The 72089-nt window shown below is 38.3% G+C and overlaps 4 protein-coding genes and 1 pseudogene across 4 annotated transcripts; 2 read left to right on the forward strand and 3 right to left on the reverse strand.

Moving 5' to 3' along the window:
• Positions 1-9584: 9584 nt before the first annotated feature.
• LOC124965019 (interferon beta-like) lies at positions 9585-10142 on the forward strand. The gene has a single exon (XM_047525842.1). It carries the CDS (start codon positions 9585-9587, stop codon positions 10140-10142), a length of 558 nt encoding a protein of 185 aa, XP_047381798.1.
• A 5656-nt stretch (positions 10143-15798) lies between these two features.
• Positions 15799-16371, forward strand: LOC124964679 (interferon alpha-5-like). The gene has a single exon (XM_047525287.1). The coding sequence runs from the start codon at positions 15799-15801 to the stop codon at positions 16369-16371; it is 573 nt and encodes a 190-aa protein (XP_047381243.1).
• A 25111-nt stretch (positions 16372-41482) lies between these two features.
• On the reverse strand, positions 41483-42055 carry LOC124964665 (interferon alpha-5-like). The gene has a single exon (XM_047525236.1). It carries the CDS (start codon positions 42053-42055, stop codon positions 41483-41485), a length of 573 nt encoding a protein of 190 aa, XP_047381192.1.
• Positions 42056-47260: 5205 nt separating this feature from the next.
• Positions 47261-47876, reverse strand: LOC124964113 (interferon alpha-5-like; annotated as a pseudogene).
• A 2552-nt stretch (positions 47877-50428) lies between these two features.
• On the reverse strand, positions 50429-50992 carry LOC124963924 (interferon beta-like). The gene has a single exon (XM_047523650.1). The coding sequence runs from the start codon at positions 50990-50992 to the stop codon at positions 50429-50431; it is 564 nt and encodes a 187-aa protein (XP_047379606.1).
• Between the last annotated feature and the right edge of the window lie 21097 nt (positions 50993-72089).

Consider the following 72089-nt stretch of genomic DNA (forward strand, 5'->3'; position numbering starts at 1 on the left):
TCAATTTTTTCCAATAAATTCTTGAGGGTAATTTGAGTTTCCAGAAGTGTGAAATTTGGTTTTCTCATGGAAAAGATTCACCGAGAGTGCATTTTTGAATGACAATTGTCAGTTAAATTGATGCTAGGTTCTGTAAGAGATAAGAAAAACATAAGTAACTGAATCTTAATACAAATTTATTTTTCTTCTAATAAGAGATCTGTGGAGGAATTCCTGACAGATGGCCCCTTGTTTGGTCCTATCCCAACAGTGATTGAAGGACCCTAGTGTAATTTTCAAGCCAGAGAAGCTTCAGCAAACATTTCACAGTGAATGTTCCTGGGGATTCTTCTTTTACTTCTCTGAAGGTCTCCTTTTCTAGGTAATAGGAATTTCTCAGCCCCATTATAATCTTATGGAACCACCAGCATTGTATGTGGTTGATTGTTAACCATAATGTCATCGTGTGGCACATTATTGAGTTCTTTATCAAACTTATCTTGCCAGAAGTCCTTCCAGCTAGTGAATCTCAATGTCGATATTTTCCCCAAGATTTTGGAAGATGTCACACAATTTTTACTTGAATAAGTTTTCTGATTCTCTTTGTTGTTATTTCTCACATTCCTTTGAGTCATATATTCATATGTTTGATGGTGTATGTACCATAGTTCCCTTTTGCTTTTGTCCTTAGTTTTAATTCTTTGTTTCTCTATTTAACTGATTTCAAACAAACTGTCTTTGGGTTTACTGATTCTGTTTTGTACATGATTGAACCTACTGTTGAAACTCTCTATTAGGCTTTTTAGTTTTTTCAGTACATTTTTCTGCTCCAGAATTTATTTGGTTCTTTTACATGGCTTCTATTTCTTTATCAAATTTCTTTTTTGGTTCACAAATTGTTATCTTGATTTTATTTAGGTGTCTATCTTCTCCTGCACTTCATTAAGATTCTTTAAGGAACTTAATTTTAAATCTTTTCCATTAATTCTTATCTTGACTTCCTTAGGACCAGTTATGGGTAATTTATTTCATTCCATTATTGGTGGTATATTTAACTAAAAATCATGATCCATGTATATTGCTTTGGTATCTGTGCATTTGAAGGACAAATAGCTCTTCCATTCTTACAGACTGCTTTACATAGGTAAAGATGTTCTCCATTTCTTCCCCAGAATGATGGAATTGCTTCTGGGATGACAGTCAGATGGAAATGGAGTTGCATCATGTGGAAGTTACTGAATATGTTGAATGAAATTAAATTGGCAGTTCTATTTCTAGGGGATAGGGAGTTGGTAAGAACCCTGTTTGGTCATTGGTCATTGGTTGGATAAGACCAAGACTTTGTTCAGTAGGGCTGGCATGGAGACAAGACTTTAGGATCCACAGTTAAGTATGAAAAGGTGGGCATCTTATCAGTTAATTACATGGATATGCTTCCCAATGGGTCTTTGAAAGGACTTCTCTCAGTCTCTAGGCAGATTCTTCCATGGGCAGGACTGGCCACAGATTATAGAGCACAGTGTGCTTCAGGATCTTCAGTTGGACTGAGGTTGGTGGACTTGCCTTCAGAGTCATGGAAGAGCATGTCTCCAACCAGTTCTCTGGGTAGGTACTTCTGCTTTCTTACTACAGCTGAGAGAGGCTAGATCCAAGTCAGAGGGTTGTTTCAGGATCCACAGTTATACCACATTTGTTGTGAATATGCAGTGGTGGAGTGAGGGGTCCTGGCATCTCTACCATCTTGTCAAGCATTCATTGGATGCTGGCAGACCCAGGAAGTACCTGAACATATTTAAGACATTTGATGTAAGTAGATATATATATAGGTAGGGAGATAGATAGATAGATAGATAGATAGATAGATAGATAGATAGATAAAGAAGGGATTTATTAAAAGGATTGACTCATGATTATTTTGGCTAAGTATTCACACAACAGGCATCTGCAGCTGGAAACCCTGGGATGCCAGTAGTGTGACTCCATCCTAATCTGGCAGCCTCAGAACCAGGGAAGTTGATAATGTATTTCTATCAAAGGCCAATGTTTGAGAATACAGGGAGGCTGCTAATATAAATACTGGAGTCCATAGAGCCAGGGAATATGGATTTCTGATGTCCAAAAGCAGGAGAAGATGAGTGTCCTACTTTTAGCGGAGAGAAAGAGTGAAAGAAGAGAGAGAGAGAGAGAGAGAGAGAGAGAGAGAGTGTGAGAGAGAGAGAGAGAGGAAATTTCCCTTTCTTCGCCTTCTGCACCTTCTGTTGTTTAGGCCTCCAACTGTTTAGATGGCACCTGACCACATTGATCTTCCCACTCAGTTCACTGACCAGTTTCCTCTATTCACACTTTCACAGGTAGACCCAGAAATAATGCTTTGTCAGTTCTCCAAGTATTACTTCATCCAGTCAAGGTGACACCTAATCTAACCATCAAAACCCCTAAAAGGGGTTATGAGAATTAAATAAATATGCCAAAGAGAACTGCCTGGAATCCCAAAGGAAAAGGAAATCCATGCTCAGGGCAAACAGCATCAGTATCTGAAAGGGCTCCTCAGGAGTTTCTAGAAGCAGGGCCTTGATGGCACTTTTAGAGATGCTGGGTGGGCAGCCCTTGTCTGCTCCAGGGCCATTGAGGATCTTCAGTTGGACTGAGGTTGGTAGACTTGCTTTCAGAGTCATGGAAGAGCTTGTCTCCCACCAGTTCTCTGGGTAGGTACTACTGCTTTCTTACTACAGCTGAGAGAGGCTAGATCCAAGTCAGAGGGTTCCCACCGTTGGGAAACTTCCAATGTGGAAGGCCTTCTGGTAATCTTTTCATATATATAATGGGAGAAGAAAAAGAAGTCTTTTCCTCAGCAAGTTGTGAGGTTCAAGGCTAACATCCTGTAATAAAAGATACATGACTAGAGAAAAGCAAGATAAATTTATTTAGCCAAAGTTAACAAGACAATGGAGGCTTCCGAAATGAAGATGAGAAGACCTTGGGAAACTGTCTTCCATGCTTAGGATAGATGAAGGGGCACAGCCTGTGGCAGGATGATTGCCCCAATGGGGGTCTGATCTAATGGTAACAAACTGGGGGCTCACCAAGGCCTATTAGTTCAAATTCTTCCGGGAGTCTCTGGTCTCACGCTTGTCCTCTGCACATAGGGTAGGATGCCCATTGCATATCTTATGAACCACAGTTAGGGAAGGGATTTCAGAGAATACTTTTATGGCCAGAGCACACAAAAAAGAATGACTTTCTTACTTCTGTGTTTTTCTCAGTTTCCAAGATGTCCCATTTGGGGGGAGCATATTCTGAACCCTGACATTAGCTGGAGTGGCCACAGCCCCTTTACAGTAGCTTATTGATGTCTGAATCCAGTGGTGAGTAGGATTGAAACTGAAGAACCAGTCTTTCTAAAGGCCTGTGACAAGACATGCAGGATGTGGGAAAGGACAAAGGAACTGAAAGTGTCTGAGTCAGTGGCACACAGATCTTGGCTACATACTCCCCTTCTCACACAGCTCAGATGCAGAATTCTCTCCCCGCCAGCTGCTGCTGGGGTTACAGAGAACCCACAGCTGGGCAGGAGCAGTCACCCAGGGCGGGTGAGTGAGGCAGCAGGTGGGAGACATGAACATAGGCTCTTCTCCCTTTCCCTGAAAGTAAGCTTTTCATTGTGGTTCCCAATTTCACAGAAACTGTATGACTGAGCAAGATTGTCCAGGGAGATGGAGAGTTTTGGTGAGATTCTCACTCCCTGTGTTCATGTGGAGGGTGATGTCTTCCAACCAGGCTCTTCCTACTCTTCTGTATCCTCCTTACCTCCCATCCCCAACTCTTTCCCTTGGACTTGGCTGTACATGGAACCTGAGCTGGCCAATGGTCACTAATTCTGCTAAAAAAAAAAAAAAAATCCACGTTTTTCTTTCTTTGATTTGAATAGGACAACCAATAAGGAAAAAGAGATTAATATTATAAGCCATAATAATCATCCCCCATTAATCATGCACTTACAAATATTATTAACATCAGTACTGCTCAAGTGTTTTGTTTTCAGTATCCTCTGATGTATTTTGAAAATTATGGAGCCTCCAAAGAGATTGTGTTTCTCTGTTTTTACATAAGAACATTTGCCATATAAGAACTTAATGTGAGGAAGTTTTAAATATTTATTCATTAAAAATAAAGTGTGCATATAAATGAAATGAAGTTATTCCCTTTAAAAATTAGAAAATGTAATAAAATGTAATTTTATTCATAAATAGAACAATAACAAAGTATAAAATATGATGCTTCCAAAAATGCATTGGAAAGTAAAAAAATAAGGTACATTGGAATAAACCTCAAAAAGAATGCACAAGCACTATAACTAAGCCAACACTAAAACTTCATCAAAGGTATTTTTAGAATATCCAAATTAAATTGCTAGATTCACCACTTATTTTTTTAATGAAATGGAACCAGAGTCACCATTTATCTTTGCATTCAATATATTACAAAACACTCATTAAAGAAAAACATTTTTCTTTATAGATTTTCTCTTTTATACTATCTTGTAGATTTTGCATCTTAGGATAATAGTAGTCTCATAAATGAATTTGGAAGTGTTCCCTCCTCTTCACTATTTTGGAAAATTCAAGTAGGGTTGGCGTATTAGTCAGTGTTCTGTAGAGAATCAGAACCAAGAGGAGGTACGATCATAAAAAGGGGATTTATTTGATTGACTTACACAAGCAGGAGCTGGATAGTCTACAATGGCCGTCTGTAGGCTGGTGAGCTGGAGGAACCGGTAACTGTGCAGTCCAAGAACTAGAGTGATCAGAGATGCTACCCCAGTCTGAGACCAAAGGCCTCTAGAAACTCCCTGGAAAATCACTGGTAGAGTCTAAATGAAAGAGCAGGTGTCTGATGTCCTCAGGCAATCTCAGCAGCAATCGAGAACCTGTTCAAGAAGAAATGAGCTTACATCTGCCTCTGCTTCCCTGTTTTTCCAACTTTTATTCCATCCAAGCCTCCAATCTATTGGTTGATACAGCCCATACTTAGGTAGAGTCTCCACTTGAGTTCACTATCCTACATGCCAATAATTCCTAGACAGAAACTTCTTAATCATTGGCATCTCTTAAATCAATCAAGTTGACAATTCAAATTAACCATCACAATTGGTATTTATTTGTCTTTTTAAATTTTTTAAAATTTGTTCTTTCTAGTTATGCATGACAGTACAATGTATTTTAACATATCAAATATACATGGAGTATAACTTCCCATTTTTTTGGTTGTACATCATGTGGAGTTCCATTGGTGTGTGTTCATAAAAGAACATAGAAAGTTCCATCCTATTCATTCTACTGTCTTTCCTATTCTCATCCTTCTTCCTTTCCTTCAATCCCATTTTTCTAATCCAATGAACTTCTCTTCCACCCCACCCCCACTTATGAGTTAAATGTGAGTTAGCATCCGCATGTCAGACAGAACATTAGGCCATTGGTTTTGGGGGATTGACTTATTTCACTAACATGATAGTCCACAGTTCCATCCATTTACCAGCAAATGCCATCATTTCTTTCTTCTTCAAGGCTAATATTCCACTATGTATATATACCATATTTTCTTTATCCATTCATCTGCTGAAGGGCACCTATGTTAGTTCCATAGCTTAGCTATTGTGAAATGAGCTGCTATAAACATTGATGGGGATGAGTCACTGAATTATACTGATTTTATGTCCTTTGGATATATATGGGATAATTGGGTCAAAAGGTGATTTCCATTCCAAGTTTTCTAAGGAATCTCCATACTGCTTTCCAGAGTGATTGCACCAATTTGCAGTCTTGTCAGCAATATATGAATGCACCTTTTTCTTCCCCTCCTGTCCAACATTTATTGTTACTTGCTAATTGTCAATCTGACTGCAGTGAGATGGACTCTCAGAGTAGTTTTAATTTCCTTCTCTAATTGTTAGAGAAGTTGAACAGTTTTTCATATGTTTGTTGACCAATCATGTTCCAATGTTTCTTCTTCTGTCATTCTTCTTAATTTCTGGTAGAATTTCCCAGTGAAACTCTGAACTTTTTATTGCTCTGTGATTTTTGATTATTGATCAGAATCCCATTTGTCATTATTTGTCTGTTCAAATTTTCTATTGTTTGCAATTTATTCTTCTCAGTTTACATATTAATAGTCATTTATCCACCTCTTTTTGACTACCAAATTTATTATGCTGTTGTTTATAACAGCCTCTAATGCTCCTTGGCATTTCTATGGTATCAGTTGTAACGTATCCTCTTTCATTCCTGATTTTATTTATTTTGAGCCTTCTTTCTTTTCTTCTTAGTTACCCTAGCCAAAGGTCTAGTCCATCTTTTTTATCTTTTTGAGAGGAGGAAAACACTCTGAATTGTGCCGATCTTTCCTATTGTTTTTGCAGTTTCTATTTCATTTATTTCTGCTCTGATCTTCAATGTCTTTCTTCTTCTGCTAACTGTGGGGACTTAGTTTGCCTTTAAGTGACTGGTTCATTGGGGTAACAGTAGTTTGATCATTTGAGATCTTTTTTTCACCCTTCTGGGGGAATTTATCCCACAAACATCCATCTTAGAACTCATCTTACTGCATTCCATGCTTTGGTATGTTCATTTCCATTTTACACCAAAAATATGAAGACCCCCATCAATAAATAAGGAACTGAGAAGACATTTCACAGAGAAAGATATACAGGTGATCAATAGATATATGAAAAAAATGTTCGACATCTCTAGTAATAAGAGAAATGCAAATCAAAACTGTCCTAAGATTTCATCTCACCCCGATTAGAATGGCTATTATCAAGAATATAAGCAACAATAGGTGTTGACAAGGATGTGGGGAAAAAGGTACACTCATACATTGCTGGTGGGATTGCAAATTGATGCAGTCACTCTGGAAAGCAGTGTGGAGGAGATTCCTCAGAAAACTTGGAATGGACTCACCATTTGACCCAACTATCCCAGTCCTTGGTTTATATCTAAAGGATTTAAAATCAGCATACTACAGTGATGCAGCCACAACAATGTTCATAGCAGTTCAATTCACAATAGCTAAGCTATGGAATCTACCTAGATGACCTTCAATAGTTGAATGGATAAAGAAACTGTGGTATATACACACAGTGGAATATTACACAGGCATAAGAAGAATAAAATGATGTCATTTGCAGGTAAATGAATGAAGTTGGAGAATATCATGTTAAGTGAAATAAACCAATCCCAAAAAAGCAAAGGTGGAATATTTTCTCTGATAACTAGATACTGACACATACCTGGGGGTGGGAGGTGGTAAGGGAAGAATAAAGAAAGGTTGGATTGTGTAGAGGGAAATGATGGGAGGGCAGGTGGGGAGAACGAAATATAATGGAATGAGACAAACATCATTACCCTATGTATATGTATGATTACACAAATGGGGTGACTCTACATAGTCTATAACCAGAGAAATGAAAATCTGTACAATGAACAAAAAATAAATAAATAAAAAATAAATGAGCTTTAAATGTTGATATATTTCCTTTTATAAAATTTTCTCTCTGTATTTTTATATACTTGTGTTTCCCATAGCATCTTATATCCTTTTCAATATAAACAAATATGACATAGATATGATAATTGTACACATTTATATTGTACAGTGTGCTAATAATTACACATGTATATGAGATGTAATAATTTTAACTGGCAACCAGCATTTTCACCTGTATTAGTTTTCTATCACCATCACAAATACCCTAGATAATTAACTTTGGAAAGGGATAATTAGCTTTTAAAGTTCTGGTGGTTCCAGTCCATGATTAATTGGCCTATTGCTTTGGGTGCCTGATGAATGCAGCATATCATGGCAGGAGAGCTTCATAGGCCCAAACTGATCACCTCATATCCAGGGAGTAAAAAGAGTGAAGAGGAGGCCAGAGTACCAAAATGCCCTTCAAGGACACGCCGCCAGCGACCTTAAAGTTAAGTGAGAATTAAACAAGGGATATATTAAACAAAGTAACACTTTTCATCTTTTTCTCAAACAAAGTGTACTGAATGATTAAGATGCCTAATGGCTCTTCTTATCCTGGAGATATGAATCAGGAGAATCAGGAGAGACAGGAAGGAAGGAAAGGGAAGGTGCTGGGAATGAGATGGATCCAATTAGGTTGTGTGCATGTATGAATATGGCATAATGAATCCGACTAGTATGCAGAATTATAATGCACCAGTAAAAATTGTACAATAAAATTTGTTTAAAGTTACAAAGTGAAAAAGGAAAGATTTTTCTTTCAAGCCACATTCTCACCATTGTAGGCATTGTCACAGCAAGTGGCTACTATTTATATTTGAGAGAGAGTACCTAGAGAAAAAGATAATATGCATGTACCAGCATATATATTTGTGTTTCTTTCAGTTAATTTATAAGATAAATGATATTATCATTTGCTTTTATTATATGTATAATGCATTATATATGTGATAATTATAACATGTTACATATGATGTAATATATTATGTAATATTATAATAATTATTTTTCATATATTTATATAATAATTTATTGTATATTATGAATTAATGCCAATATATTATGTATTATAGTATGTTGTATATTATATATTTTACAAATTATGTTCATATCATTAAACATATTTGTGACATAGGTCCCTATCAGTTGATTTCCTTTTCAATGGTTGAAAAATATTCCATTTTGTCTGTGGTATTACTTGACCAGTTCTCTCCTGATGGATATTTGTAGCTTTTATTATGACATTGCTTCAATGGGCATTTATAGATATTGTGTGTGTTTTAAATACACACACATACACACACACACACACTTCTGTACGGAAAACCATAGGTAAATTTCAAGTCATGATATTGCAAGTTAAGTTCTATTGCTTAAACTTTTAAACTGTATTGCCAAATTCCACATGGTCTCTCCTTGTGAGCTAGTTTGGGCTTCCTTACAGTACAGTAGTCTCAGGGCAGTCAGAACACTCACAGGGTGGTTAAAACTTCAAGAGCAAGGATTCCAGTCAACGAAATGGAAGACACATTACTATTTCAGACCCAGTTGATTTGAAACTTTCTCTTACCTGCCTTTTTCCAAGGCCACTCAGAACTCACTGAGACCCTCTCACATGAACCTGCTAATGCAATGGGCAAAACCCCAATCCAGCTGCTGTTCTATAAATGGATTTTCAGTTAATGCCTCTTTGCTATTTAGGGGTTCCTTGGTTCTCACATAATTTGCTTTCCTTTGTTTCCTCTAAAGTTCCTTTTTCCCCCTTTGTTTTAGAAATTACTGAAACTTTATAAAACATTAGAAAGTCTCACAGGTTGTGTAACTTTTCCCCTAACATACATTATTATAAAGTAAGCAATAGCGTAAATAGAAAGAGTTTTAAAAACTAGTAAAAATGTAACAAGAAAAACATGACATAGGAAAACTGAAAGGGAGAACTGATAGTGGGAAATTCCTCTGAAACAGAGAGGACCATCCCATATAAATGGCCATACCCATGGAGGAAAGACATTCACTCCGCAGAACTTTGGAGCCTTTGCAAACTTGTGTAGATTGCAGGCAACACTGTTCTGGTTTTCATCATGAACAACAGGTGCAGTCTTCAAATCGCCCTCCTGTTGTGCTTCTCCACCACAACTCTATCCCTCAGTTACAAACTGCTTGCACTCCAACAGAGCAACAGCATTTTGAAATGTCAGGAACTCCTGATGCAGTTGAATGGGAGGCCTGAAGACTGCCTCAATGACACGATGGACTTCAAGATTCCTGAGGAGATCAAGCATCCACAGCAGTTCCAGAAGGAGCATGCTGCCTTTGTCACCTATGAGATGCTTCAGAACATCTATGCTCTTTTCACAAGAGACTTCTCTAACCCTGGCTGGAATGAGACCATTGTCAAGGACCTCCTTGTTGGACTCCATCAGCAGATGGACCTCCTGGAAACAACTCTGGAGGAGAAACTAGGAGAGGAAAACGTACACTGGGGAAACTCCATCCTGTATCTGAAGAGCTATTATTGGAGGATCCTGAGGTACCTGAAGGCCAAGGAGTTTAGCAGCTGTGCCTGGACAGTAGTCCAAAGTGAACTCTTCCGGAACTTCTCCTTCATTACCAGACTTACAGATGACTTCCAAAGCTGAAGATGGCCCAGTATGCACCTCTGAACCAGCCAACGATTCAGGCATTCTTCATCCAGCAGAGGCTCATGAAGTGACTGACAGCAAATGTGGTGCATTTGAAAAGATAATTGAATATTTTAATTTTTAAAATTAATTTATGAATTAAGTTATTTACACTTTATTTAAATATTTACCTTAGAAAATAAATTATTTATTGTGCAAAAATTCTTTTGACAGTTTCAATTTCACCTTGATTTATAAAATCCCCTGTGTTAAAATTTTCAGAATACCACTTAAGTGTTCTTTGTAAAATGTGCCTTCTGTTATATTAAATTCCAAGGAATTTAAATAGAAGGTAAGCCACATGTAATACACAAGTGAATAAGGGGAATCTGAAACTTCCAGGGAAATAAATGTGGGGTGAATGCTGTGGGATTGGAGGGGAATGGGTCAGCAAGTGACTTGGGACTAGAACCTGGGTGCCCACAGCTTCTGCTCTGTGCTCCACGCTCTCTGGTTGTGAAGTTAGAATTTAGCTTTCAGGTGAACCAAAAGAATATGCTAGGTTTTGTATTCACCCTAAGCCCTTCTTTTTCTGAGGAATGTTCTGTGGAAGGACTTTAAAATATCTGTGTGCCCCCAAGATTGAGGGTGAGACATCACAGTGACTTCAATGATATTTACTAAGTACTGTAATTTTTTTTTTTTTTTTTTTTTTTTTTTTTTGGGTGCTGGGGATCGAACTCAGGGCCTTGTGCTTACAAGGCAAGCACTCTACCAACTGAGCTATCTCCCCAGCCCCTAAGTACTGTAATTTTGCTCCTCATACTACAGTGAAAATTTATGACCTTCTGAAGGTGACAGTTTCCAGGGAACAGAGGGAGGAGGACATTGTCTATACTATATTCATTTGACTAGTTTGTTTCCATGTTTTTCGAAAACCAAGTCTGCTCCTGTCCTCCCATCTTGGTTATATGGAATTCTGGGAAAATTCTGTCTGGTTTTCCTGGTGCTCTGCATCTCTGAAGCCATACACAACCCAATGCAGAAATCTGAGACCTGTGCACAAGATTAAATCCAATTTGTTACCAAGGCTAAAAGCCAGGAATCATGGGCTACAGGAAATTCTAGTGGGACAGAGGACACCAATTTTCCCTGTGCTTGCACTGAGGTGATCAAACTTTCCAAGAAGCTCCTGACCAGCATGTGCCAATTGGCTGTTTTGGTCTTTGTACTGAATTCTTGGGACATGGGCTGTTCTGGGTATTACTGTCATTTGCAGCTGCCATTTACTGAGAGATTCTAATGAAACAGGCACTGTGCTGAGCACCTATGGTCACATTTTGATTTGATCCTCTTCACATGCACTCTTACGTAAGCAGTATGCCTACAAAGTGGATACCTATTTTACATTTTTCCATTTTACTGGACAGAAAACTAAATCTCAAATAGGTTTTGTAACCACCGAATTTCACATAGCTAGTATGTGGAGGGTTATAAAAGTAGTACAAAGGGAAGAATCATAATAGATTTTATTTGCAACTAGGCATTTTCACAGAGAACAACATGGAAAACTGAACAGAGTTCCTTTAAAAGAGTAAGACTTGAGGAGAATAAATGTGAGAGAAGGTCCAGAGTAGTTACAATTAAGGTGACTAGGAACTCAGATATCCCCTTCCCACCAAGATGGTAACACATCGGCTGTACAAACAAGAAGTGCCAATGCAAACTCCTGTGAAAAATGTCAACGTTCCCCCTTCCTCCAACTCCCCACATCAGCTCTTCTGAGAGCTCTGCTGAAGCAGAGTTCTCTTCTGCCTTGGTACAAGTACAAGAGCAGCTTGTAGAAGCAGAGTCTATGCTGTGTCTAGAGCAGCCAGGAGGAAGCTGAGGAAGTCCCAGCAGTGAGACTTGATAGCCCACTTCCTTCTCTGGTCATGTGGCTCCCCTGGCCCAGAAACTGGCCTGTGTCTGAAAGGCCTGCTCATCCTGTGTGCATTGACAAAAAGGACCAGAGTGGCTTCTGCAAAATTTAACTACTGTGTCATAATCAAGATCACCAAAATTATGTCTGTCACCAGTAGAGGATAAATGACACCTTAAATTAATTCCTGTAAGTATGAGGAATTCTAGACTCAAGGTAATATTTGCACATGCTAAACAGGTAAGCATGGATGATGGCCAACCCTCTACCTTTCTTCTTTCCTTTGTGAGTGAAAGCAGCCTCTCGCCTTCACCTGAATCTAGGAAGGTGCAGCTGTCGTTTTTGCCACTTTCCAGCCTCCAGAACTATGATCCAATGTCAGCTTCTTTTCTGAATTAATTGTATATTGTTATAACAACAGAAAAAAGACTGAGAGAGCATGGTTTTGTGTGTTGGCTTGTTCTGAGGAGAAAGAGAAAGAGAGAATTTCCTGGGTAGTCTGGAGTTTTGACACTCCTCAGATTAAGGCAGTGGAAACTTCCTGGTTGGGATGAACAAGGACATTTCAGAACAGGTTGTCTCATGCACCGTTTGAAATTGCGTGCACTGATGTGATGAAATTTCTTCCACCTTCTCCAAACCTTCATAAACGATATAATCTTTTTTTTGTTTTTGTACTTGCAATTAAATCCAGGCTTATTGCTTTACCACTGAGCTATGTCCCCAAGCTGTTTTCAATTTTTATTTGGACACAGAATTTTACTTATGGCAAAACTGAGTTGCAGAACACATGATCCCCTTCTTCAGTTTCTGGGGTTACAGGTGTGCAACACACTCCTGAAACATAAATTCTAATGTGTGTAGGATTTCCGTGTATAGATTATGGAAATTGTTCAGGTCCATGTTTCAAAGAGTATGTGGAAACAAGTGCAAAGTGGCCAGACATTCATGATGAACCAAATTTGCAGGGACAGAAGGCAGAGGAATGACAACAGGGTCACCTTTCCCCTTTCAAATTTGACCTCAGGACTCCAAGGAAATCGGGCAGAGTATACTGTGCTTCTATGGACAAAGATTAGGAAATGGAGCCACCTTATCCAGCTCTTAAATGATAAGAAGATCCTGGCAAACAAATGGGTTGCAAAAAAAAATATATGAATGTTGCCTAAATATGGAGATGATATGAAGGGCAACAGCAGCACAGATGCATATCATCATTTTTGCATTTAACAAAGCTGATATGGAGGCACTTTAGGGAACATCAGATACATTCAGACACTCAGATTACACCTGATCAAGGACTTATTCATGAAATACTCTTAAGAAAATGAACAGTATGCTTCAGACTAGGAGAAAACATTTACAAATCACATATCAGATAAAGTTCTCGTATCCATTAGATATATATATATATATTTAAATGCTCTGAAACACACAGCAAAAAAATAAAATACCAAACCAAGAAAAGTAGGTAATATATTTGGATGGACACATCATCAAATTAGAATCATGACTAACAAATAAATATGTGAAGGTAGCAGAACCTTCCTCAGAAATCATGGTCTTTTAGGCCAATAATGAATGTGATTACAGAGAAGCCCATTCCAGTGTGAGGAATTCTGCATCCACTACCCTTTCTGAGGAAAGCACACCAGCATGGTGGCCAAGTCTATAATGAAGCATGGGAGATTGACCAGCAGAGATGATAGCGCCTTCACCCATGTGGATTTCTGTCTTGACTACTCTGGTTGTGACACATGAGGACAGGGCAAGCAGTTGGTGACAGGTCAGAAGGTGCTTGGTACCCAGAATCCAGATCTCAATCATTGCAGGCATTTACTTAAATTGGTCATAATGATGTTTGTTGAGCCAAAAATAAAGAATCATTTATGAAACATTTTGTTCTCAACATCAATTGTTGTTTTTAAATGTTAGTTTAATTGTCTCCAGTTGCCTACAATAGATACTTTAAAACAAACTCCAACATTGCACTAGGGGTGCCAATATAGTACTCTTTTAATTTAGTAGGATAAAGTTAATTACATAACTCATTAATTGATTTCCTGGAGAGTACTCCAGAAACTTGGTCATATCAAATATTTTTTACTGAATCAGCAAACTCTGCTTCAATTGACATTGTCTCTGAAATTCCTGTTTGTTTTTATAATCCCAACTATGCCAGGCTCTTAGAAAACTGAAAATGCATCATAACAATTACATCCCCCAATAATTGACTTAGGAAGTTTTTAAAAATGGAGCCCACTTCAAAAGAATCTCTTAACAAATGAAAAGACAAATAATGAACTGAAAGAATATATTCACAAGTCGCAGATCTGATAAAGAACTTATGTATATATATAAAAAAAACTCTTAAAACTCAGTGAGAGGAAAGCAAGTAACCTAAAAGATTGACAAAATATATGAAAAAATATTTCAACAAAGGAGGGAGAAAGAGAGCAAGTAAGACAGGAAAAGATGATTATTATTAAGCATTAGGGCAAGGCAAATTAAACCACAATGACACACAAGTACATACTTAGTAGAACAGCTAAAGGTAAAAGTCCTTGTTGCGGAGCTTTGGCAAGGATGTGGAGCAACTGGAATGTTCATAACCTGCTGCTGAAACTAAAAAATCATACAATTACATTGAAAATCCATTTTACATTTTCCTAAAAAAGCAAACCATATACCTATCACATGAGTCAAGAAGTGGATTCCCAAGAGCAAAGAAAGCATGTGTCTTTACACAGACTTGCACATGAATGTTCTAGAGGTGTATTTGGAATAGTCTGAATCTGAAAACAATACAATATCCATTATGAGTAAATGACAAAAGAAATCACAGCATATCCACACCATGGAATACCAATCAGTGATAGGGATGAATCAAGATACACAAACATAGGGATGAATTATGCTGAGGATAAGAAGACAGAACCAAAAGGAATGAATTCTGTAGTATCCCATTTAAACAAAACTCTAGAAAGGAAGGCTAATATATAGTGACAGAAAGCAGACTAGTGTTTACCAGGGAATGCCTAAGGTGGCATTTAGAAATGAGACAGTGATAGATTACAAAGGGACACAGCAAGATTTTTAAGGGTACATAAATATATTTACTAACTTGTTTGTGGAGATGGTAAGGGAAGGGCATTCAGAAATGCCCCCATTAAGGCATATACACAGTATATTCCCATGTAAGACATATACATAAAGCAAGGTCTACAGAGAAGTTAGAGGCAAAAGTTTATGATCTCCCACCTCAATGAGGCCTGCAGCCTCTCCAAGAGATGGTGCACATCTGTGATTCCACGGACCAAGAAACTGAAACAGGAGGAGGCCAGGCTCAGCAACTAAGAAAGGTCTGAAACAGTTTAGTGAGACTCCTTCTCTATATAAATATGAAAAGGGCAGGGGATGTGACTCAGTGCTAAAGTGCCTCTGGGTTCAATCCCAGGAACAACAACAACAAAAGCCAATAGGTATTTTGGTTGGAAAAATAATCCTAAAAAGGGGTCTGGGGGCAAGGGAGGTGAAATCAATAATGAAAAAAAAGGGGGTTGGAAAATGCGTGCAGTGAATGCATAAGGAAAGCAAAAACAGAAATGGAAAGTTTTGGGGATGACATTCAGGAAATTGAAAGTATATTGGTTCCTATTTAAGGAAAAGGAGCAAATGAAGGGCTTCAGAGAACCTAGAGGCATTGGTTCATGATTGCCCACTGCAGCCTAGCAAGCATCTGCAAGATCCCCAATGGCCTTGCCCTTGGCTTTCCTGCTGGTCCTGGTGGTGCTCAGCTGCAAGTCCACCTGTTCTCTGGGCTGTGACCTGACTCAGATCTATAACCTGGGTCTTGAAACTCCTGAGAGATATGAGAAGGGGGCCCTGATGCTCCTGGAGGAAATGAGGAGAGTTCCCACCTTGTTCTGCCTCAACTACAGAAAGGACTTTGCCTTCCCCCAGGAGCAGATGGATGGTGAGCAGGTGCAGAAGGCTCAAGCTGTCTCTGTCCTTCATGAGATGACCCAGCAGGTCTTCAACCTCTTCAGCACTCAGGAGTCCTTTGCTGCTTGGGACAAGACCCTCCTGGACACATTCCTCACTGGCCTCTATCAGCAGCTGGATGACCTGAAAGCCTGTGTGACTCAGCAGGTGGAGGTGGAAGAGGCTCCCCTGAGGGCTCTGAGGAAGTACTTCCACAGGCTCACTGTCTACCTGAAGGGGAAGAAACACCTCCCTTGTGCCTGGGAGGTGGTCAGAGCAGAAATCGTGAGATCCTTCTCTTCATCAGCAAACTTGTATGAAAGACTAAGGAGTAAGGAATGAGACCTGGTCCAACAGGAAATGCTTCTCACTGAGGATACACCTTACCACATTCCCTCAAGTTCTGCCATTTCAAAGACCCTCATTCCTGCTGTAACTGTCTCAATAATTCAATTTGTCAGATGTTTTCAGGATTTTGTGCAACGCTGGTTTCAAATCTATAGGCAGTACACCCTTACATCCCTGCAACTGTGTCTATTTATTTATTTAAGCATTTATTTATTTAACTATTTATAAAATTTAATATATTTTTTCTATAGAATATCATGTATACAATATGAACAATAAAACCAATCATTTTCTTTATATTTCATCAATTTATTTTGTATTCTTCATTTATAATTTCTATCTTCCTTACGCTTTACATCTTACAGGAAGATGAGAGGTTGGGTAAATATTTCTTTTAATTCTTTTCCATTTTATTTTAAATTGCGACTGAAATTTTAGATCTCAGTTCTCGTTCCATGTTGAGTTCATTTCAGACACATCATTATTTTTGCTTTTACACAAGTTGGGATTAACAGAAAAATCAATGAAATCTGGATATGATGAAAGAAAACCATAAAAATCACTCCCCAGATGAAGAAAAAGATAACGGGACTTCTCTGTCTCATCTTTTCACTTACCGCAATGGGGTTTCTGCTTAGATATTCTTCATCTCTCATGACTTATCCCAATTCCATCTATTTTCCCTCTGTAGTGTTGATTTTCATACACACAGCAGCTTTCTGAAATTCTCGTGTAATTTTTTAAATTTGTTTTTAACGGGTACATAAAAACAAAAAATGGCACATGTGAGTGGGATACCATACTACGTGTGATGTGACCTTTAATCAGGTTAAACACATTCATCTCCTTGAGTGTTTATCATGTCTCTGTTGTGAAAACCCCCAAGATCCCTCCCTCCAGCTTTTTCAAATGCTCAGTAGGTTAGTGCCACGTACAGTCCCCACAACCTGCAGTTGTGCACCAGCTTCTTGCTCCTTTCCAGTGGTATCGTGGAGCCCATTGACCAGCCTGTCCCATCTCTCCCCACCTTCTGCTGTCTGTGGCCTCTGGTAAGCACCATCCCACTCTCAGCTTCTAGGAGATCAGCTTCTCTCTATTTCACATGTGGGTGAGATCCTGAGGCACATGTCTTCCTGTCCTGGCTCATTTCACTTTACATGAAGGTCTCCAGTTCTATCCAGGCTGCAGATCACAGGTTCTCATTATGTTCTTTTGGCTGAATCATGCTGCATTGGGTGGTGCTCCTGCTGCCTGGTATCTGACCCTGATGCTCCATTTGTGCCAGTTCTCTGGTTTGTTGACGGCAGTGTCACATGTTTAAGTCTCCTGAGGAACCAACTGAAAATTTGAAATTATCTAATCTCCCATCAATTTTTTTCCCCCTCAGTTAGGGAAGGGAGGTTAGGGAAAGGAAGGGAAGAGAAGAAAAAAATGTCCCCTTTCAAAACAGGGCTATATTCAAAGCATGAAGTGGACCATGGTGACATGGTGACATTTCAAATCCTCTTTTGTCAGCTAAGTTTGATTTTTTTAAATTTTAATTTATTTTTATTGTAAACAAATGGGATATATGTTGTTTCTGTTTGTACATGGAGTAACAGCATACCATTTGCATATTCATACATTTACATAGAGTAATGATGTTTGATTCATTCTGTTATTTTTTTCCTTCCCCCCACCCCTCCCACCTCTCTTTTCCCTCTATAAAGTCCCTCCTTCCTCCATTCTTGTTCCCCTCCCACCCCCCATTATGTGTCATCATCCGCTTATCAGTGAGATCATTCATTTTTGGATTTTTGAGATTGGCTTATCTCACTTAGCATGATATTCACCAATTTCATCCATTTGCCTACAAATGTCATAATTTTATTATTCTTTATAGCTGAGTAATATTCCATTGTGTATATATATATATATATATATATATATATATATATCACAATTTCTTTATCCATTCATCAATTGAAGGACATCTAGGTTGGTTCCACAATCTGGCTATTGTGAATTGATCAGCTATGAACATTGATATGGCTGTATCTCTCTGTAGTATGCTGATTTTAAGTCCTTTGGGTATAGACCAAGGAGTGGGATAGCTGGGTCAAATGGTAGGCCCATTCCAAGTTTTCTAAGGAATCTCCACACTGCTTTCTAGAGTCATTGCACTAATTTGCAGTCCCACCAGCAATGTATGAGTGTACCTTCTTCCCCACATCCTCCCCAACACGTAGTGTTGCTTGTATTCTTGATAATTGCCATTCTAATTGGGGTGAGATGGAATCTTAGTGTAGTTTTGATTTGCATTTCTCTTATTACTAAAGATGGTGAACATTTTTTCATATGTTTGTTGATTGCTTGTAGATCTTCTTCTGTGAAGCGTCTGTTCATTTCCTTAGCCCATTTGTTGATTGGGTTATTTGTATTCTTGGTGTAGAGTTTTTTGAGTTCTTTATACATTCTGGAAATTAGTGCTTTATCTGAAGTATGAGTGGCAAAGATTTTCTCCCACTCTGTAGGTTCTCTCTTCCCATTGCTGATAGTTTTCTTTGCTGCTAGAAAGCTATTTAGTTTGAATCTATCCCAGTTATTGATTCTTGCCTTTATTTCTTGTGCTATGGGAGTCCTGTTAAGGAAGTCTGATCCTAAGCTGAGAAGGTGAAGATTTGGACCTACTTTTTCTTCTGTAAGATGCAGGGTCTCTGGTCTGATTTCAAGGTCCTTGATCCATTGTGAGTTGAGTTTTGTGCAGGGTGAGAGATAGGGGTTTAGTTTCATTCTGTTGCATATGGATTTCCAGTTTTCCCAGGACCATTTGTTGAAGGCTCTCTTTTCTCCATTGAATATTTTTGGCACCTTTGTCTAGTATTAGAAAATTTTATTTATTTGGGTTTGTGTCCATATCCTCTATTCTGTACCATTGATCTACCTGTCTATTTTGATGCCAATACCATGCCATTTTTGTTACTATTGCTTTGTAGTATAGTTGAAGTTCTGGTATTGTGATACCCCCTTTTTCATTCTCCTGCAAAGGATTGCTTTAGCTATTCTGGGTTTCTTATTCTTCCAGATGAATTTCATGATTGATTGCTCTATTTCTGTAAGGTACATCATTGGGATTTTAATTGGAATTGCATTGAATCTGTGTAGCACTTTTGGTAGTATGACCATTTTGACAATATTAATTCTGCCTCTCCAAGAACATAGGAGACCTTTCCTTTTTCTAGGGTCTTCCTCAATTTCTTTCTTCAATGTTTTATAGTTTTCATTGTAGAGATCTTTGATCTCTTTGGTTAGATTGATTCTCAAGTATTTTATTTTTTTTGAGGCTATTGCAAATGGAGTTGTTTTCCTCATTTCCCTTTCAGATGTTTCATCACTTGCATATAAAAATGCTTTAGATTTATGTGTGTTGATTTTATAGCCTGCTATTTTGCTGAATTCATTTATGAGGTCTAGAAGTTTTCTGGAGAAGTTTTTTGGATCCTCTAAATAGAGAATCCTGTCATCAGCAAATAGTGACAGCTTAAGTTCCTTTTTTCCTATTTGTATCTCTTCAATTTCTTTAGTCTGTCCAATTGCTCTGGCTAGAGGTTCGAGGACAATGTTGAATAGAAGTGGTAAAAGAGAACATCACTGTCTTGTTCCCATTTTTAAAGGGAGTGGTTTCAGTTTTTCTCCATTGAGAATGATGTTGGCCTGGGCTTAGCATAAATAGTCTTTACAATGTTCAGGTAATTTCCTACTATCCTTATTTTTTCTAGTGTTTTGAGCATGAAGGGGTGTTGTATTTTGTCAAACACTTTTTCTGCATCAATTGAAATAACCATATGATTCCTATCCCTAAGTCTATTGACATGATGGATTACGTTTATTGATTTACGGATGTTAAACCATCCTTGCATTCCAGGAATGAACCCCACTTGATCATGGGGTTCTTAATATGTTTTTGGATATGGTTTGCCAATATTTTGTTAAGGATCTTTGCATCTATATTCATCAGGGATATTAGTCTAAAATTTTCTTTCTTTGATGTGTCTTTTCCTGGTTTGGGTATGAGGGTGATATTAGCTTCATAGAATGAGATTGGTAGGGTATCCTCCTTTTCTATTTCCTGGAATACTTTGAGAAGTATTGGAATGAGTTCTTCTTTGAAGGTCTTGTAGAACTCGGCTGAGAATCCATCTGGTCCTGGGCTCTTCTTGGATGGTAGATTTTTAATGACTTCTTCTATTTCATTGCTTGATATTGATCTGTTTAAATTGTGTATGTCCTCCTGGTTCAGTTTGGGAGGAGCATATGTCTCTAGAAATTTGTCAATGTCTTCGGTAGTTTCTATTTTTTTGGAATACAGATTTTCAAAGTAGCTTCTCATTATGTTCTGTATCTCAGTGGTGTCTGTCGTGATATTTCTTTTTTCATCACAAATTTTAGAATTTGAGTTTTCTCTCTTCTTCTCTTTGTTAGTGTGGCTAAGGGTTTGTCTGTTTTGTTTACTTTCTCAAAGAACCAACTTTTCGTTTTATCAATTTTTTGAATTGTTTCTTTTGTTTCAATTTCATTGATTTCAGCTCTGATTTTAATTATTTCCTGTCTTCTAGTACTTTGTTGTTATTCTGTTCTTCTTTTTCTGGGGTTTTGAGCTGTAATGTTAGGTCATTTAGTTGTTGACTTTTCATTCTTCTGGAATGCGCTCCGTGCAATGAAGTTTCCTCTTAGTACTGCTTTCATAAGTGTCCTAGAGATTTTGATATGTTGTATCATCGTTCTCATTGACCTCTAAGAACTTTTTTTTATCTCCTCCCTGATGTTTTCTGTTATCCATGTTTCATTCAATAGCATATTATTTAGTCTCCAGGTGTTGGAGTAATTTCTGTTTTTTATTTTGTCATTGATTTCTACTCTCAGTCCATTATGATCTGATAGAACAGAAGGCAGTATTTCTATTTTTCTGCATTTCCTAAGGGCTGCTTTGTGGCATAACATATGGTCTATTTTCGAAAAGTTCCATGTGCTACTGAGAAGAAAGTGAATCCGCTTTTTGATGGATGGAATATTCTATATCTGTCTATTAAGTCTAGGTTATTGATTTTGTTATTGAGTTCTATGGTTTCTTTGTTTGGTTTTTGTTTGGAAGATCTATCTAGTGGTGACAGTGGTGTGTTAAAGTGACCCAGAATTATTGTGCTGTGGTCTATGTGATTCCTGAAATTGAGAAGGATTTGTTTGATGTACAGAGATGCACCATTGTTTGGGGCATAAATATTTACTATTGTTATGTCTTCCTGATTGATGGTTCCCTTAAGCAGTATGAAATGTCCTTCTTTATCCTTTCTGACTAACTTTGGCTGGAAGTCCACATTATCTGATATAGGGATGGAAATCCCTTCTTCTTTACCGAGTCCATGTGTGTGGTAGGTTTTCTCCATCCTTTCACCTTTAGTCTCTGGATGTCTTTTTCTATGAGATGAGTCTCTTGCAGGCAGCATATTATTGGGTCTTTCTTTTTAATCCATTCTGCCAGTCTATGTCTTTTGATTGATGAGTTTAGGCCATTAACATTCAGAGTTATTATTGAGATATGATTTGTATTCCCAGTCATTTGGCTTATTTTTGGTTTTTAAGTTGGCTTGATTTCTCCTTTGAGTGGTTTTTCTCTAAGGTAGTTCCTCCCTTTGCTGACCTACATTGTTGTTTTTCATTTCCTCCTCATGGAATATTTTGTTGAGAACATTCTGTAGTGCAGGCTTTCTATTTGTAAATTCTTTTAACTTTTGTTTATCATGGAAGGATTTTATTTCATCTTCAAATCTGAAGGTTAATTTTGCTGGCTATACGATTCTTTGTTGGCAACCCTGTTCTTTCAGAGCTTGAAATATGTAGTTCCAGGCCCTTCTAGCTTTTACAGTCTGGGTTGAGAAGTCAGCTGCTATCCATATTGGTCTCCCCCTATATGCAATATGATGCTTTTCTCTTGCGGCCTTCAAAATCCTATCTTTATTTTGAATGTTAGGCATTTTCATTATAATGTGCCTTGGTGTGGATCTGTTGTGATTTTGTGCATTTGGTGTTCTGTAAGCCTCTTGTATTTGATTTTCCATTTCATTCTTCAGGTTTGGGAAATTTTCTGATATTATTTCATTGAATAGGTTGTTCATTTCTTTGGTTTGTATCTCTGTGCCTTCCTCAATCCCAATAATTCTTAAATTTGGTCTTTTCACAATGTCCCATAGTTCTTGGAGATTCTGTTCATAATTTCTTACCATCTTCTCTGTTTGGTCAACTTTATTTTTAAGATTAAATATTTTGTCTTCATTGTCTGAGGTTTTGTCTTCCAAGTGTTCTACTCTTTGGTGATGCTTTCCTTTGAGTTTTTTAGTTGGTTTATTGTTTCCTTCATTTCAAGGATTTCTGTTTTTTTTTTTTTTTTTTTTTTTTGAATCTCTATCTCTTTGTTGAAATGATATTTTGCTCTCTGCACTTGCTCTTTCAACTTATTGGTATTATCATTCATTGCCTGCATTTGCTCTTTTATCTCATCCTTTACTTCTCGAATCATCTTAATCATGTATAATCTGAAGTCCTTTTTGACATTTCTTCTAACATACTGTCATTGGATTCTATTACTATAGAATCTAGATTTATTTGGATCATTTTATTCTCTTGTTTTTTCATGGTGTTCATGTATCTTCCCCTCTAGCAGTGCAGATCTGGGGTATTGCAGATTTGCCCCTATAGGCTTATAGTGGCCCTATAGGTTTCCAAAACTCTTTCTTTAAGGGGAGATCAATATTAGCAGTGCCCAATTCAGACACTATGCAATCCTAGACCAAATAACCCCTATGAGGACAATAACAAAATTGTCATAATAAACAAAATGAGTTCAAAAATTCTTCAGTATAACAAACAGATTTGCAATAAGGTCTGCAATTTCAAATGGAGGACTAAGAGAATGCAGAGGGATGTAGAATGTGGCTGCTAATGGGATAAGAAAAGAATATACAGAAGTTCTAGATAATAGAAAATGTGAGAGTGTAATCAAAAGAAATTGGATGTTAGCATGCAAAAAAGGGAGAAAGAGACTCTGAGGGAACAGATAAACAAAAGGGAAAGAGAGCAAGAAAAGTAAAGAAATAAAAACTTAAAATTTTTTAATAAGGAGAAAAAAGAAAATCTGCAGTATAACAATCTTATAGTAATGAAACCTCCCAGTCTTAGGTAGCCTGATGCTTGAGAGGTACCTGACAATGAGTTTCAAGTCTCCAGCAGGTGTCTTAGGATGGGATTTGCTCCACCTAAAGATCGGAGCTATGGCTTCCAGGATTACCCAAGATGGCCTCTCTGACTTCCAAATGTGTTGGCAAATGGGGAGCTGCAGCTCAGAGTGCGGACGTGGTCAGCTGGAGGTCCTGGATGTGGGGTCCTGGAGTTCGGGTGTGTTTGGTGTGGTTGTGGGGTCTTGGAGGCCAGGTACAGTCATTCAGTCTGGGGTCATGGTAACAGGGTACAGTCAGTTGTTCTGGGGGTCCTGGCGGCAGGGAACAGTCAGTCGATGTGAGGGCCCCAGAGGCAGGGAGTGATCGGTCGGACTGAGGGATCCTGGAGATGGGGCTCAGTCAGTCTGGCCCAGGGTCCTATGGGGCTTGGCTGTTGTCTCAAAATGGCAGCAGCCACGTGTAATCAAATCTGCAGGTACTGTGACAGAGAATTTCCAAGCAACAGCAGGCATCTGGTACTCCACTGGCGGTCGGCGATCAGTTTGCTGACTGTTGTCGGAGGATCGGGAGGTGATCCTTGTGCATTGGGTGATGGATAGGTGTATGGCAGGCGGTGAACAGGTGAGAGGCAGGCAAATTGCGGATGATAGGGGCCTGACAGTGAGCAATCTGCACTTAAAAAAGGTGTCAATATGCTGGCAGACTGCAGGTGATCACAGCAGACAAGTGGGGTAAAAAGCAGGGGGTCGATAAGCAGCAAAAACTGCCTCACCAAGAAACAGATATCCTCTGCTTGAAACTGGAGTTAAGGAGTGACAAGGAACGCAACCTCCCTCTCATTCGTCATCTTGGATGAGATCTCCCATCAATTTTTTTATTCTGTCAGGATTTTATTTTCATCTATCACATGAAAGGAGAGCTTGTTTTGCTCTTGTGAAGATTCCCTGCTATGTTAATAATTATGCACACCATTTAACAACAGGTAAATCTATAATCCTAAAGCTATTTACCCTTACACTGTAAGAATTTTAGGAAATACATGTTTTAACAATCCATTAGTTTATTTTCCACTTTGATATATTACTTTTACAATTTTAAAATCTTGCTCATTTTCCAGTAGAGATAGCTGTGTGAAGAATTCTTTATTATTTCCTTCTTCCATATTCAATTAAGATTTCTATTTTCATATAGGAAATTATTTCATAAATCTTATGCTCTGTAGCTTCTTCCTGCTGTTTAGGGGTGAAAAGTCCATTCCTGTAAAAAGGGAATCAGGGAGGGCTTTAGGTAGAAGCAGTGTTTTTGGAGCTGAAGGTGTCAATAGTGAGTTGTAGGTCTTGGCTTTGGGTGTCAGAGACTGGTAGTCTTGAAGTAGAAGTGGTTGATTGACTGATTGGTTGGTGAACTTGTATCTGATCTTGTAGGAACTTCTATAGGGAGTTTAGCAAGGATGGTCCTGTTTAGGAAGATCTGTAGGCATTAAATGGACCAAAAATTTCTGACTGGTAGTTTCCTTGATAGTTGTCAGGCACTCCTGCCTAAGAATTTCTTTTATAGCTTCCAGTCATACTTATTCTTGGGACTAACACAAGTGTACATCTTAAGTTATATGAAACAATAGTTAAATGTTTCTTCTTTTGAATGCCCAGGAATGGCTATGTTTTGGTTTTAACTGTTTTGCTAGGTGTTCAAGATCAAGTTGGTGAAATTGATCTTGTTCCTATCTGCTGTTAAGAGTCAGCTTAGTTCCCACTGGGGTCACTCGTAGAGTACTTGAGAGTGCTTCTTAGCTCCTTTAGTGCCATTTTCTAGGTAGGGTGTCCTTGATGATATTGCTTCCTTTGGAAGCATCAGGGATGTCTCCCTTTTCCAGCGACCCTCCTCTTTGCAGCAGGTGCACTGGTTGACTTTTCATCCTCTAGTAGTCTCATCAGTCTCCCTGATTGGAAGGTCATGTGACCCAGAATTGCAAAGGTCCTTAGATAAGTTCTCCCATTCTCTCCCATTCTCTGGATTCCGGCTGACTCAGAGGGCAACAGCCAAATACTGGTTTCCTTGGACCCTTCACTTTAATCTCAAACTTTAAGTCTTGATCTTAAATATCCACCAAGTCAGTCTCACCAGTCATAAAGTAACAGTACTGGGTTTTAATGGGGCCTGTATTATCCCATCTGTTCTATAGGTGATGATTTATTATCTCAAATTAATTCAGGTTGTTTGCCATTGAAACAGTACTTCTGCAAAACATTAATCAGGCAACAGTTATACAATTTACAAGGAAAATACAAAATGGAATTAAAACAGTAAAAATATATTTAGTTTTTGTAATAGTTATCTTGAATTTTGGCCAAGCTATACATCATATCCCCTTGTTGAGATCACAGTAGTTTTACAACAAAAACAAATCTTTTGAATATGACTTTAAATGAGCCAAAGTCTGGCTAATTTTGGAGCCATTCTAACATGTAGTAAGGTGGAAGGCAGAGCCTTATCTCAGGTAAGGTGGGGCTCTTCACAAATTTTAGGCAAAGTGTTCTAGTTTTGAAATTGATTTGCCTCTTTTTTAAATATCATTTTTACAAAGTTTACATATATTATTTCCTAAGTGTATATGAATGCTAGTTCACACAATGTAACATTATATTTAAAATATGAATCAAAGAAAGACTGACAGAGCTTTAACTTTCCTTTTGTGTGGAAAAGTGGCAAAATGCTTTCATGTTTCATATCAACCTTTAAACAAAGCATGCTCCCATTATCTTTTAGAAATACATTTACACTTTTATCTTAGTGTAGAAAGTAACATAAAATCTTACATATATCCTGTTGATAATGGGTCCTGGTATAGAACTTCAAAAGATATAAATAAGTCCCCAATAAAATTTACTATTCTTGTAAGTTTAAAATTACCATTACAGACAAGCTTAATTTGGAGGATAGGAGCTTGATAAATGTTCAGCTTTCAAGACTTGTATACCTGGAAGATATGAGCACATTTAATATACAAAGAAGAGTAATAACACAATTATCTTTATGTTTTTATATTAATCAAGTTTAGCTTTCAAAGAAAAATTTAGACCTTGTAACGTAGTACAATACTCTAATAGTAGTTGTTTAACCATAATTGTACAAACTCTAATTTTTAAGACTAATTGTTCTAAAGAATAAAACTCAACAGATCCTACGTTAAGAGCAAATTAGTATTTTTAAGAAATCCTTGTCAATTTAACATGGATTAAATGTTAGTTTATATCAGTACATTAGTATTTGACCTTAGGGAAACACTTTTAATAGCTTTATCTGCTTGTTTCACAAACATATAATCAACCTAGTTACATACAAACCTGTTGAAATTTGCCCTTTGCTTACACACAGACTTTCTTAGTACTTACTTAGACCTTCATGTATTTCATCACACAGAGACGGAGGAAGGAGGGACTGTATAGAGGGAAAAGAGGAGTGTGAGGGGTGGGGGGGGGGAGGAAAAATAATAGAATGAATCAAACACCATTCCCCTATGTAAATGTATGATTACACAAATGGTATGCCTCTACTCCATGTACAAACAGAGAAACAAGTTGTACCCCACTTGTTTACAATAAAAAAAGAAATAAATGAAAAAAAGACTTTATTATCCAGAAACATTTTTTTCCTTTTACTAAATATATTTCCACACCTAGAACCTTCTATTTTCTTTCCTATCTGCTGACCCCTTTTTTGTTCACATTCTGAAACAACACTTATGAAATTTCTGAATTAGATAAATTACTCCATTTTAATACAATGAAATACTTTAAGTTATTTACATATTCTAATTGAAACACAGTTGAAACTTTTGGATCCCTTTGTATATAGAATTGCATCTGTTAGGACTTAACTCTTAGTGACCTTGTTTTTAGTGATGACACAAAGCAATTTTAAACCCTTTTTATTTACCAATTTAAAAAAAAACACCAATAATGTTTAAGTATATTACCCCATGGAATTTAAGGAGTTAAGATACTCGATGTTACTTAACATTGTTATAACTTTGTAAATTAATTAGATGTCTCAAACACATTTGACATCCTATACATGTCAAATCTAATTTATTTATTTTACTCTAAAAACCAAGATATCGGATAAGTGGATTGAACAGTATCTGTCATCTCTTTCCTGTTCAAAAAAGTCTTAGAAACAATTGATATAGACATTTTATAAACATCAACATTTTATTAGTTTGACTACATAGAGAGACTTGTGAGTTAAGTAATTTTAAAGACATTTTACCTTCATTTGTTTAACCAATTTAAATTTCTTTTCTTTTCTTTTCTTTTTTTTTTTTGTGGCACAGGGGATTGAACCTTGCCTGGGCCTTGTGCATGCAAGGCAAGAACTCTACCAACTGATCTATATCCCCAACACTTAAATTGAACCTCTTAAAATCACATGAATTTAGGTATGTGAATCCACTTTTAAATTTTAATTTATGAGCACTCATTATATATCAATTTTGGTATCATGTACATGATATGTGGATGCATGCACATATATAGACAGACAACATGAGGTACACATAACACAAAAGCAAAGGCCTTGTAGCTTTTGTAGGTGAATCTCTATTGCAATGTTCTAGATGTTTAAAAAAAAACAAATTCTAAAGTTGAATAAAAATAGAACTGATCAGAAAAACATTAACCTAGATATGTAGGGTCAAAATTGTGAGCTCAAAAAATATAGTATTTCAGAAAAACAAAACAAGAGCCCTAGAAGAAAAAAATGATAATGACCTTTAATTATTTTAGTAAAATAGCATGAGAGAGCAAGAAACAGAAAGGCAGAGAGAGGGAAGGAGAGAGGGGAGAAATGAATCTTAAAAACATTTTTCTGTGTTGTAGCCCGGGAGAAATTTAAAATGGACGCTTTTTTTTTTCCTTCAGTCTCAGGTTGGTCCCTCGCTGAGCCTTCTGGTTTTTGCAGTTTACATTCCAATGTAGGCTTCGGCAAGACTAGGCAAGGGAAATTGTTGCCTACAGCTTTTAACCCTTTTTTCCTGGTTGGTAATCAGGTCAGGTTTGGATGCAGAAAATTATGACACATTATCTCCCACTACTTTTGAGGAATGGGGTTATTGCATCATATTCCTTACGGAGACATGCCACTGGATGCTGGGCTTGTTAGGGTTATTTTTCTCTCTTTCAGTGACAAACAGGTTAAATTTTGCTTCGTCCTAAGTATGGAACATGTTGATGGCACAATTATGCTTTCTTCTTTGAGATCTTATTACCTTCTGTCAGCTAAGAAGTTTAGGAGCTCTGTAATGGCCTTTGACATTCCTCCTGGGTGGAGGCACATAAAAGGATGTCCTCTACATATTGGAAAACAATTACAGATGTTTTATCTCTGAATTTTGCTAAGTTCTTAGTTAGGGTTTGTCCGAACGGGCGAGAGCTATTGCCAAATCCTTGAGGTAACACTTTCTAGGTTAATTGAGATCCACTATCTGGTTCCTTAAAGGTAGACAGAAATTGTGATTGAGGGTCTAGGGTATACAGAAAAAGGCATTTTTAAAATCTAACACAGTACATCAAGCAGTAGCTGGAATCTAAGAAAACAGAGTACATGGATTAGGAACTACAGGGTGGAGGGAAATTACTGCTTCATTAATTATCCTAAGGTTTTGGACTAGGCAGCTGGCTTTTTGAACTTCTAAAATGGGTGAATTGCATTGGCTGTTGCTCTGTCATTTGAGGTTTTGAATGATCTTTAATTAGCCCTTTTTCTTGTCTTTATGCTCTCTTTGTTTCTTTTTCTTTTGATCTCTATTATAAAAAGGGAAGATACAAGCTTGAGGAGATCATCTAAGGATTGATCAGGGCCATATGCCAATTTTGTAATTGCCTCTAAATATTTGGGGCTGATTGAATGATAAATTTATCCTTTAAAAGTAGGTGGTCCTCTATGGATACAGGATTCAGGGTGGCGTGTTTTCTTATTGCCTTTCTGAGTCTCTCCATGAAAATAGCAGGACTTTCCTGAAGGCCTCATGTAATAGAATTCCAGTGTACTCATTATTTCAATCCCAGTTAGGATGTTTTCTGGAAACTGCCTGTGCTCTAGATGGTTAAGTAATAGCACAATTTTTCCAGGTGAAGCCAAATACCTGGCATAAATTCTTAAACATCTCAATATATTTATTTGGATCCTCCAAATACCTTCCTAAATTCATTTTTATCTGTCTTAAGATGGTGGGGGCCTTGATTTTTTTCCTTAGTAGGTGTTTCCTTAATGTTTTCTCCTCTCATGATAGAGATTATTGAGGCCAAGCCTGGTAACATATGAAAGGCACTTCTCTTGATCATTTGTAATTTTGCAGTACGCAGGCTAGTGATAAACCTGGTAATACTATTGAGAAAGAAGTTCCCATCTGTGTTAGAAGAAATATTAGGGATGTCTCCCTAAGTTTGAGTTTCCATACTGTCCAGAAAACCCATCTCTCATCACCTGACTTTGTCAAAGTTATTTCTGGACTTCTTTGGCAAGGTACTAGGGTCCCAGTTTGCCCCGTGCTAGAGACCCTTGGAGGATTCAGAGTTAAGGGCATTACTGCTTTCCTCCCTGCCACTATAAACTCCTAATTATAGAAAAAAAATGACAAAAGTAAAAATTGTGCATTTTTGCCTATTTTTTTGCACTGTAGACTAAAGGAATCTCCAGAGGGTGAGGGCACATTTATTGGTCGTTAGGCATATAATGCCCTTTACTTGGAGGGTCTCACAGGAGGGGTTGATTTTAAATGTCTCCCTCTTGCGGCTTAATGAGAATACAGTGAGCACATTTAAGCACAGGAACAGTAATGGGGAGACTCTAGATAGACTAGTGAAGGCTAACTGTGCAAACAAAGGGAACCTGGGCATTTTCTTACTAATCATCCCAGGCTTTTCAGCAGAAGGTTGAGATTGGTAGGGAGGGAGCTCATCATCAGGGTCAAAATCTGGGTTTTCAGGAAGGCCCTGGGGTTGAAGGATCTTAAGGGCTAGTAGAACCTGGGCCAAAGAAGAAGAGGAGCAGAGGGACAGCTTGGAACAGAGGAAGGAGAAGATCTGAACATAGGGGATCTCTTTTCCTTTCCCCAAGTGCTCATAAGAGTTGAAAAGGTCCCTTAAAATGTTGGGATCTAGGGTGCTGCTAAGTGGCCACTTGGAGTCATTGTCTAAGGTATAGAGGGGCCAAATTTGATTGCAGAGACAAACTAATTTTGTGCCTTCAAGTCAGGGGTGAGGTGGAATGAGTTCAAATTTACCAAAAGACAACCCAAAGGGGTGTCTGAGGGGATGGTGGAGGTGAGTGCATTCACGGCAAAAGAGAGAGTTGGTAGGCAGAAGCAAAGTCATCCCTCTGTGCTCTCTTGGACCAAATGAGAAAGATCTAACCGTTCTGGGAGTCATTGCTACCTCAGGACAGTGGTAGCTGGGGCTAAGGCCTGTAGGGGTTCTTGGTGCCTGACCCCAGGCCTTTAAGCTGGAAGAGTGACCAAGACCCATAGAGAAGGATCTTTTATTGGGGTGAGGCCCTCTGGACTCACAGACTTGGTTAATGGTGGGAATCAATCGTGGCTCTGAAAGCTGTGGTTGGGGGTGCCCCCAGCCAGGCAAGGAACCCTGAGAGTGCCAGATGTTCAAGGGTCACTTCCTGGGACCTGCAGGCTGTTTGAGTCAACCAAAGGCAGGGGAACTTACCCAAATCAGCCGGTGGTGGATGAATAGTCAAGCGCCCGGTGAAATGGAAGGTGAATTTCCTGTGAAGGTGGGCTTAGGCTGAGTATAGGATCTCAAAGCAGCTCTGATCCCCAAAGGGAGAGTAAGATGGATGGGAGAGCCTATCCAACTCATGGTACCAGTGAAAGGACACACGAAAGGTTCAAACAGAGTCCAAGCACCATGCCACACACTGGAATCTCTCACAAGAGGTTTATTGTCAGTAGCACAAGGGCCAACAAACAAGGCTGTCCCCCCAGGGAAAGCAGCAGAGTGTCATTTCTCACAAAGCAGTTTTATAACCTGCAGTAGGAATTCCTCCTAAGGGTTGCATCACAGGCTTGGGTGGGGTTGACCTCCACATTTTATGGGAAGCTAAGCAACATTGCCTCAGGATTAAAACTTAGGAGCCCCATTGGTGAAATGGCTTCTAACCTAAAACGGTGGATCCGATGCCAGCAACATATATATGTGCATATATGTACATGTTCATGCAAACATTGTGGATTGTGACCTGTGACACTCCCCTCTGCACCCTACTTTCCTAGATCCTATCATGTCACTCCCATATTACAATAGTTTCCTCTGTTTTTGTTGCAGAAATTACCAGTGTGCCTGGCAAAGTGTTGCACACCTGTAATCCTAGTGGCTAGAGAGGCTGAGGATGGAGGATCAGGATTTCAAAGGCAACTTCAGCAACTTAGCAAGGTCTTAAACATGCAGCAAGAGCCTGTCTCAAAAACAAACAAAAAAAAAAATTAAAAGGGTCGGGTTATGGTTTGGGGCTTAAGGGCCTCTGGATTCAATCACTGGTACCAAAAATACATAAATAAATAAAGAAGAAAAGGAAAAGAAAAAGAGAAAGAACACAATCGTCATCAGGTAAAAATGCAACTTTCAGAATGAAAGAATATATTTTCATATCATTTATCACACAATATCAGACACAGGCTACAATGTGGTCAAACCTGAAGACATTAAGCTAAGAGATATGATTTTGTAAAAATCATTATTGTAAAAAACAGCATGGTATTGGCACCAAAACAGCCATGAAGAACAATGGAACAGAAGACAAGACACAGAGACAAACCCACACAAGTACAGTGATCTCTTACTAGACAAAAGTGCCATAGACACACATTAGAGAAAAGTTGGCCTCTTCAACAAGTGGTTCTGGGAGAATTGGAAATCCTAATGTAGCAGTACGAGATTTAACCCCTATCTCTCACCCTAGACATAAAAACTCAAAGTGGATCAAGGACTTGGGCATTAGACGAGAAGCCTGTGCCTACTAGAAGAAGTGGCATTTTGTGCACTCAGGAAGTGGTGGCTTGTGTTAATACCTGACAATGGGACTGAACATCTCCCTGGAAGTTCAGAAGATTCCTGATGATTTTTTTGATTCTGGCTCCTGGCACACCGCCTCTGTTGCCCTCAGCATCCCTGAGGATTCCCACATCACCACAGTTTTCTTCCTTTCTGAGGTAGAATTCCTACCTGTCATTGTCTCCCTTCACCTGCCTGCCCATTCACACAGGGCTGCTTTCGGATGTGTTGTGGTTTCAGCTTCATAGTTTCCCTAAACAGCAGCACAGCACAAATACAGAAGTTCCATAAACCGTCTAGGTTTTGCAGAGACATCTGGTGGAGAGCTCTCCTTAATCTCCATTGCATGTGATGTCATAGAAGCTGTACCCAAAGAAAACAGAAAGTAGCATCCAGTGCGTACAGGCTAAGGGAAACTCTTTCAGGGAAGAACTCTCCCTGGCCCAGTGTGACAAGGGCAGTGACAGATTTGGGGCAGATTTTTGATCTCTGTAGAAGTCCAACCACTGCATGGATTTTCCTCTTACTGCAGAGGCTGCTTTGGGGCAATGATAACGGTTACCATCTATGTAAGGATGTGTACCCATATAGCGACAGCTCACCTCTCTCAGGAACTACCTTCAAAAACATGATATGTACTTTTTTTAAAAAAAGAAGTTCTGGAAAGAGTTCAGGGAAGATTAAGAATAGTCACTGTCCGCATGGAAGATAACTCTTACTTGTAGGTTGAGTCAGAACATGACAGCTTGTAGACCGTTCTGGAGAAGTTAGTCTCTGGAACTGACTGGAAATAGGTATGGTACTCCCCTGGATGATTCTGATGGCTGGCCCATTCCTCCTTATTTGCTCTGGCTCACATTCCTCTATTAGGACATCACAATAATCATTTTCCCCTTCTTCCAGGACTCCCCACTTGGGGTTTTCCTTCCCTCCTCATTAGCCTGCTCTGCATATTCATACAGCTGTTTTCTCTTCCATTGTGGTTTCTTTTCATCAATTTCCCTTTAGTAGTACAGATACCACATTTGACAGCAAAAGTTGAGTCAAAGTTCTGTTTGTCAAAAACTCCTATGTGAGTGGTTCTTGATCACTCCTTATGAATATTTTCGGAAAGGAGGTCTTGTCTCTGTTACAATGATGTCACAGTAGATGAAGCTAGAAGGAAATGGCAAGATCCATTGTCCTCTCAGGCTATGACAAGGTCACAGAGGCAGATCACCATCTGCTTGCCACCAAGACTGAGGAGGTCAGCAAGTCTGTGGAGAGCTGGCATTGTTGGGTTGCAGCAGTGTTGGTCTCCAGAGGGGGAAAAGGCACAAGTGTCTTACCTAGTGGGGGAAAAGGGGCTCTTTTCTTTAATATTGGAATGAACTACTTTCTTTGGTATTTTAATCTTAGGGAAAATACTCCCAGTTTCAGGCAGATTCTGTTCTCTGAGCCAAGGTCAGGTCTGGGGAGCAAAGGGTCAGAATGCAACCTTTTTGGTGGTCCAGGCCCTCCTGACCCATCACTACCTCCATTTTCTCAGGACACAGGGCAGGAGGCAGGAGAGCTGCCCACCTGGTGTGGAGCTGAAAAGATAGGACAATGTGGTGAATGGTGCATTAGCTCCTTATTAAGAGCAACTTGTCCCTTGTACCAATTCTTTCCTACTGTCAGATTCCATTCTTTTACTTTACAGTCAATAGGAAGATCTTGGTGCTCCTCTGCATAGGTCATGAGCTTGTATCAGTTCTGCCTGGACTTGGCCATCAGAGCACAGAGGAGAGTAAAGGACTTCAGAGGACACAGCTGACAGCTGACCCTGTGGACTCTGTTTGGGTAGGACCAGGAGGAATTCAGGCACTCTTCACAGCACTGAGACATTGCTGGGCTAGAGAACCCCAGTTTATTATGTAGAAATTTTGGTCCCATCCTTTCTTTCCTTGTCCACCCCTTGTGAGGTAACTAGTTTAGGAGCAGAGTTGTTTGGATGCTTTTTTGATGAACCTGACTGTCTTTGAGAGCTGACATCTCTCAACCATTATGACCTCTTCCATTCTTTGCTTACTACTTACTTACACTTTATGTAATTTTTCATCATATTCATATCATATTTTATGTTTATATAATTTGGAAAAATTTTATGCAAACTTCATAACATAACATTTCCCTGAAATCGATGTGGCCACATATTGCTTCAAATCCTAATTATAGTAACCTAGTATATATTCAATAGAGTGGAGAACCTTGAGGTAGGGTGGAGTATGGGGCACAGGCGGGCTAGGGGGAGGGAATCAACACTGAGGTGTCAAGTGTTCCTCACTGCAGACACAGGCTGTGCTTCACCCACCCCCATCCACACCCTGGAACATCCAGCCCAATAAGAAGGGGCACCAAAAGATAGGAGGAGTGTACAGAGGGGCCAGGGATCACAACACAGCACAACCTGGAGACAATCAAGTTTTTTGAACTGCATGACCAGGAATGTGAACAGGGCCACACTTGACGCTTCTTGTCTACTAAAGCCTGAGTAATGGAGGTCAGTACCCACTGATGTTCAGCCTAGCACAGAAACAGTAAGCAGAAGAGGATCTGCCCACTCTTCTTTACCTAATGAACTGCCAAAGAATCCAGCAGCTTAACTGTGCTCCTGTTACAGCTTTCCATGTCCTGATTCTACTGGAAAGTGATTGCTCACAGATCACGACCCTTATATGTCCACAGCATTGGATCTCATGTCTAAAAACAGGAAGAAGTTGAAGGAGCCAAACTGAGAAAATAGAAAGATAAGAGGGACTCTTTACATGTCCACTGGAATAATGGTTGGTCCTCGGGAAATGGAGCAGTATCAATTGTGGCTTCAGCACACGGAGATATTCATGAGGCCAGTGCAATCCACAGAATCTCAATCCTGTCATGAGGCAGCCCTTCTAAAAACAAGCAGTGTGTGAACAGCACTTGAACTACAGTGTCACAAGGAGACATTTGAGGACATATAGTAATAACCAGGGTGTCACATTTCTCTTTTACTATTATGCATTTATTTTCAGTCTTTACTCTGGTGCTTTCTAATTGCACCCAGTAACGGGATTCATAGTGATGTATTCATATCTGCACATAACTTAAAGTGGTCAATTTCTTTGACCAGTACCACCCATTTCCTTCCCCTTTTTCCTCATCTTAATCCTAATTTTCGCTCATCTGATAGCCCTTCTATTTTCATTACAATTATTATTTTTTCCCTTTTTTCCCTCTCTCTAGTTTCCACATTTGAGAGAAAACATACAAACCATGACTTTTTGAGGCTGGCTGAATTTACTTTAACAATATTGTCTGGATCTATCCATGTAACTGAAAATGCCATAATTTTTCTTATCTTTGTAAATACATAAAACTCCATTGTACATACATATAAAGCACATTTCCCTTATCCATTCATCATTGATAGATACCTGAACTGCTTCCTTAACCTGGGAACTGGGGACTGGAAATTAGAATTCTTTCTTATCTTAACTCCCTTGTCTACTTCATCCATACTGTCTTTCATTCTTCTGTCTTTCCTAGTCCCCTTTATCTATTCCAAGGAACTTCTGTTCTTCTACCTCCTCTTATTGTGTGTTAGCTTTCACTTATCAGACAAAACATTTGGCCTTTGTTTTTTGGACTTGGCTTATTTTACATAGCATAGTCTTCTGTTCCATCCACTTCCTGGGCATATCCCATAATTTCATTCTTCTTTATGGTTGAGTAATATTCCATTGTGTATATATATACCACATTTATTTATCCATTCATCTGTTGAAGGGCACCTAAGGTTGGTTCCATAGCTTAACTATTGTGAATTGAGCTGCTATAAACATTGAAGTGACTGTGTCATAGTAGTATGCTGATTTTACATCCTTCAGATATATGCTGAGGAGTGGGATAATTGGGTCAAATGGTGGCTTCATTCCAAGTTTTCTGAGGACTCTCCAGACTGCTTTCCAGAGTGGTTGCACCAATCTGCAGTCCACCAGCAAGGTATGAGTGTACCTTTTTCCCCACATTGTGGCCAACATTTATGGGTGCTTTTAGTCTTGAAAATTGCCATTTTGACTGGAGTGAGATGGACTCTCAGTGTGGTTTAAAATTACATTTCTCTCTTTTCACTCCCCTGTGCCTCACCTGCCTCATTTCCGATGACTCCCGGAAGTGCTGCTGTGCTTCATAACTGCCTGGAGGCCCGCACTCCCTCTGCACCAGCAAGTCAGAACGTGCCACACACATGCACGATTGGGCGGCCCTCACTTTTTGACTACCCTGCGTCCTCGGTAAGATGGCGGGGGAACTGAAGATCCGAGAGTAAGGTGTTCCCCTTCTTACTCCTCCTAGTCCACCACTCATGCCTATGGTCCCTCCTGGAAGAACCCACCCCACCATCCATCTCACCACCAAAAATACACCCACAATAAAAACCTGAAAAAAATATAAATTTCTCTAATTGCTAGAGATTTTAAGCATTTTTTCATATATATGTTGACCAATCATATTTATTCTTCTGTGACATGCCTGTTCATTTCCTTTGTCCATTTATGGATTGGCTTAGTTATTTTTGTGGTGTTAAGTTTCTGTGTTCTTTATATATCCTGGAGATGAGTGCTCTATCTGAGGTGCAGTTGGCAAAAATTTTCTCCCATTCTGGAGGCCCCCTCTTCATATTATTGACTGTTTCCTTTGCCGTAAAGAAGTGTGTAGTTTGAATCCATCCCATTTATTGATTCTTTTTTTAAATTTATTTTTATTGTACACAAATGGGATACATACTGTTTCTCTGTTCGTACATGAACTAAAGGCATACCATTTGTGTAGTCATACTTTTACATGGGATAATAGTGTTTGATTCATTCCCTTATTTTTTCCCTTCCCCCCAACCCCTCCCACCCTTCTTTTCCCTCTATACAGTTCCTCTTACCTCCATCCATTTATTGATTCTTGATTTCACTTCTTGCAGTTTTCCCATAAAAGACTCCTTCTTGTTGAGGAATTCGGTTCCTAAACTGACCTGATAGAGAGTTGGGCCTACATTTTCTTCTAGGAGGCACACGGTCTCTCATCTAATGCCCAGGTCCTTGATCCACTTTAAATTGAGTTTGTGTTTAGGGTGAAAAATAGGGGCAAAATCTCATTCTGTTACATTTTGTTTTCCAGTTCTCCCCAGTACCACTTGTTGAAGAGGCTAGCTTTTCTCCAATGTGTATTTATGACACATTTGACTAGTAAGAGATCACTGAACTTGTGTGGGTTTGTCTCTGTGTCTTGTCTTCTGTTCCATTGTTCTTCATGGCTGTTTTGGTGCTAATACCATGCTGTTTTTTACAATAATGATTTTTACAAAATTATATCTCTTAATGTCTTCAGGTTGACCATATTGTAGCATGTGTCTGATATTGTATGATAAATGATATGAAAATATATTCCTTTATTCTGAAAGTTGCATTTTTACTCTATGACTCTATGATTGTGTTCTTTGTTATTTAGAATTTATTTATTTTGATTCATTGTACACAAATAGGGTACAAATGGGATTGTTTCTCTGGTTGTACAGAGATGTAAAGTCACATCGTTTGTATAATTATACAAGTACATAGAGTAATGATGTTTGTCTCATTCTGTTATTTAAAGAAATATTTCTCCTTTTTTTTGGTGGTGCTGGGGATTAAATCCAGGGCCTTGTGCATTCTTGTGTACCAAGTAAGCTATATTCCCAGCCTTGATTGTGTTCTTTCTCTTTCTCTTTTTCTTTCTTTCTTTCATTCTTTCTTTCTTTCTCTTTCTTTCTTTCTTTCTTTCTTTCTTTCTTTCTTTCTTTCTTTCTTTCTTTCTCTTTTTCTTCTTCTTCTCCTTCTCCTTCTCCTTCTTCTTCTTCTTCTTCTTCTTCTTCTTCTTCTTCTTCTTCTTCTTCTTCTTCTTCTTTTTTTGATACCAGGGATTGAACCCAGAGTCACTTAAGCTCAAACCCACATCCCAGACCTTTAATTTTTTTAAATTTTGAGACAGGATTTCACCATGTGCTTAGGACCTTGCTAAGGTGCTGAAGCTGGCTTTGCACTCCTGATCCTCCTTCCTCAACCTCCCTAGCCACTGGGATTACAGGTATGCACCACTACGCCAGGCACACTGGTAATTTCTGCAACGGAGACAGAGGAAACTATCGTAATATGGGAGAGACATGATAGGATCTAGGAAAGTGGAGTGCAAAAGGGAGTGTCACAGGTCACAATCCACAAATAATATGTTTGTATGAACATGTGCATACACGAACATATATATATATATATATATATACATATACTGTGAATAACATGCAAACAAAAATTGGATATTACATACTATATATATTCACACACACACACACACACACACACACTCACACACACACACATATACGTTCAACATTTGTTTTAAATGCCAATCCCATAGGACGTAATTACAAGTCATCATTATGGTTAGAATATTAAACATATGTTCAATGTCAAATGTGCCTATTGTAAGACTTCTCAGGGACAACAGTCATTTCAAGATTTTAAATTGTGCCTTTTTGTCAACAGAAACAGATTTAGGAGAGTTTGTTATTCTTATTTAGATCTCTATGAATAAATAAAAAATTAGTCCTCTCTGTTAAGCCCTTATTTAGTGGAAGATGCTCTGTCCAGTGTTTTAAAGTATTTTAGAGTGTTTGATACATGCAACTACAGGAATATTTGCATCCTACATTCGATTTGTGAAAACTGAGTCCCAGAGATGTATAATGAATTCCCCAGGATCAAATTTGTGTTTAGGTAACTCCTAGACAAAGTGCAGAAACCTATACTACTTGTAATAAGTAATTAGGTTTCATATTTTGAAACTCTGATGTTTTAAAGCCCCAAACACCCAAATTGTTGCTGACTGTCTTTTAGTGATAGATGCAATGGGGTTATCTTTGTTTTAAGGCTGGTTTTTACTCACTTTTACTTTTCAGTTTAGATATGGACGATGAGAAATTTTTTGATCCACTTTCACTTTTCCATCTTTTGACGGAAGTGCCCCAGATAATTACATTCATTCTAAATGGATATGTTGTTAATTCCTAAGAGTATATGACTCATGAAATCATTTTCCTATATGAAGAAAAAACCTTAATTGAATATGGAAGAAGAAAATACTACAGAATTTTTCACACAGCAATTTCTACTGGAAAATGAGCAAGATTTTAAAATCGTAAACGTAATATATGAAAATGGAAAATAAACTAATGGAATGTTAAAGCATGTATTTCCTATAATTGTTGTAGTATAAGGGTAAATAGCTTTAGGATTATACATTTACCTGTTTATAAATGGTGTGCATAATTATTAACATAGTGATTGCCAGGGAATCTCCACAAAGAGCAAAACAAACTCTTCTTTCATATGATAGATGAAAATAAAATCCTGACAGTATAAAGAATTAATATGAGATTAGATAATTTCAAATTTTCAGTTGGTTCCTCAGGAGACTTAAACGTGTGAAACTGCCGTCAACAAACCAGAGAACTGGCACAAATGGAGCATCAGGGGCAGATGCTGGGCAGCAGAAGCACCACCCAATGCAGCATGATTCAGTCAAAAGAACATAATGAGAACCTGTGATCTGCAGCCTGGATGGAACTGGAGACCTTCATGTAAAGTGAAATGAGCCAGGACAGGAAGACAAGTGCCTCAGGATCTCACCCACATGTGAAATAGAGAGAAGCTGATCTCCTAGAAGCTGAGAGTGGGTTGGTGCTTACCAGAAGCCACAGACAGCAGAAGGTGGGGAGAGATGGGACAGGCTGATCAATGGGCTCCACGATACCACTGGAAAGGAGCAAGAAGCTGGTGCACAACTGCAGGATGTGGGGACTGCACATGGCACTAACCTACTGAGCATTTGAAAAAGTTGGAGGGAAGGATCTTGGGGGTATTCACAACAGAGACATGATAAACACTCAAGGAGATGAATGTGTTTAACCTGATTAAACATCACATCACACATAGCATGGTATCCCACTCACATACGCCACTTTTTGTTTTAATGTATCAGTTAAAAACAAATTTAAAAAATTACTCGAGAATTTCAGAAAGCTGCTGTGTGCATGAAAATCAACACTACAGAGGGAAAATAGATGGAATTGAGATAAGTCATGAGAGATGAATAATATCTAAGCAGAAACCCCATTGCGGTAAGTGAAAAGATGAGACAGAGAAGTCCCGTTATCTTTTTCTTCATCTGGGGAGTGATTTTTATGGTTTTCTTTCATCATATCCAGATTTCATTGATTTTTCTGTTAATCCCAACTTGTGTAAAAGCAAAAATAATGATGTGTCTGAAATGAACTCAACATGGAAACGAGAATTGAGATCTAAAATTTCAATTTCAATTTAAAATAAAATGGAAAAGAATTAAAAGAAATATTTACCCAACCTCTCATCTTCCTGTAAGATGCAAAGAGTAAGGAAAATAGAAGTTATAAATGAAGAATACAAAATAAATGGATGAAATATAAAGAAAATGATTGGTTTTATTGTTCATATAGTAAAGATATACATGATATTATATAGAAAAATATATTAAATTTTATAAATAGTTAAATAAATAAATGCTTAAATAGATAAATAGACACAGCTGCAGGGATGTAAGGGTGTACTGCCTGTAGATTTGAAACCAATGTTTTACAAACTCCTGAAAAAATGTGACAAATTGAATTATAGTGACAGTTATAACAGGAATGAGAGTCTTTGAAATGGCAGAACTTGAGGGAGTGTGGTAAGGTGTATCCTCACTAAGAAGCATTTCCTGTTGGACCAGGTCTCATTCCTTACTCCTTAGTCTTTCATACAAGTTTGCTGATGAAGAGAAGGATCTCACGATTTCTGCTCTGACCACCTCCCAGGCACAAGGGAGGTATTTCCTCCCCTTCAGGTAGACAGTGAGCCTGTGGAAGTACTTCCTCAGAGCCCTCAGGGGAGCCTCTTCCACCCCCACCTGCTGGGTCACACAGGCTTTCAGGTCATCCAGCTGCTGATAGAGGCCAGTGAGGAATGTGTCCAGGAGGGTCTTGTCCCAAGCAGCAAAGGACTCCTGGGTGCTGAAGAGGTTGAAGACCTGCTGGGTCATCTCGTGGAGGATAGAGACAGCTTGAGCCTTCTGCACCTGCTCACCATCCATCTGCTCCTGGGGGAAGGCAAAATCCTTTCTGTAGTTGAGGCAGGACAAGGTGGGAACTCTCCTCATTTTCTCCAAGAGCATCAGGGCCCCCTCCTCATTTCTCTCAGGAGTTTCAAGACCCAGGTTGTAGATCTGAGGCAGGTCACAGCCCAAAGAACAGGTGGACTTGTAGCTGAGCACCACCAGGGACAGCAGGAAAGCCAAGGGCAAGGCCATTGAGGTTTGTGCAGATGCTGCTGGGCTGCCTGAGGTGAGTGATCGTGGACCTTTGCCTCTAGTTCTCTGAAGCCCTTGATTTGGTCCCATGTCTTAAATAGGAACCAATATACTTTCAATTTTCTGAATGTCAACCCCCAGAACTTTCTACTTCTGTTTTTATTTTTCCATTGTGCTTTCACTACATGTGTTTAGAGCAGCATTTCCAAACCATATTTTCAATAAATATTCCCCCTCCCCTGTCCCCAGACCTCGTTTTAGAATTATTTTCCCACTGAAAGGCCTACTAATTTTTATGGTTGGGAGTTTACTGGGTAGTGAACCCAAAGGCATTCTACCACTGAGCCATATCCCTAGCCCTTTTTTTTTTTTTTTTTTTTTTTTGTGGTGCTGGGGATTGAATCCAGGGCCTTGTGCTTGCGAGGCAAGCACTCTACCAACTGAGCTACCTCCCTAACCCCCCTTTTATTTTTATTTTGAAGCAGGGTCTGGATAAATTGCTATGACCTACCTTGGTTGCTCAGGCTGGCCTCAAACTTGTTATCCTTCTGTCTCAGCCTCCACAATCACTAGAATTAAAGGTGTGCACAACCATGCCCAGCCTAATAAATTTCAATACATATGTGTATGTGTTTATATACCCAAATTATATGGCTACTTGATAAGTAAAAGTATTAAATGTAAACTTTGTACTAAATACAGAGTTAAAACTTCTAAATAAAAAATTCAGTCAAAAGTAAATCTGAAAAGCTGTTGGTATGCCACTTAACGTTCTAAGATAATTTACTCAATGATTTTAATATAACTAACTTGTATAAATCATAATGTATCAAATTCCTCAAAATCTCTCTTCAAAGTGATTTAATCTCTTGGTGATGCTTTCTGGTGACTACTTAATTTGATTTAATGATTTTCACTTCTACGATTTCTGTTTTGTACTTTTTCAGAATCTCTATATCTTTACTGAAATTATCTTTTATTTTGTTCTTTAAGTTGATTTCTCATTACTTCTTTTAGTTTGTTGAAGATTTTTACTATGAACTTTCTAAATTCTTTTTATGTCATGTCCTTCAATATGGTATCTGTGAGGTCAGTTGTTGAAGTGTTATGAGTTTTTTGGAGAGGTTTGTTCCCCTCTTTATATTGCTAATATGTCCAACCATCTAGTAGGATGATTATTGCTTTTTTTTAATGCAAGGGACTATATAGTGAGCTTCTTTCCCTTCAGAGTCCCAGGCTAGGCAAATTCACATCTATTGTTACTTTCACTGAATGTGTGTCACCTGTTATTCATTATCATTTTGAGATAAATATTATTATAACTTTTAGAGAAACTACTCATCCTTATGTACTACAATCACTTTAGAGCAAAACCACATAATATTCAACCTTAGGAAAAAACAAAAAATTGTTGAAACTGTTCTCCACAGTTTTTCTAATCCACGCATAAACTTGTAGTGCAGTTCTGGAACAGGGTGAAAAAAAACAATATTATTATTATTAATGAAATAGAGTAATATTTCTATTTACACAGATACAGAAAATAAGAGGAAAGAAAATTTGGATAACACAAGAAAGAAAGCAAGAATGAAGAAAAAGATAGAAAAGTGTAAGCACTTCAAGGCAAATAGAAGAAAAAAATGGGTGGGGCAATTGACAGCAGGTAATATAAGAGGGAAAAAAAGGAGGAAGAGGAGAAAATGTATATCTGACCTAAGAAAAAAAGAGTATAATTTAAATAAATGCTTTAAAACATTAGAAGAAATACAGCAAAACTGGTTGAGGCACAATATTGAATATTATGATAACAATTATCAAATAAAAGTGAAGAGTAATATGTTATTTATATTGATATTATATTTATTATATTATTTATACTATACTTATTAGAAACAGCCCTATCATCATTCATACATATAATATATATTTGATTATATATTATTTATAATATATTATGTATATTGTATATATTTGATTATAAGTATATTATTTATACATTTATAATTAAAGTTGATAATAGAGCTATTTATCATAAAACAGGCCAAGGTGAAGAAAATTCTTACTGAATGCTCATTTGGATTTTGTCAGGATTTGGATTTGGGACATTTAGAAGATGTCCATCTCTTTCAGCTTTGGATACCCAAGAGGTGCTGGGGCACAGGAGCCAATCCTTGAGATGCTGTGGCCCTCCCCAGCCTCTTCTCACTTGTCAGCCCAAGGGCCTGAAGCTGGGTGCTCAGAGGGTGTGGAACTCTGTCTGTTGGCTCTTTATCCTGTGTGCAGACACTCAGGATGCCTGGATCTGCTCAGTCACTCTGACTGCGCTGGGTCACAGCCCACCCACTTCACATTATAGGTGCCTTTTCAAAGTGACATAGAGCCATGTGGCTATCTGTAAGCATGGGGCCTGTTCTCCATGGGTGGTCTGTCGTGTAAAAGTGTCCTCCCTGACCTACTCAGATGACTGGGACACTTTTTCTGGTACTGTTAAAAGTCTTAGCTGGTTTCCCTCATTTCTGGATCCCACAGCCCCAGGGTGCAAACCACCAGCCCTGCTCCCTCCACTGACTGGAACAGACACAAACATGGTCCAAGCTCCTGCTGACTACAGCCAGGCATCCTGGAGGCCGACCCTCTCTGCTGCCTGGGATGAGACAGCCATCCTACCCAGGTGCGATCTCCCACCCCATGCAGCTCTAACTTCAGATGCTGTCCCCACTGCTGCTGGGACAGACTGCTTTCCTGCCTGGCTCTGCACTTCCACTTCCTGACTCTGTGGCCTCTGTGCCTTCTCTGTCTAGGCTGCCACAGTGGCTGTGTGGAGTGAGGCTAGCACTTCTGGGGACAGTCTGCACCCTGCCCCTCTTGTTCCTGGTGAGGGGTAGGGGATTGCAGTCACTTTCAGCTAGGAGTCACTCATCTACAAGGTCCTTCTGGACAGATATTGAGACATCCCACTGCAGGGATACTTATTATTTCTTGCACCTGGAGGTGAGGAGATGCCATGTTGATTTCACTTACTGTAGGACACAGGCCAGCTGTGGGCTCCACAAAATGACTTTGATGCTCAGCAGGGCTTTGAGACCACAATTTGGGTTAAACTGCTTAATCTCCATCACTGACCTTGTTGTCCTATGGGAACCTGTGGTTAAGGGAGTGAGTTTATGTGCTCTTCCTCTCCTTCTCTCTCTCTCTTCCCCTCCCTGCTCACAGCACCCTGGTCTGGGTTCAGTGTTGAGGATCTCTGCCCTGGTAATCAAACTTGAAGTCTCTGCAGGTCTCAAACTGTCAAGTATTCAACCTTGGAACATTTGCTCTGTCTCCTCTCCAGTCAGCTGTTCCCTCACTGCCTCTCTTCTGTGCTGTGGAGGGATGGGGGATCACCACCTAGTTCTGCCTACACAGTCTTTTCATTTCATATTTCCTGAGAAAAGTGTTGCCTGAGGTTTTTCAATTACTTTCATTTTCATCTTGAGGTTAGAAGTAAAACAGCAAAGTAAAAATGAAACAAAATTGAACCATTATTTCCAAAAATCATCAACACATCATTTTTACTTCTGTGGTGATATTCCTAGAAAGTTATGATTGCACCTGATTGAAATGGAAAACAGATGTAAGTCTGAATTTGATGAAATTCCAATGACCTGCTCCTCAGGTGACAGGAAGCAGGGGAGTCCTTCTCTTCTCTTAGTCACCTGCCACCTACTCCAGTGTCATTTCCACTCACTATTTCTAGGATCCAGCTCTCACAAGGTCCCTGGTTCTATCATATTTCCCACTGTGGTGAGGGTTTCAATCCACAGAGCAGCCTTCTGACATTTAACATAGCACCTACAAATATTGGAAAATTGATCATGGTAATTAAAGGTATCATTTTTTAAAATTAATGCAATATAAAAGATTCTAATCTGACTTGCTAATACATGAAATCCTTTTGAACAAATATATATTTCAAAAGTGAAAAGTGTATAGAAATAAAAACAAATCATACCCTACTTTTCTTCTCTGCCTCAGATCACAACCTCTCAGCTTTCTTTTTCACATAGTCAACCCCAATTACTCTTCTCTTGTTCATCATTCCTTTGGCTATCAAATTTCTGCTGATCCATTCTTCTCAATCAGAAATCACTAAGATTGGCACTGACCTCTCGTGTCCCAATGTACTGAAGACTTTTAATCCATATCTTCCATCAATCTATCAATTCCTCTTCTTCTAAGCAAGCTTATTTCTTAAAGACACTTTCATTATACTGCCATTGTCTCCTCTTGTCCTTTAAAAGTCAGCATCTCCCACCTCCGTCTCCTTCCTGGAATTTTCTCTCCCATCCCTTTAAAAGTTGAAGGTCCCTCAGGATGGAGGTTTAATGTTTTTCCTCCTCTTCTCTCTCTCCCCACAAGACCACCTCCATTGCTGGACTTGCAGTTAGTTGCCAGTTATGAGCCATCAGACATTTCTTGTAAATTGCGAACTTATCTATCCAATGGGTATGTGCACTTTGATGTGCATCTCAACTTATAGGAGATGTCTCTGCTTTCACTTTTCTGTCCTAACAGGCTGCATCCACCTTTTGCTGACCAAATTTCATTGGTTTTTCATCCTCCTCATTACAGCGTTTTAGCATAATTGCTACTGTAGGATCTCTGTGTTTAGGTTTCCTTCCCTCTAAATATAAGATAACAGAGCGCAGTAACTGTTCTTGTCATTTTTACCTCTAGCACCTGAGGGCAACACAAACCTGGCTTAGATAAAGTAAATTTTTGTGTACAGTGTAAATTTAACATTAGTGGGTGAGTCAATTCTACAGTTCATTTTTAATCAAATCACAAAAAATGGGACTTATGCGTCTTTTCAGTAATAAACACAGAAAACTTATCAATATTACCAATTTAATGAACATAGCGAAATAAGAAATTGACTAAATACAAAGAATATATTTTATCAGTCACAATGTGAAGACACTCCTGATATTATATGAACAAATATAGATCTTATAAATAGTATAAAAATAATTATTTAAATAGATAAACAGATACATCATCATGATCATGAGTAAGATATGTTATGTTGCCTAAAATTTTTGAAATAATCTTGGAAATGGAATTCATGTCACAATTTCATCAGAAATGAGTTTTGAAAGTGGCAGAACTTGAGGGAGTGTGGTAAGGTGTATCCTCAGTAAGAATCATCTCCCTGTTGGACCAGGTCTACTCCATACTCTTTAGTCTTTCATACAAGTTTGCTGATGAAGAGAAGGATCTCACGATTTCTGCTCTGACCACCTCCCAGGCACAAGGGAGGTGTTTCCTCCCCTTCAGGTAGACAGTGAGCCTGTGGAAGTACTTCCTCAGAGCCCTCAGGGGAGCCTCTTCCACCCCCACCTGCTGGGTCACACAGGCTTTCAGGTCATCCAGCTGCTGATAGAGGCCAGTGAGGAATGTGTCCAGGAGGGTCTTGTCCCAAGCAGCAAAGGACTCCTGGGTGCTGAAGAGGTTGAAGACCTGCTGGGTCATCTCATGGAGGACAGAGACAGCTTGAGCCTTCTGCACCTGCTCACCATCCAACTCCTCCTGGGGGAAGGCAAAGTCCTTTCTGTAGTTGAGGCAGGACAAGGTGGGAACTCTCCTCATTTTCTGCAGGAGCATCAGGGTCCCCTTCTCATTTTTCTCAAGAACTTCAAGACCTAGATTGTGGGTCTGAGTCAGGTCACATGCCAAAGAGTTTGGTGGACTTGCAGTTGAGCACCACCAGGACTAGAAGGAAAGTCAAAGTCAAGACAATTGGGGATCTTGCAGATGCTGCAGGGCTGAGGTAGGCAATCATAAACCAAAACCTCTAGGTTCTCTGAAACCCTTAATTTGCAACTATGGTCTTAAATAGGAACCAATACGTTTTCAATTTTCTGAATGTCATCCCCGGTATTTTGTACTTTTCTTTTGGCTTTCCTTATGCATTCACTGCATGCTTTTAGAGCAGTGTTTTTCCAACCATTTTTTTCATTTTTGATTTCACCTCCTTTGCCCCCAGACCCCTTTTTAGGATTATTTTTCCAACCAAGACTTCTATTGACTTTTTCCTCTCAGTCTTTTTTCTGTTGCTATAACAATAAACAATTAATACAGAAAAGAAGCTGATATTGGCTCATCGTTCTGAAGACTGGAAAGAGGCAAAACAAACAGCTGCACCTTCCCAGATTCAGCTGAAGGTGAGAGGGTGCTTTCACTGACAAAGGAAAGCAGAGAGCTCTAGGGTTGCCCTCATCCATGGTTTTCTGTTTAGCATGTGCAAATGTTTCCTTGCTAGAAAGCTAATACTTATAGGAATTAATTTAAGGTATCATTTATTCTCTACTGATGATAGACACAATTTTGGTGATCTGGGTGCTTGACTATGACATAGTATTTAAATTTTGCAGAGGTCTCTCTGGTCATTTGGTCAATGCACAAAGGATGAGCAGATCTTTCTGAAACAAGTCAGTTTCTGGGTCAGGGTATTCACATGGCCAGAGAAGGCAGTGGACTGTCAAGGCCCACTGATGGGACTTCCTCAGCTTCCTCCTGGCTCTGCTAGACACGACATAGACTCTGTGTTTCTACAAGTTGCTCTTGTACTTGTACCAAGGCTGAAGAGAACTCTGCTTCAGCAGAGCTCTCAGAAGAACTGATGTGGGGAGTTGGAGGAAAGGGGAACGTTGACTTTCCACAGAGGACCTCGTTAGTTTGGTTGATGGTTCAGGCCCACCATGTTGGCACTTCTTGTTGTATAGCTGGTGAGCTATCATCTTGGTGGAGTGGGGATACCTGAGTTCCTAGTCACCTTAATAGTAACTACTCTGAACCTTCTCTCACATTTATTCTCCTCAAGTCTTACTCCTTTAAAGGAACTCAAATTTCCATGCTGTTCTAACAGAAAATGTGTAGTTTGAAATAAAACATTTTATAATTCTTCCCTGTGTATTATTTTAATAAATCCATTCACTAGCTCTGCGAACTTGGGAGGATACTAAACCTCTCTGAGATTTAGTTTCCTGTCCTGTAAAATGGAAAATTATAGAATAGGTATGCATAATGTAGACATACTACTTACATAAGTGTGCATGTGAAGAGATCAAATCAAAGTATAAATACAGGTATTCAACACAGTGCCTGTTTCATTGGAATCTCTAGTAAATGGCAGCAGCAAGTGGCAGTGAGAGCCAGAACATCCCAAGTTCTCAAGAGGTCGGTACAAAGACCAAAACCTAGCCAGTTGGCATATGCTGGCCAGGTACCCAGGAGCTCCTTGGAAACTTTGATAATCCCAGTGCAAGCACTGGGAAAATTGGTGTCCTCTATCCCACTTGAATTTCCTTTAGCCCATGATTCCTGGCTTTTATCCTGGCTTAAACTTTGCATTTTTTCTTGTGTACCTTTCTCTGATATTTGCTGTGGGGAGTGTGTGCCTTCAGAGATGCAGAGCACCAGGAAAACCCAATATGATTTTCCCAGCATTCTGTATGCCCAAGCTGGGAGGCCAGGAGCAGACTTAGAGTTTGAAAAAGATGGAAACCAAATTAGCAAAATGGCTAGAGAATAGAGAAGGTCCTCCTCCCTCTGTTCCCTTTCTCTGTAAACTGACAGACACACTCAGAAGGCCATAAATCTTGACTATACTGAACAGCAAAATAAACGTACTTAATAATTGTCATGGAAGGCCCTGGGATAACTGTGCCTCAATCGTAGTGACACATGAGTATTTTAAATTTCTGCCAGAGGCAGAGCTTCCCTCAAAGAAGGGTGGGTACAATAGCTGGCATATTCCTTTGGTTCACCTGAGAGCCACAATCTAACTTTACAACCAGAGAGGCTGGAGCACAGAACAGAGGAACGGGCACCTGGTTTTCTAGTCCCAAGACACTGGCTGACCCATTCCCCTTGAATCCAGCATCATTCACCCCATATTTATTTCCTAGCAGGTTCAGATCCCCTTTTATGTAATACATTGTATTATATACGGCTTTCTTGGAATTTGAATTCTTCAGAGGAATTTAAAATTTCAGGATTTTAAATCCTTTCAGGGGCAAAAAACTGTACTACTTCATAGGCACATTTTACAAAGATCATCTAAGAAATATTCTGAAATGGATAACAAAGGGGGATTTATAAATCAAGGTGAAATTGAAACTGTCACATGGATTTTTACATCAAAAATAATTTATTTTCTAAGGTAAATATTTAAATAAAAAATATATAACAATTCATAAATTAATTAAAAACTTAAAATCTTATATTGTCTTTTCAAATGCACCACATTTGCTGTCAGTCACTTCATGAGCCTCTGCTGGATGAAGAATGCCTGAATCGTTGGCTGGTCCAGAGGTGCATACTGGGCCATCTTCAGCTTTGGAAGTCATCTGTAAGTCTGGTAATGAAGGAGAAGTTCCGGAAGAGTTCACTTTGGACTACCGTCCAGGCACAGCTGCTAAACTCCTTGGCCTTCAGGTACCTCAGGATCCTCCAATAGTAGCTCTTCAGATGCAGGATGGTCATGGAGTTTCCCCAGTGCATGTTTTCCTCTCCTAGTTTCTCCTCCAGAGTTGTTTCCAGGAGGTCCATCTGCTGATGGAGTCCAACAAGGAGGTCCTTGACAACGGTCTCATTCCAGCCAGTGTTAGAGAAGCCTCTTGTGAAAAGAGCATAGATGTTCTGGAGCATCTCATAGGTGACAAAGGCAGCATGCTCCTTCTGGAACTGCTGTGGATGCTTGATCTCCTCAGGGATCTTGAAGTCCATCGTGTCATTGAGGCAGTCTTCAGGCCTCCCATTCAACTGCATCAGGAGCTCCTGACATTTCAAAATGCTGTTGCTCTGTTGGAGTGCACACAGTTTGTAACTGAAGGATAGAGATGTGGTAGAGAAGCACAACAGGAGAGTGATTTGGAGGAAGCACCTGTTGTTCATGATGAAAACCAGAACAGTGTTGCCTGCAATCTATGCAAGGTCGCAAAGGCTCCAAAGGTCTGCGGAGTGAATGTCTTTCCTCCATGGGTATGGCCATTTATATGAGATGGTCCTCTCTGTTTCAGAGGAATTTCCCACTATCAGTTCTCCCTTTCAGTTTTCCTATGTCATTTTTTTCACATTACATTATTAAGACTTTCTAAACTCTTTTTATTTACACTACTGATTACTTTATATAATGTATATTAGGGGAAAAGATTCACAAACTGTGAGAATTTCTAATGTTTTCTAGGTTTCAGTAATTTCTAAAGTAAAGTTGGAGAAAGGAACTTGAGAGGAAACAAAGAAAAGCAAAGGACATGAGAAGCAAAGAAGCCCCAAATAACCAAGAGGCATTAACTGAAAAGCCAGTCATTGAACAGCAGCTGGATTGGGATTTTGCCCATTGTAATCATAGGTTCTTGTGAGAGGGTCTCAGCGAGTTCTGAGCAGACTGGAATAGGGCAGGTATGAGAAAGTTTCAAAGTAACTGGGTCTGAAATAGTGATGTGTAGTCCATTTTGTTAACTGGAATCCTTGCTCTTGAAGTTGTTAGCTATCCTGTGAGTGTTCTGACTGCCCTGAGACTACTTACTGTAAGGAAGCCCAAACTAGCTCACAAGGAGAGACCATATAGAACTTGGCAATAGAGTTTAAAAGTTTAAGCAATGGAATCCCTTTAACTTGTAATATCATCCCTAGATATTTACCTATGGCTGTCCCTGCAGAAATGTGTGCATGTGTGTGTTCATGTGTCTATGGGTGTGAATAAAACACACATACAATATCTATAAATGCCCATTGCAGCAATATCATAATAAAAAAATACAAATCTCCATCAGGAGAGAACTAGTTCAGTGATTCCACAATACAGACAAAATGGAATGTTTTTTAACCATTGAAAATGAAGTTCAGCTGATATGGACCTATGTCACAAACATGTTTAATAAATGAACATCATATATTTAAATATACAATATGTATAATTTGCAACATAGTATATTGTATACAATTTTACTCATTAATATATGATATAAAATAATTATCTGAAATATGTAGTAAAACATCACATATAATACATATTACTTATGTATATAACATATTACATATGTATTACATGTACTATAATATATATTACATGTAATGTGTATTATATATTATAGTATATTACATTTTAAAAATCAAAATATATTATATATAAGATAATGGAAGTAGTAATAACATTTGTCTTATAAATCAACTGAATGAAACACACACACAAATATATAAGTATATATATACTGATACATGTATACTATCTTTTTCTCCAGGTACATTTACTCAAATATTAATAGTCACTTGCAGTGACAATGCTGACATGGGCGAGAATCTGACTTGAAAGAAAAATCTTTCCTTTTTCATTTTTTTAATTTAGAAATATTTGCATTTCTTAGTATACAACTTTTTCTTGGTACGCTATAATTACACATAAGAGTGGGATTCATTTGCCATATTCATACATGCTCCCAACCTAATTGGATCCATCTCATTCCCCAGCTCCTTCCCTTTCCTTCCCCTCCTTTCTCCCATGATCCAAGCTGCATATGGGTTTTCTCCAGGATAAGAAGAAAAAGAGCTAATAGGCATATTCCTCATTCAGTACACTTTACTTGAAAAACATTAAAAAGTGTTACTCTGTTTAATGTATTCCTTGTTTTTCCACATTTAGTTTTTTCCACAACAGACACACATTATTGGTATGATTAGAAAATACAATTATAGGAGGAGTGACTTCTAGTGTCTACAGCACACCTAGTAGGGTGAATCTGGTTCACAACGTATTATATATGTTGGCACAAAAGGATGCAAACTTCAAGATCACCAAGGCATTTATTCAGGAACAGAATCACACCTCCCATGGTCTCACTCTCCTGGTGGAAAATGAGCCATCAGCCCAAGGGGGAGTCTATGCTTATATAGGTTACAATGAGAGGTGACTTAATTAATGAGCTTGTCAGTTTGGTAGGCTTAGGAATTTGGAGTATGTTTTACTGGGTGAGATGGGGGGTCTAGCATCAGTGGTCAGTTCGGGCACTCAGGAAACAGATTTGTGAGAATGTGGAAATTTGTTTTTAATGGGCAATATTTTTACTCAGAGAAGAATGCAGAGTCTGAGGTTAGTGTTCATTGCTTATCTCTTTCCCTTTGGTTCCATTGTACTGTCACTGGGAAAGCATGAATTTGGGGAAAGACCAATGCTCTGGCTTCCTTTCTAGGGATTGTTCTGGAAGGAAAGAATGCACTGGGAAAAGACCAATACCCTAAATGTGCTGCTGATCCCTTCACTCCCTCTTCCCAGACCACACTATTTTGAGGTTTGTCAGTTTCCATATCCAACAAAATATTTTATAAAGAACTAGAAGAGAAGAGTTTGAAGATTCCCAATACAAAAACATGGAATGTTTAAGGAGATGGTGGAATAGGTTGCATGTTAAACAATGCCTAAAGATCATGTCTTAAAAGGTTGATTCCCAGGGAGTTTCTAATGGGAGGTGGAAGAATCCTTGGGTGGATTCATGACGGTGGCATGTCCTTAAAGGCATTTCGGACCCTGGAGCCTTCCTCACTTCCTTTTACTCCCTGGACATGAGGTGATCATTTTGGGCCTACCATACTCTCCTGCCTCGATATGCTGCATTCATCAGGCACCTGAAACCATCAGGCCAATTAATCATGGAATTGGAATCGAACCACCAGAACTTTAAAAGTTAATTAATTATCCCTTTTAAATGTTAATTATCTAGAGTATTTGTGATGGTAACAGAAAACTAATACAGATGAAAATGCTAGTCACCCAGTTAAATTTATTACACCTTATAAACATGTAACGATTAGCACACTGTACAATATAAATGTGTACAATTATCATACCTATGTCAGTAAAGAGCCCAAATATGGTTTATATTGAAAAGGATATAAGATGAAACAGGTACATAAATGTAGAGAGAAAAATTTATAAAATGAATCATGTCAACATTTTAATACTCATTCATTTTGTCTGGTTTTAAGACTAAAAGGTGATTTCCCCCCCCCTTTTCTTTGTGTGGCTTGCCAATTTTCTATGGCCAAACATGTGTTCCTTTGAAATAGAGTAATCTACACGAAAGAGGAACAATCAAGCCACAGGTTCCAGGCTGTTGTGCCTCTTCTGTGGGTTTCATAATCACACTTTGGTTTTTGCATGGAAGCTCATGGCAGAAGCGTAGGTATTTCCTGAGTTTTAGGAAAATGTACATTCTAAAACAATGTTTTTAAAAAAGCAAAGTCATTTTGCAACTGTTTCAATTGTAAATGTCTGACAGGTCAGTGACTGAGTAAATGCTTGGGGTGTCTCCTTTGTACAAAGCATTTTAGGATTACCCAGGAATCATCCATGACTCACAACACAAGACCAATGCAAGGCATTTCAGACTCAGTCCTCTCCTCAGAGGGAGAACAGTCAAAGGGGCCAGGCTGATTAGGGCCTGTCCTTCAGGATGACTTGGGAGCTCATTAGCACTGACCTTTTTAGTACAGCTGTGGGCTGTTCCTCATGCCAAGAGCAGCAGCATCTGATCCTCCCATGCTGAAACAGTCATCAGCGTTCATCACATAGTAAGATAAAAGCCACAGAAGTGGTAGTTGTAGTAGTTGTTGTAGTATTGTTACTACTTTTTGAGAACTTACTCTGCTCTGTTCACTGAATAATCCTCACAAAAAACATTTTGAGTGACACATTAGTCCGTTTTTTCTTAATGATAGACAAAATTTCTGAGGTAGGAGACTTTTTAAAGAAGAGAAGTTTATTTAGTTGGCAGTTTTAGAAGTTTAAAGTCCAAGATTGGGTGGCTCCATTGGTTTGACCAACTCACTCTAAAGGTCAAATACAATGCGATTCAGGAAAACCTAATAATGTAATTGTGGTGTATAAGTCACTTGCAACTCTGGTATAAAGGGTAAAATTTTAAAATATTAAAAATCACTACAGTTACAAAAATTACAAAAATTTGTTTATGGATTCACAATATGAAGAATTAAACATTAAAAACATATACTGTAACAGGAGGACTAAACATGTATTGCTTTTATATGCCATAGAACTAAGTTATCAGTTTAAAATAGACTATTGCAGCTGTAAGATATTTATGTAGGCTTCATGGTTTCTACAAAGCAAAACCTTATGTCTACAAAGTATAAGAGAAAGGAATGAAAGCACACCACTCAAAAACTCACCAAATCACTAATGGAGATAATAATATAGGAAGAAAGGAATGGAGAAACTGCAAAACAAGCAGAAAGAAATTTTAAAAATGACAATAGTAAGTCCTGACCTATCAGTAATTCCTATAAATGCGAATGTTCTAAATCCTCCAATCAGAAAAGAGAGCTTCAGCATAGAGTCTTTGAAAATGACCCAACAGTATGCCATGTGCAAGAGACTTCAGTTTTAAGAACACATAGGGAATAAAAGCAAAGGAATGGAAAAAGATATTCCACACAAATAGTAACCTAAAGAGAACACGGGTAGCTGTGCTTACATCAGAAAACAAGGGACTTCAACAAAAACTGTCTCATAAGACAAGGAAGGTCTTAAACTATCTTAAAAGGGTAAATTCACTAAGAGTATTTGACAGTTATAAACATATATCCATCCAAAATCAGAACACCAAAATATACAAAGAAAATATTAATAAATCTGAAGAGATAAACAGGCTGTAATGCAATAGTAGTAGCAACTTCGGTACCACTTTGGACAACGGATACGTCATTCAGAGGAAAAATGAGGCAATATTGGAGTAGAGCTACACTTTAGACTAAATGATCTTAACATACATGAATGGAATATGCCACCCAACAATGGAAATCCATTCTCCTCAACTGAATATAGAACATCCTCTAGAATAGATGTGTTAGGCCACGAAGCAAGTCTTAACAAATTTAAGATTAAAATCACATCATATCAGTATCATTTCCAAAATCAATGACATAAAACTAGAAAACAATAATGGGGAGAAACTAGAAAATTCACAAATAAGTGGAAATTAAATGACACCCTCCTGATCAGTCTGACTGAAAAAAGTAAATCAAAAGGGAAATTAGAAAGTACCTAAAAGTGAACAAAAATGGAAATGGAACATACCAAAACATGAAATGCAGCAAAACCAGTTCTAAAAGGGATGTTTGTGGGATAAATGCCTCCATAAGGGGAAAAAATATCTCAAATTATCAAACTACCTTTTACCTCAATGAACTAGTAACATAAAGGCAAAATCAGTCTCCAAAGTTAGTAGAAGAAGAGAGACAATGAAATCAGAGCAGAAATAAACAAAATGGAAAGTACAAAAAAAAACAAAAAACAGGAAAGTTGAGGACAATTCAGCGTTTTCCTCCTCTGGAAAAATAGACAAAATGAACAAAACTTTGACTAGAGTAACTATGAAGAAAAGAGAAGGCTCAAAATAAATAAAATCAGGAATAAAAGAGGATACATTACAATAGATACTACAGAATTGCCAAGGAGCATTAGAGACTAATATGAACAACAGTATAAAAATTGGGTAGTCACAAAGAGATGGATAAATGACTGTTAATATGTAAATTTGGAAGAATAAATTGTGAACAATAAAAAAGTTGAAACAGACAAATAATGACAAAGGGGATTCTGATCAATAATCAAAAATCACAGAGCAACACAAGTCCAGGGTTTCACTGGGACATTGTGCCAAAAATTAAGAAGGATGACAGAAGAAGAAATATGATCAGTCAATGAATATATCAACAATTGTTCAACATTTCTAGCAATAATAGAAATGGAAATTAAAACTACACAGATTCCATCCCACCACAATGAGAATGGCAATTAATAAGAATTGATGTATCAATAAATATTGGTAATGATGTGGGGAGAAAGATTCCTTCATACATTCTGGTAGGACTGTGACTTGGTGCAACCACTCTGGAAAATAGTATGGAGATTCCTCAGAACACTTGGAATGGAACCACCATTTGACCCAATTATCCCACTCCTCAGTTTATACCCAAAGTACGTAAAGTCAGCGTACTACAGTGAAGCAGCCACATCAGTGTTTATAACAGCTCAATTCACAATAACTAAGCTATGGAACCAGCCTAGATGCCCTTAAACAGATGAATGGGATAAGAAAATGTGGTATATATACACAGTAGAATGTTACTCAGCCATAAAGAAGAACAAAATTATGACATTTGCAAGTAAATGGAGAGTGAGACTACCATGCTACGTATATGCCAATCCGAAGAAATCAAAGGCTGAATGTTCTGTCTGATATGCAAATGCTAGCTCACAGTAAGTGGTGATGGGGGGGATAGAAGTTCATTTGATTAGACAAAGAGGAATGAAGTGAAGGGAGGTGCAATGGAAATAGGAAAGACAACAGAATGAATAAGACATCACTTTTCTATGTTCTTATATGAATACGCAACAATGGAACTCCATATCATGAACAACACAAAAATGGGAAGTTATACTCTATGTATGTACGATATGGAAAAATACATTGTACTGTCAAGTGTAACTAAAAAGAACAAATAAAAAGATTTTTAAAAAGAAGAATGAATACCAAATATAATGTTAATTTAAATTGTCAACTTCATTGGATTAATGATGCCAAGGATTAAGAGGCTTCTGGGTATGTCAGTGAGGGAGGGTCTAGGAATGATTTGCATGTAGGATAGCAAACTGAAACGGACACCCTCTGTAAGTGTGGGCATTATTGTTCAATAGTTGGGAGGATTGAATGGGATAAAATTTGGAAGAAGGAAGCGCATGCAGATGTAAGCACAATTCTTTTTCAACAGGTTCTTGATTGGTGCTAGGATTGTCTGAGAACATCAGACTCTTGCTCTTTCACTCTGCCAAAGCAGACTCTGCCAGTGTGTTGCTCCCTGTCAGGCAACAAGGCCTTTTCCAATGCATTTTTATACATAAGTGATGAATCTTCAGAAAGAGAAATTAGGAAAACTACCCCATTCACAATAGCATCAAAAAAAATAAAATACTTGGGAATCAATCTCACAAAGAGGTGAAAGACCTCTACAATGAGAACTACAGAACACTAAAGAAATAAATTAAAGAAAACCTTAGAAGATGGAAAGATCTCCCATGTTCCTGGATAGGCAGAATTAATATTGTCAAAATGGCTATACTACCTAAAGTGCTATACCGATTCAATGCAATTCCAATTAAAATCCCAATGATGTACCTTGCAGAAATAGAGCAAGCAATTATGAAATTCATCTGGAAGAATAAAAAACCTAGAATAGCTAAAGCAATCCTCAGTAGCAAGAGCGAAGCAGGGGGTATTGCAATACCAGATCTTCAACTCTACTACAAAGCAATAGTAACAAAAAGGGCATGGTTTTGGCACCAAAATAGACAGGTAGATCAATGGTACAGAATAGAGGACATGGACACAAACCCAAATAAATACAATTTTCTCATACTAGACAAAGGTGCCAAAAATATGCAATGGAGAAAAGATAGCCTCTTCAACAAATGGTGCTGGGAAAACTGGAAATCCATACGCAACAGAATGAAATTAAACCCCTATCTCTCATCCTGCACTAAACTCAACTCAAAATGGATCAAAGACCTTGGAATCAGACCAGAGACCCTTCATCTTAAAGAAGAAAAAGTAGGTCCAAATCTTCAACATGTCGGCTTAGGATCAGACTTCCTTAACAGGACTCCCATAGCACAAGAAATAAAAGCGAGAATCAACAACTGGGATAGATTCAAACTAAAAAGCTTTTTCTCAGCAAAGGAAACTATCAAAATGTGAAGAGAGAGCCTACAGAGTGGGAGAAAATCTTTGCCACTCATACTTCAGATAGAGCACTAATTTCCAGAATCTATAAAGAACTCAAAAAACTCTACACCAAGAATACAAATAACCCAATCAACAAATGGGTTAAGGAAATGAACAGACACTTCACAGAAGAAGATGTACAAGCAATCAACAGATATATGAAAAAATGTTCAACATCTCTAGTAATAAGAGAAATGCAAATCAAAACTACCCTAAGATTCCATCTCACCCCAATTAGAATGGCAATTATCAAGAACAGAAGCAACAACAGGTGTTGGCGAGGATGTGGGAAAAAGGTATACTCTTACATTGCTGGTGGGGCTGCAAATTAGTGCAGCCACTCTGGAAAGCAGTGTGGAGACTCCTTAGAAAACTTGGAATGGAACCACCATTTGACCCAGCTATCCCACTCCTTGGCCTATACCCAAAGGACTTAAAATCAGCATATTACAGAGATACAGCCACATCAATGTTCATAGCTGCTCAGTTCACAATAGCCAGATTGTGGAACCAACCTAGATGCCCTTCAGTTGATGAATGGATAAAGAAACTGTGGCATATATATACAATGGAATATTACTTAGCCATAAAGAATGATGAAATTATGGCTTTTGCAGGCACATGAATGAAACTGGAGAATATCATGCTAAGTGAGATAAGCCAATCTCAAAAAACCAAAGGACAAATGATCTCGCTGATAAATGGATGATGACACATAATGGGAGGTGGGAGGGGTTAGTGTTAGGGTTAGGGTTAGGGTTAGGGAGGGGGCAGGAATGGAGGAAGGAAGGACGGTATAGAGGGAAAAGAAGGGTGGGAGGGGTGGGGGGAAGGAAAAGAATAACAGAATCAAACAACATTACCCTATGTAAATTTATGATTACACAAATGTACATGCCTTTACTCCATGTACAAACAGAGAAACAACATGTATCCCATTTGTTTACAATAAAAAAAAAATCAAACAAAAAATGACAAACAACTACAACAAAAGACTATCAACACATTAGTTACAGAGGAATACACTCTACATAACAAAAGTCATAGATAACATGGCTTCATACTTAATAGTGCAAAGGAAAACCTTTTCCTGTAGATCAGGAACAAAACAAGAATGCCCACTTTAGTCACTTCTATTCAATATTAGAGTGGAATTCCTAACCAGAGTAATTAGGCAAGAAAAATGAAAAGTCATCCAAATAAGAAAGGAGAAGTGAAATGGTCCTTGTAAATGACATGATCCTATAGAGTATAGAAAACTCTAAAGTCCCCCCAAAATATTGCTTGAACAAATAAACTAATACAGTGAAGTTGCAGGATATGAAATAAACATACAAACCTCAGCAGCCTTTGTATATGCTGACAGTGAAATCAAAAGAACAAATTTAACTGAGGAAGCAAAGGATCTATATATTAACAACTATAAAATACTGATGAAAGAAATTGAAGAGGAGATATATTAATGGAAAGAGATCTTATGTTAGTGGATTAAGAGAATTAATAATGTTAAAATATTTAAACTAAAAAAAATATTTAAACTATCCAGAGTTACCTATAAATTCCATGCAATTCCTATCAAAATTCAATGCCATTTTTCACAGAACTAAAAAAACTATCCTAACATTCCAATGAAGAAACATCAAAGGAGAAAAATGAAACAAATTTCCCAAGCAATCTTGAGCAAGAGGAACAAAGATGCTGTATCATATTTCCAGTTTCATATTATACTGTAAAATTATGATAATCTAAACATTCTGTGTATTTTATACATAAACATGAATAATTGAATAATGTCATGTTGCTGTTATTATTTTGAACAAAGTGTAATATTACATTAATTTTAAAAAAAACATAGAAGTATTTTACCTTCACTTTTTTCTTTTTTGATGCTCTTCCCTTTTGAAAAACACAAAGCAGGTTGCAAGGAAGGGCAAAGCTCTGGATCCTTCCACTGGAGAAATAAAATTCATGTATTGAATAAATACCTATTATTCATTAACATATTAATAAATTTTTATTAAACAACTCTATAAAGAAAAATTTTTAAATAAATATTTTATAATATATATGAACTGTAAAGATAAATGGTAACTCTGGGTTCTATTTCATTGAAAAATAAATGGTGAATCTTGGGATTGAATTGAGATAAGCTAAAAATACCTTCAAAATTTTAATGATCTAATAAAAGATCCTGTGCATTTTTTCTGTGGTTTATTTCAACGGATTTTATTTTTTACTTTCCAACGTGTTTTTGGAAACATTATATTTGCTTATTATTGTTCTAGTTATAAATAAAATTACATTTTATTACATTTCCTAATTGTGAAAAGTAATAACTTCATTTCAATGATGTGTGCTTCTAATGAATAAATGTTTAAAACTTCCTCATTTAAATTCTCATATAGCAAAGGTCAATATTCTGAAAGAGAGGAGCACACCTCTTTGAGGTCTCTATAATTTTCAAGATGCACCAGAGGATCCTGAAAATAAAGAATTTGAGAAGGGTTAATGTTGATAGTAATACAAATGCCTATTTTCATGTTTAATTGAGGATGAGTATTATGTCTTATAATATTAATCTCTTGAAGATTCAAGAAGGTGGACTAGAGGGAGGCCGCGTTCCTTGTCACTCCATAACTCTGGATTCAAGCAGAGGAAAATCTTTTCTCTCTGAGGCTGTCTTTGGTACTCATCAATCCCCTGCTGTTTTCCCAAATTGCACACCCAGTCACCAGCCTTCTGCCAGCATACTGCCTACTTTTTGAATGCAGATCGCTCACTGACTGCTGCCTAGCATCCATCATTTCCTGTTTGCCTGCCTCTTGCCTGCCCATCACCTGCACTTCACCTACCTATCACCCACCGCCTGAGGTCCACAGGCTGATCGCCCACCTGTAGCCTACAGACTGTTCCCCAGACCACCCACAGACTGCCAGTGGATCACCTGCTGTCCACAGTTGCCTGGAAGTCCTTTGTCACAGTACCTGCCATTTTGGGACGACAACCAGGACTTTCAGGACCCCCAGCTCAACTGGCCACACCCTGCTTTCAGAACTCCTGTCCTACCCATACCCCATGTAGACTTCGCACCCGCTGCTGGTTGGTGCCCATGCTGTGGCTCCCCATGTGCCAACACTGGAAGCCAGTGCAGCCATCTTGATTATCCTGGAAGGGGAAACTGCCCTTCAGGTGGAGCAAATCCCATCCTGAGATGCCTGCTGGAGACTGGAAGCTCATTGTGAGGTACCCTCCTGCATCAGGCTACTGAAAACTGGGAGGTTTGAATAGTACATGACTGTTATAGTATATATATTTTTTATCCTCCTTTTTAATATTTGGAAGTTTTTATTTCTGTATTTTTCTTACTCTATTTTCCTTTTGTTTACCTGTTTCCTCAGAGTGTCCTTCTCCTTTTTATCATGCTAACAACCAACTTCTTTTGATTCTGCTTTCACTCATCCTGCAATCTAGTACCTCTATATACTCTTTTTGTTACCATTAACAGTTACACCCTCACCCCTCCCCATTCCCCTTGTACACAATTAAAAACTGTAGACCACATGGCAAATCTATCTATTGGTTATACTGTAGATAATAATCAAACTCATCCTCTCTGTTTATTATGACAATACGTTTGAATTCTTCGTAGGGGTTATTTGGTTTAGGGCTGCATATTGTTCATATTGGGTGCTGCTAATATTGATCTCCTCCTCAAAGGAGAGGTACTGGAAACCTGAAGGGTCACTATAAGCATATAGGGAGGAAATCACAATACCCCAGATCCACACTGCTAGAGGGGAAGATATGTGAACAACAGAAAAAAAGCAAGGGAAGAAAGTGTTCCAAACAAACCAAGATTCTATATTAATAGAATCCAATGATAGCATGGTAGAAGAAATGTCAGGAAAGGAGTTCAAAATATACATAATTGAAATAATCCCAAAGCAAGGGATAAGATAAGAGAGAAAATGCAGGCAATAAATGATCACTCCAATAAGCAGGGGAAAAAAAGCAACTGAAGGAAGCTAAAGATAATTTCAATAAAGAAGTAGAGATTCTGAAAAAAAATCAAACAAAAATACTTGCAATAAAGGAAACAATAAAACAAATGAAAACCTCAGTGGAAAAGATCACCAACAGACTAGATCACTTGGAAGAGAGAACCTTAATCAATGAAGCAAAATGTTTAATCTTGAATATGAAGTTGACAAAAAGAGAAGATGGAAAGAAATCATGAATGGAACCTCCAATGACTATGGGATACCATGAAAAGGCCAAATTTAAGAATTACTGGGATTGAGGAAGGCACAGAGACAAACCAAAGGAATTAACAACCTATTCAATGAAACAGTGTCAGAAAATTTCCCAAACCTAAAGAATGAAATGGAAAATCAAATACAAGAAGCTTACAGAACACCAAATGTACAAAATTGCAACAGATCCACACCAACGCACATTATTATAAAAATGCCTAATATCCAAACTAAAGATAGAACTTTAAAGGCTGCAAGAGAAACCATCAGATTACATATAGGGGGAAACCAATATGAATATGAGCAGATCTTGAACCCAGGACCTAAAAGCTACAAGGGCATAGAACAACAAATTTCAACCTCTGAAAGAACATTGCCAACAAAGAATTTTATACCCAGCAAAACTAACCTTTAGATTAGACAACAAAATAAAATTCTTCCATGATAAAAATGAGGTAAAAGAATTTTCAAATAGAAATCCTATGCTACATCCTCAGAAAATACTCCATGAGGGGGAAATGAAAAACAATCATGTAACTCAGCAAAGGGAGGAACTACCCTAAAGTAAAACCAATCAAAAAATAAATGATGCTGAGCTAAAAAACTGAAAATAAGCCAAAATAACCAGGAACATAAATCATATCTCAATAATAATCCTGAATATGAATAGCCTAAACTCATTCATCAAAAGACACACACTGGAAGATTGGAAAAGAAAGATCCACCAATATGCTGCCTTCAAGAGACTCATCTCATAGAAAAAGACATCCACGGACTAAAGGTGAAAGGATGGGAGAAAACATTACATACACATGAACTCAGGGGTTTCCATCCTTATATCAGATAAAATGGACATCAAGACAAAGTTAGAAGAGATAAAGAAGGACTTTTCATACAGCTTAAGGGAAACATAAATCAGGAAGTCTCAATGATGGTAAATATATATGCCCTAAACATGGAAACATCCATGTACATCAAACAAATCCTTCTCAATTCCAAGAACCAAATAGACCACAATACAATAACTCTGGGTGACATGAACACATCGCTCTCACCACTGGATAGATCTTCCAAACAAAAACTGAACAAAGAAACTATAGAACTCAATAACACAATTAAATAATTTAGACTTAACAGACATATATAGAATATTCCATCCATCAACTAACGAATACACTTTCTTCTCAGCAGCACATGGATCCTTCTCTAAAATATACCATAGGTTATACCACAAAGCAGCCCTTAGTAAGTGCAAAGAAAAATAGAGATACTACCTTGTATTCTATCAGATCATAATGGAATAAAACTAGAAATCAATGATAAACTAAAAAACAGAAACTACTCCAAAACATGAGGACTAAATAATAAAATAATATGCTAGTCAATAAAGCAGGAATAACAGAAGACATCAGGGAAGAGACACAAAAATTCTTAGAAGTAAATGAGAATGATGATACAACATATCAAAATCTCTGGGACACTATGAAAGCAGTACTAAGAAGAAAATTCATTGCATGGAGAAGATTTTAGAAATGAACAAAAGGCAACAACTAAATGACCTAACATTATACCTCAAAGCTCTAGAAAAACAGAACAACACCAAAAGTAGTAAAAGACAGGAAATAATTAAATCAAGAGCTGAAATCAATGAAATTGACACAAAAGAAACACTTCAAAAAACCAAAAGCTTCCAATACGAATTGGAAAAGAAGAACTCAAGCTACCACTATTTGCCAATGACATAATTCTATATTTAGAGGATCCAAAAAACTACACTAGAAAATTTCTAGAACTAATAAATGAATTCACAAAAGTAGCAGGATACACAATCAACATGCATAAATCGAATGCAATTCTATTCATACGTCATGAATCCTATGAAAGACAAATTAGGAAAACTACTCCATTCCCAAGCCTAAAAAAAAAAAAAATATTGGGAATCAATCTAACAAAAGAGGTGAGAGACCTTTACAATGAAAACTACAGACACTAAAGAAAGGAATTAGAGAAAACCTTAGAAGATGGAAAGATCTCCCTTGTTCTTGGATAGGCAGAATTAATATGGTCAAAATGGCCATTCTACCAAAGGTGCTATACAGATCCAATGCAATTCCAATTAAAATCCCAATGACATTCCTCATGGAAATAGAGAAAGCAATCATTCAATTCATCTGGAAGAATAAAAGACCCAGAATAGCTAAAGCAATCCTGGGAAGGAAGAGTGATAAAGGAGGTAACACAATAGCAGACCTTAAACGCTACTATAGAGCAATAGTAACAAAAATGGCATGGTATTGGCATCAAAATAGACAGGTAGACCAATGATACAGAATAGAAGACACAGAGACAAACCCACATGAGTACAGTTATCTCATATTAGACAAACGTGCCAAAAACATACAATGCTGTTGGGAAAAGTGGAAATCCATATGCAGTAAAATGACATTATAACTCTCTCTCACCCTGTACAAAACTCAACTCAAAATGGATCAAGGATCTAGGAATTAGACCTGAGACCCTTCACCAAGTAGAAGAAAAAGTAGGCTCGATTCTTCAACATATTGGCTTAGGGCCAGATTTCCTTAACAAGACCGCCAGAGCACAAGAAATAAAATCAAGAATCAATAAATGGGATGGATTCAAAATAAAAAGCTTTTTCTCAGCAATGGAAACAATCAATAATGTGAAAAGAGAGTCTAAACAGTGGGAGAAAATCTTTTCCACACACACCTCAGATAGAGCACTAATCTCCAAAATTTATAAAGATCTTTAAAAAGTTTACACCAAAAATACTGAGAACCCAATCAATAAATGGACCAAGGAACTGGGCAGACACTTCACAGAAGAAGATATACAGGTGATCAACAAATACATGAAAAGTGCTCATCATCTCTAGTAATTAGAGAAATGCAAATCAAAACCACCCTAAGAGTTCATCTCACCCCAATTAGAATTGCTATGATCAAGAACACAAGCAAAAGTAAGTGTTGGTGTGGATGTGGGGAAAAAGGCGCACTCATACATTGCTGGTGGAGTTGCAAATTTGTGCAGCCACTCTGGAAAGCAGTATGCAGATTCTTCAGAAAACTGGAATAGAACCAACATTTGACGCAGCTATCCCACTCATCAATTTATAACCAAAGTTCTTAAAATCAGCATACTACACTGACACAGTCACATCAGTGTTTATACAAGCTCAATTCACAATAGCCAGATTGTGGAACCAACCTAGATGCCCTTCAATTGATGAATGGATAAAGAAACTGTAGAATATACATACACAATGTAATACTAGTCAGTCATAAAGAAGAATAAAATTATGGAATTTGTGGGAAATGAATGGAGTTGGAGAATCATGTTAAGTGAAATGTCAATCCCCAAAAACCAAAGGCTGAATGTTTTCTCTGATAATTGGATGATGATACAGAACAGGTGCAGGCAGGGTGTCAGTGGGGGTAAGAGAAGAATGGAGGAACTTTCAATTGTGTAGAGGAAAATGGGGTAGGAGGGTTGGGGAATGGAAAGATAGTGGACTGAGAGAGACATTATTACCCTATGTACATGTATGATTACATGAATGGTATGAATCTACCTTATGTAAAACCATAAAATTGAATAGTTGTACCCCATTTGTGTCCAATGAATCAAAATATGGTCTGTAAAAATAAACATATATATATATAATATTGATCTATTTTTCTTTATTGTTTGTCTTATTCAAATCAAAGAAAGACAAATGTGGCATTTTCCTGACCGGAAGTAATGACCACGGGGCAGCTCCAGATTCCATGCAGAGCCATGTCCAAGTTGGGGACGGGAGGTAAGGAGGATACAGAAGAGTAGGAAGAGCCTGATTGGAAGACATCACCCTCCACATGAACACAGGGAGTGAGAATCTCACCAAAACTCTCCATCTCCCTGGACAATCTTGCTCAGTCATACAGTTTCTGTGAAATTGAGAACCACAATGAAAAGCTTACGTTCAGGGAAAGGGAGAAGAGCCTATGTTCATGTCTCCCACCTGCTGCCTCACTCACCCCCCCTGGGTGACTGCTCCTGCCCAGCTGTGGGTTCTCTGTAACCCCAGCAGCAGCTGGCGGGGAGAGAATTCTGCATCTGAGCTGTGTGAGAAGGGGCGTATGCAGCCAAGATCTGTGTGCCACTGATCAGACACTTTCAGTTCCTTTGTCCTTTCCCACATCCTGCATGTCTTGTCACAGGCCTTTAGAAAGACTGGTTCTTCAGTTTCAATTCTACTCACCACTGGATTCAGACATCAATAAACTACTGTAAAGGGGCTGTGGCCAACTCCAGCTAATGTCAGAGTTCAGAATATGCTCCCCCAAATGGGACACCTTGGAACCTGAGAAAACCAGAGAATTAAGAAAGTCATTCTTTTTTGTGTGCTCTGGCCATAAAAGCATTCTCTGAAATTCCTCCCCTAAATGTGGGTCATAAGACATGCAATGGGCATCCTGCCCTGTGCCCAGAGAACAGGCATGAAACCAGCAACTCCCAGAAGAATCTAAACAAAAGGCCTTGGTGACCCCCAGTTTGTTACCATTAGATCAGACCCTCATTGGGCAATCATCCTGCCACAGGCTATGCCCCTTCATCTTTCCTAAGCATGAACAGTGTCCCAGGGTCTTCTCATCTTCATTTCTGAACCCTCCGATGTCATATAAACATTGTCTAAATAAATTTGTCTTGCTTTATTTATTGATCTGTCTTTTATTACAGTTGCTCACAACTGTTGAGCAAAAGACTGCTATTTCTTCTCTCGCTGTATATACAAAGATGACCAGAAGGCCTTCCAGTCTATACCCCCTGCCACATTGGAAGACACCCATCAGAGGGCAATGACCCTGGAGCAGACAAGGGCTGCCCAACCAGCATCTCTAAATTGCCATTAGGGCCCTGCTTCTAGAAACTCCTGAGGAGCCCTCTCAGATACAGATGTTGTTTGCCCCGAGCACGAATTTCCTTTTCTTTGGGATTCCAGGCAGTTCTCCTTGCCATATTTATTTAATTCTCATAATCCCTCTTAGGGGCTGTGATGGTTAAATTAGGTGTCACCTTGACTGGATGAAATAATACTTGGAGAACTGGCAAAGCATTATTTCTGGGTCTACCTGTGAAAGTGTGACTAGAGGAAATCGGTGTATGAGTCAGTGAACTGAATGGGAAGATCAATGTGGTAAGGTGCCATCTAAACAGCTTGAGGCTTAAACAGAACTCTCTCTCTCTCTCTCTCTCTCTCTCTCTCTCTCTCTGCTCCCCAAAAATTAGGACACTCAACTCTCCTGCTTTTGGACTTCAGAAGTTCATATTCCGTGGTTCTGTGGACTGCAGTTTTTACACTAACTGCCTCCCTAGATTCTCTAAACTTGAAGTTTGATAGAAATGCATTATCAGTTTCCCTAGTCTGAGGCTGCCAGATTAGGATGGAGTCACACTACTCGCATCCCAGAATCTCCAGTTGCAGATGCCTGTTGTGTGAATACTTAGCCAAAATAATCAATGTAGTCAATCCCTTTAATAAATCCCCTCTTTCTCTATCTACGTATATACCTACCTAGCTACATACATATCTACTTACAACAAATGTCTTAAATATGTTCAAGTACTTCTTGGGCCTTCCAGCATCTAATGAATGCTTGACAAGGAGGTAGAGGTGCCAGGACCCCTCACTCAACCACTGCATGTTCACACCCATCCAGGCCTGTGGAGCCAAACTCATCATGTTCTGACTGTGGATCCACAAGTAACCCTATGACTTGGCTCTAGTCTCTCTCAGCTTTAGTAAGGAAGCAATCATACCTACTCAGAGAACTGGTGGGAGACATGCTCTTCCATGACCCTGAAAGCAAGTCCACCAACCTCAGTCCAGCAGCAGGTCTTGAAACACACTGCTCTCTATAATCTGGGGCCAGTGCTGCCCATGCAAGAACCTGCCCAGGGACTAGTAGAAGTCTTTCCAAAGACCCACTGGGATGCATATCCATCTATTTAACTGATACCAGGCCCACCTTTTACATACTCAACTGTGGAACCTAAGGAAATTCTTCTCCCTGTGCCAGCCCTACTGAACAAAGTCCTGGTCTTATCCATCCATTGACCATGCAGTGTTCATGCCAAATCCCTATCCCCTAGAAAAAGGCCCTGCCAACTTCCTACTGTACTACAGATTCAGCTGCTGCCCATGATCTGACTTCATTTCCACCTGAATGACATCCCAGTAGCAGTTCCATCAACCTGGGGAAGCAATGGATACAATCTTTACCTGCTGAAACCAGTTTGTAAAGAATGGAAGAACTTCTTACACCTTCTAATGCACAGACATGGATGCAATATACATGGATCCTGATGTATTAGCCAAACACATCACCAACAAAGGAATTAAATAAATCACTAGTAACTAATCCCTGGGAAACAGAGATCTAAGAATTACTGGACAAAAGATTTAAAATTAAATACTTAAAGCAGCTTATTGACATGCAGGAGAAGACAAACACTAAATGAAATCAAGAGAAAGATTTATGAACCATAAAGGAAGTTTGATAAAGGAATAGAAGCCATGTAAAAGAACCAAAAAAGTTCTGGAGCAGAAAAAATGTACTGATAAAACTGAAAACACTTAATAGAGAGTTTCAACAGTTGCTTCAATCATGTAGAAGACAGAATCATTAAACATAAATACAGGCTGTTTGAAATCTATTAGAGAAACAAAGAATTAAAACAAAGGACAAAAGCAAAATGGAACTATGGTACATACACCATCAAACATATGAATATATGACTCAAAGGAATGTGAGACATACCACAGATAGGACCAGAAAGCTCATTCAAGTAAAAATTGTGTGGCACCTTCCCAAATCTTGGGAAAAATATTGACAGTGAGATCCATTCGCCAAAAAGACTTCTGGCAAGATCAGTTCAATAAAGAATTCAATTATTTTGGTTATAATCAACCATATACAATGATGGTGGTCCCATAATATTTTAATGGAGCTGAGAAATTCCTATTACCTAGAAAAGGAGACCTCTGGGGAAGAAAAAGAATCATTGTTGGGAGAGGGCCAACCAAGGAGTCATCTGATGGGAATTCCTATATGGAGCGCCTATTGAAAGAAAGGTAAGTTTGTATTAAGATGCAATTACTTAGGTTTTTCTTATCTGTTACAGAATCTAGCATCAAATTAACTGACCATGAGAAAATTAAATTTCAAACCTCTGCAAACTGCAAGATACCCGCAAGAATTTTTTTGGAAAAAATTGAAATTATAAATAATAACTGTGTTTCTCTAAAAAATAAACCATTCAATCCTTTCTAAATAATTTTGGTTAATTTAAAATTCCTGATGTATGACGTCTATTTAAAATACTCTCATGATTTAGGTTTGAGACTTTTTTTTATCTGTTGGTGTAAAACTCATAGGTAAGTTTGTTTTAGGGGGTTAGGTAAAAATCATGTAAATGGGTCAAGTGAGTCATGAGCATGCGTTTTTTCTTTCTTTGCTGACTTTTCTTTGATGATTACTAATGGTAAAAAAATACTAATAATAATTTCCCCTCTTATACTCTCCCAGGTGCAGGAGCTGTATTCTTTTTCCTTCAGAGAGCAGGTGATTCTGTGGAAACACTTCCAGCAAGCAAATCCCTAAGGGACATTGCTTTTTCTAGTGTGTCACCTTCAGCTGCTCCAGACTGAAATGAAACCCAGAGAGTAGTTGATCAAGGAGGAACAGAACAACCGTGCTGAAGAAATTGGACATCTGTTGGATGATCAGATGATGGAGACTAGTGACTTCTGTCTTCTGGATTAGAGTGATTTTCCCTGTATTCCAAGAAAAATGGAAGTTGACTCTGTCATTCAGGCATTTCTGTCAACCTTTGAAGATAGACAAACAAGATGACATCAATCTAATTTATGGATTTTACACTGGAAGGTAGAGTTCATGGTAAATTTCAGATTTGCTCATCCAAATGCATACTTATCAGTCAAACGGGAATTGTCTGCCCTAAAGACAGAAGTGTGTGTAGAACCAGATGCTGATAGCAAAGGGCTGTTCTGTTTGTGTAGCTAGATGGCTTATAACAGTCATTTTAACTTCATAATACAAATCATTTTTAGTTTGATAAGTACTTTGTTATTTTCCAATTAACCTGCTTAATCCTCTGAATTTTACCTTTTAAATTTCTGAGCTGAGCACAGGGGTATCATTGATGACATTATCCTCCTATAGAACCCAATTTTACAAAACCTAGTGACCTCCAGGTGCCATAAAGGACTATAATTCCAAAATCTTTATCATACACACACAGAGACATATGCATTTTTATCTGTAAATATTATTCTTATTTGTTCTAGAAAACAAACTTTTAGCCCTGATCCTAACATTCATTTTTCACTCCATCTTTGACATACAGTCTGCTCCCTCAGACTGTATTCCCTCTGAATCTCTGTACTCGTTCCAAGTTTTACTAGATGGTCTTTGGCAAAAAAGTTCTTCCTGAATGGAATTGCTCTACAATTCATTCACAGCAAAAGCTTCTGATTGCTGGTAAGTGATCTTTCCTCTGTGCCTCTCCTCTTGGAGCATATTTCTGCAGTTCTGTATGGTTATACTTCACTGAGGCACAAGACCAGAGTTAATGTAGACCTTGTGTTTTCTGTCCACCATTTTCTTACTGAGGTCTACATTGCTCCTCAGTCTGCCAATAATCCTGGGAGGAATCCAGGTTTTATTCAGCTGCTTATGAATGTAGACATACTAATTTCAAGATAACAGTATTTTCCTAGCTCCACTTGCCTCACAAGGAGGCTATCACAACTAGTAACACCCTCTGTTCTTAGATGACACAGTGTCCTCAGCCCACACTCATCAGACTTCTCCAGAGCAGGTGAACCATCTCTTCATGTTATGAGGACTCCATTAC

The sequence above is a fragment of the Sciurus carolinensis genome, chromosome 14 (assembly GCF_902686445.1).
Source record: "Sciurus carolinensis chromosome 14, mSciCar1.2, whole genome shotgun sequence".
NCBI lineage: Eukaryota > Metazoa > Chordata > Mammalia > Rodentia > Sciuridae > Sciurus > Sciurus carolinensis.

Excerpts from the sequence above, each read along its gene's own strand:
- LOC124964679 (XM_047525287.1), top strand. The coding sequence starts at position 15,799 with ATGGCCTTGCCCTTGGCTTTCCTGCTGGTCCTGGTGGTGCTCAGCTGC.
- LOC124964665 (XM_047525236.1), bottom strand. The coding sequence starts at position 42,055 with ATGGCCTTGCCCTTGGCTTTCCTGCTGTCCCTGGTGGTGCTCAGCTAC.
- LOC124965019 (XM_047525842.1), top strand. The coding sequence starts at position 9,585 with ATGAACAACAGGTGCAGTCTTCAAATCGCCCTCCTGTTGTGCTTCTCC.
- LOC124963924 (XM_047523650.1), bottom strand. The coding sequence starts at position 50,992 with ATGAACAACAGGTGCTTCCTCCAAATCACTCTCCTGTTGTGCTTCTCT.